This window comes from Nicotiana tabacum, chromosome 9, assembly GCF_000715075.1.
Source record: "Nicotiana tabacum cultivar K326 chromosome 9, ASM71507v2, whole genome shotgun sequence".
Classification (NCBI taxonomy): Eukaryota; Viridiplantae; Streptophyta; class Magnoliopsida; order Solanales; family Solanaceae; genus Nicotiana; species Nicotiana tabacum.
Genome location: NC_134088.1, coordinates 96,775,284 through 96,847,372, shown reverse-complemented (window position 1 = coordinate 96,847,372; position 72,089 = coordinate 96,775,284). Strand labels below are relative to the sequence as shown.

Sequence of the window (72,089 nt, the reverse complement as noted above, 5' to 3'; positions counted from 1 at the left end):
TGAAGCTTAATACCATCGCTTCTCAACATAGTTCGATTTGGACTCGAGCTCGATAATGACTTCGAGCTCGGTATTTGATCTGACCCCGAAACTCTAAGCTCGTTTGTGCCTTCTTCAAATCTCATCTCGATATTATGAAGACGCTCTTCGGTCCATCTTCACCAATCGTATGAAGGTCGAAACCGGTTTTGACCGTATACAGATAGTCCCCTCGTTTCTCGGGAAGGATGTGGCGAGAAACGATATGATTTCCCAACGGCTCGATTAGATATACACTGACATTTGCATCGAGCCCGACCATGACATACGTAATAGCTGTCCCGTCGGTTCAGTTTACCAAGGCATTAAATGCGTGTCAGACAGTGGTCGACCACTGATGATATTGAATCGATGTTGCTTAATCTATAAATAGCCCATTTGTTTTACCATTTATCACTTTTACATCTCCAATCTCCAAATTTTCTAAGCTCTTTCTCGTATCTTCTGAGTTTATCTGTAAGTCTGTGATTTTTACTGCAAAAATCTTTCTTCTGTGATTTTCACTGCAAAATCTTTTTTTTAAAACTCCACATCTTTGTCATCTCCTTCTATTTTCGATCTCTAGATCCAAAATGGCGAAAATATTTAAAACTATTCCTCAAAAAGAAAAAACTTCTTCTTCATAGCCTGCCGCCGACAAAACACCGGTGGAGCCACGACATGAGGAGTGTGTTCCCGGGTCATGTGTTCTTACCTCTGATTTTAAGGTCGATAAAGTCTCGTCGGTTCCTGGTCGATGTGAACCAGTATCGAGGTATATGTGCTCGATAACTAAGGGACACCTCGAGCAGCTGAGGAAAGATTGTAACTGGGAGAAAATAGAAGTGATAATCCCGGCTCCCGAAGAAGATATTACTTCTTATGTGAAAGGATTTTTAAGTGTGTATACTTACCCTTTTATATTGGGCCCCCCTCGACCCTGTCGTTATCGATTTTTGCCGCCAATACCAAATAACCCTATGCCAAATCCATTCTTCTCTTTGGCGGATCGTTATTCAGATCCGCTTCTTCGTGAACAAGATCGAGGGGATGCCTTTCACCCTCGACCATCTTTTTAGACTGTCAACCCCCGCCTCTATCGAGGTGGGTTAATAAAACTCCAGCACCGGGCTACCAAGGTGCTGTTCTCGAGCATAGACGAGGACAGGGATCGAGGCTGGATGGGCAGGTTCGTTCGAGTGAAGACTTCGGACCTAATTCCGGCCGAGAAGATACCATTTCCCGAGAAATGGAACATGTAGCATAAGTATAATTATGTTGTTATCTCCTATTGTTTTGCCCCTTCGTTTCTTTCTCAGTGAAATCCCCTTTTGCAATGCAGTTGTTCCTTGGATGCCCGGTGCAGTTCCTGACCTTAAGAGTTGGGTACGGGACCTGGTTTCGACCTCTACATACACAGAGCGCTCGTGGCATAATTTGTCAAATGGTCGATGGGAGGCAAAAAATCATGGTAAGCCTCTTTCTCATGTCTTTGATGGTTCGAATAAAATGTTTTCCATATACTTAACCAATTTTCTTATGCATAGGTTTGGGCAAAGATGTGGTTATGAGGGCCCCATCCGGTGAGGAAGAGACTTTGGTCCCAGTTTCAAAACCGACGAAGGGCAATAAGAGAAAAAGGGCCTCCACTTCTAAGGATCCAGAACCCAAGACAAGGATGGCTCGCAAGCCGAGGAGGAAAATTATCCCTCTGGCCGAAGAATATGTTCGGCGTCTGAGGGATAAAGACGAAGAAGAAGAGGAAAACGACGGCTCCATACTGGTGGCCCGAGTGAAGAAAACCATCGATGCCCCAAAGGCAGAGGGATCGATGGTCGTTTATGGAGCTCCGCCTCGAACTGAGGGGATATCGGAGAAAGATTCGGGCAGAGTCCCCGAATCGTTAGAGATCGAGGATGCCTCCCACCGAAGTCAACAAATGGTGGACATATCTGAAGGGGCCGGTCCTGAAGCTCTTCAAACTGAGGAGAACGCCCCAAGCGAGTCGCTTGGGACAATAGTAATCGGAGACTCTCCCACTCTCCCTGCTTTTTCCAAAGGGGTGATTCAAGAAGCCCAAGCTTTGGAGGCCCTCGAGGTAGATGGGTCTCATGAGGGAGAGGACCCTTTTCGTGATTTGTTTACCGGTATCGAGGATGCTGCCGACCCTAGTGATGCATCTGGTCTTTTCCACGAAGTGCAGTAAGCTCTGAATCGGGTAAGCCTTAACTCACTTCGTTGGTACCACCATCATGTTTGTTTTTCTTTGCTAACTTCTTTACTTTTTTCTTCGCAGGCCGTAGTGGTTCATCGAGAAGCATGGTCTCGGTCTTGAGCTGAGCTGCGTCGGTATGAGGCCGACCTATGACGGGTCACGGAGGAGAGGAATGCCCTTAAACTCCTCTTCAGGCAAAGGGAAGAGGAAATCAAGGACCTCCGAGCTGAGTTAGCCAAGGCTCACCAAGATCAGACCGATCTAACCGAGCAGGTAATGATAATATTAAAAACACATGGGCTCGATACTGGAACAATGGCTAATATTTCGGTCTCACATCTGTAGCAGAAGTTTGAGGTGATCAAGAAGCTCTGTGAGGAGGTTGATGTGATAAAGGCGGATTCCTTGGAGTGGAAATAAGGTATGGACCGCCTTGCTACAGAAAAAGAGGCTGCTCGAGCCCAATTATTATCAGTTGAAGGTCAACTTCAAGGCCTAAAGGAGAAAAGCTCGGTTCAAGAGAGGAAAATAGAGGAGTTCGAGGCTCGGTTGGCTTTTGAACTCGCCAAGGCCGAAAAAATAAAGGCCGATGCAGATGGATTTGTGGCTATTTATCGGGCCGATGCTGAAGCCGCTCAGGTGAAAGCGAGAGAGGCTGCCTAGACCGCTAAAACTCGAGCATATTGGGTTGCTAAACTCGCTAAATGCCAATCTCGGAGGGAAACCCTCGAGGTGATCCATGCTCGAGGCTTCGATCTTACCGAAGTAATAAAAAGGGCTAAAGAGCTTGAAGTCGATGTTGGAGCCTTGCCCTCCGATGATGATGATGACGATGATGATAATGATGGGAGCAAGAGTGGGTCTGAAAGTGGGGAGGAGCCCGATGGAGAAGAGACTGCCCCCAGAGATAATTAGGGTTTTTTCCCATTTTGATTTTTTATGTAGGGTCCTGATCGGACGTTGTAAATACTCTCATATATATATAAAGATCTTTTCATTTCCCTACTTGTTTCTGTTTTGTTTACTGCCTTGTGAAGATTTTGTTTCATGCACGCCTTATAAAAGTTTTCATAAGTTCGAGGCTTTAGGACCTTGTAGTCTTTACAACCGAGTGAGTGCCTGCTCAAACTCGAAGTAAGAGTAGCCCTTAGGCTTTATGGTCGAGTGAGTGATTTGCTCGAACTCGGAATAATTATTAGCCCTTAGGCTGAGTAGTCAAGTGAGTGATTGCTCGAACTCAAAGTAAGAGTAGACCTTGGGATTTATTGGTCGAGTGAGTGATTGCTCGAACCCAAAATAAGGTAGCCCGTAGGCTTAGTAGTCGAGTGAGTGATTACTCAAACTTGAAGTAAGGTAGACCTTAGGTTTTAATGATCGAGTGAATGATTGCTCGAACTCGAAGTGAGGTAGCATGTAGGCTTATTGGTCGAGTGAGTGATTGTTCGAACTCGAAGTAAGGTATCCCGTAGGCTTAGTAGTCGAGTGAGTGATTTTCTCGAACTCAAAGTAAGGTAACCCATAGGCTTTATTGGTCGAGTGAGTGATTGCTCAAACTCGAAGTAAGGTTGCTCGTAGGCTTAGTAGTCGAGTGAGTTATTTGCTCGAACTCGAAGTAAGGTAGCCCGTAGGCTTAATAGTCGAGTGAGTGATTTGCTCGAACTCGAAGTAAGGTAGCCCGTAGGCTTAATAGTCGAGTGAGTGATTTTCTCAAACTCGAAGTAAGGTTAGCCCTTAGGATTTATTGGTCAAGTGAGTGATTGCTCGAACTGGAAATAAGGTAGCCCATAGGCTTATTGGTCGAGTGAGTGATTGCTCGAACTCGAAGTAAGGTAGCCTGTAGGCTTGTATGGGGCTTGGTCTTGTTGATTTTTCGGTTGGCAGTCTCCGATTTATGGGGTAATGGTAGGCCCTTAAGCTTGTTTGCATAATAGATCATGAAATAGAGGATGGATTTTGAGACGTGAGATATCGGCAAAGAAGAAATTTCTCTTTATGTCATTATACATGTGTTCATGTTTTGTACCAGGGATCGAGTAAACTACCCGAGCATGGTTTGTTTTGACCATTTGGCTCTTATAATTGTTCCTATCGAAACTATGTTGTTATGACGTAACTTCCTTGCATCAAACTTGATAATCGAACTTACTTGATATATTTGAGGGTAGTGCCCCCCGGTATTTGAGGTTGATTGTAAATAGGACTCGGATATCATTGAATTGTACTACGTTAGCACGATCAATGGTTGCCTCATTAAAAACCTTGTCGAAAAACCCATTTTGGGACAAAAACCGGTCAAAGGGAAAAAGAGTGCAACGCATGCTTTCAGGCCTAAAGGCTTCGAGTTGAATAATCCATTCATTTTTCTGATCGAACACCTGCAAGGGTTAATTTCAAAATATAAATGAACATAGGAGGTTGTACCTTAACAGTAGTATCGTTTTAGGTGCGACACGTTCCAATTGCTTGGTAGTTGCTTGTCGTTTATTACACCGAGCTTGTAGGATCCTTTACCGACAATTTCGAGGACCTGATACGGTCCTTCCCAGTTCAGACCCAATTTTCCTTCGTTCGGATTTTGGGTGTTAAGGGTAACTTTCCTCAGCACTAAGTCCCCGATTTTAAAATGGCGAAGATTGGTTCTTCGATTATAGTATCTTTTGATCCCCTATTTTTGGGCAGCCAATCGGACGAGAATGGCTTCTCGTTTTTCATCCAATAATTCGAGGCTAGTATTCATAGCCTCGTGATTTGACTCTTCTGTTGTATGTCGAAACCTGGCACTGGGTTCCCCGACTTCGACTGAAATTAAGGCTTCAGAGCCATATACTAAAGAGAACGGGGTTGCCCCCGTACCGGACTTTGATGTTGTTCTATATGCCAGAAGACTTCGGGTATAATTTCTCTCTATTTCCCCTTAGCGTCGTTCAACCTTTTCTTTAGGTTTTGAATGATAGTCTTGTTTGTCGATTCGGCTTGTCCGTTCCCACTAGGGTGATACAGCGTTAATAATAACCTTTTTATTTTGTGGTGTCAAGGAATTTTGTCAATTTGCTGCCGATAAATTATTTTCCATTGTCACACACTATTTCGGTGGGTATCCCAAATTGACATACGATGTGATACCAGATGAAGTCTATAACCTCTTTCTCTTTCACTTTCTCGAACGCATGTACTTCAACCCATTTAGAGAAATAGTCAGTCATAAATAAAATAAACTGAGCCTTACCTAGGGCCGATGGGAGGGGGCCGATGATGTCCATTCCCCATTTCATGAAAGGCCAGGGAGATAGGACCGAGAGGAGAAATTCCACGGGTTGATGAATCATGGGTGCATGTCTTTGACATTTATCGCATTTTCGAACGAACTCCCTTGCATCTATGTCCATATCAATCCAATAATATCCTGCTCTGATTATTTTTTGGACTAATGAATCGGCACCAGAATGATTTCCAAAAGTACCCTCGTGAATATCACGTAGGATATAGTCGGTATCTCCCGGTCCCAAACATATTGCCAGTGGACCATCGAACATCCTTCTAAACATTGTTCCATCATTGGATAAGGTGAACCGTTCAGCTTTTGTGCGTAGAGCTCTCAATTCCTTTGCGTCCGATGGAAGTTTCTCGTTCTTAAACTATTCTACATATTTGGTTCCCCAATCCCAGGTTAGACTTATGGAGTTTATCTCAGCGTGACCTTCCTCGATTACGGATCTCGAGAGTTGAACGACAGTCGTCGAGCTGATCTCATCTTCCTCGACCGATGTCCCCAAATTTGCAAGTGCATCGGCCTCACTGTTTTGTTCTCGAGGTACATGTTGTAAAGTCCATTCCTTGAAATGGTGCAAAGTTACCTGCAGTTTGTCCAAATACCTTTTCATTCTATCCTCTCGAACTTCGAAGGTTTTGTTTACTTGGTTCACCAACAGTAAAGAGTCACACTTGGCTTCAATGACTTCTGTTTCCAAGCTTTTAGCTAGCTTGAGACCTGCAATCATGGCCTCGTACTCGGCCTCATTGTTAGTCAACCTAGAAGTTTTTATAGATTGCCTAAAAGTGCTACCCGTGGGCGGTTTCAAAACGATGCCTATCCCGGACCCCTTCACATTCGAAGCATCGTCTGTGAAAAGGGTCCATACCCCCGATGGTGTACCCGATTTTAACAAGAGTTCCTTTTCAAATTCGTGTACGAGGGTTGGCGTGAAATCAGCCACAAAGTTCGCTAAAATTTGAGATTTGATGGCCGTCCGGGGTTAATATTTGATATCGTACCCACTGAGTTCGACGGCCCATTTGGCCAATCGGCCCGATAGTTCGGGTCTGTGCAAAATATTATGAAGTGGGTAAGTGGTTTATACGTATATGGGGTGATATTGAAAGTATGGTCTTAACTTTCTAAAGGCGCTTATTAGAGCAAGTGCCAATTTCTTTAAGTGTGAATATCTAGTTTCTGCTTCTCCTAAGGTTCGACTTACATAATAAATAGGAAATTGTGTACCTTGGTCTTCTCGAACTAGGATACCACTTACCGCGATTTCCGATACTGCCAAGTACAAGTAAAGTTTCTCGTCTGCCTTTGAAGTGTGAAGCAGTGGTGGGCTCAATAGGTATCGCTTCAATTCCTCTAATGCCTATTGGCATTTCGGGGTCCAGGCGAAATCGTTCTTCTTTTTGAGTAGAGAGAAAAATCAGTGGCTTCGATCCAACGACCTCGAAATGAATCTACCTATGACAGCTATCCATCCAGTTAGCTTCTGCACAGATTTTACACTGTCCATGACGGTGATGTCTTCGATGGCCTTGATTTTATCGGGGTTGATCTCGATCCCCCAATTCGATAACATGAAGCCAAGGAACTTGCCCGAACCGACCCCGAAAGCACATTTCTCGGGGTTGAGCTTCATCTTGTATTTCCTTAAAATCTCGAATGTTTCCTGCAAATGGTCCAAATGGTCTTCTGTGCACAGGGACTTAACTAGCATGTCATCAATATAAACTTCCAATGATTTACCTATTTGTTCTTCGAACATTTTATTTACTAGGCGTTGGAAAGGAGCTCTTGTATTTTTTAGCCCAAAGGGCATTACATTATAACAATATGCTCCTACTTGGTGATAAATGAAGTCGTTTCTCGGTCCTCCGGGTTCATTTGGATTTGATTATACCCGGAATAGGCATCGAGAAAAGTAAGGATCTCGTGGCCGGCCGTGGCATCGATCATGCGATCGATGTTAGGCAACGGAAAAGAATCTTTGTGGCATGCCTTGTTTAAATCCTTATAATCTATACACATTCTAAGTTTGTTCCCTTTTTAGGGACTACAACTACATTGGCTAATCATTCAAGATATTTCACCTCCCGAATGGACCCTATTTTGAGAAGTCTAGTTACCTCGTCCTTTATGAATGCGTGCTTTACCTCGGACTGGTGTCTTCTCTTTTGCTTCACTGGTTTCAACCTAGGGTCTAGGCTTAACCGATGCGTCGTTATCTCCGGTGGGATCCCTGTCATGTCTAAATGGAACCAAGAAAAACAATCTATGTTATCAATAATAAATTGAATAAGCTTTTTCCTGAGTTCGGGGGTTAATCCCGTTCCCAGGTATACCTTTCATTCGGGCAGATATTCAATTTGTATGACTTGCTCCAGTTCTTCGACCGTTGATTGGGTAGCGTCGGAATCATCGGGGACCACAAAAGATCAAGGGATCCCTTGCTCATCATCTTCGTCAATCTTCTGATTTTCTAGTTGGGTCGAAGCTGACGTCTGTGATTGCTATTTGGCATCATGTTCCCCCTTCGAGTCCGACCCCTTTGTTGATGAAGGCGAGGATATCAGAATTGCTTCTTTGATGACAAATATTTCTCTTGCGGCCGGTTGTTCTCCGTACACTATTTTAATTCCCTTCGATGTTGGAAATTTCAGAACCTGGTGGAGGGTCGAAGGTACAACTCTCATATTATGGATCCATGGCCTTCCAAAAAGGGCGATGTACCTCATATTGCCTTCGATTATATGGAAATTCATTTCTTGGATGGTCCCGGCCACGTTTATCGGTAGAATTATCTCGCCTTTGATAGCTGCACATGCCATATTGAATCCTTTTAGAACCAGGTTTGCGGGTACGACCTGGGCCTGTAGACTGAGCTGTTCTACGACCTTCGATCTAATAATTTTGGCCGAGCTACCAGGATCAATTAACACACGCTTAACTTTAGTTTTATTCATAAGTACGGATATTACCAGTGCATCGTTGTGAGGTTGCATGACTCCTTCTGCATCTTCATCATTAAAGGACAGGGTTCCTATGGGTGCGTAATCCTGAGTTCGAGGTCGCTTCTCTCTCATAACTGATGTTTTAGTACGTTTAAGCACATGCCCTTGAGGGGTATCGGCACCACCGATGATCATGTGGATGATGTGCTGTGGTTCTTCCTATTCGTTTTGCCTACCGAAATCCCTGTTTTTGAAATGGTTTTTGGCCCTGTCGCTTAAAAATTCTCGAAGGTGCCCTTTATGGAATAACCGGGCTACCTCCTCTCTTAATTGCCTACAATCTTCCGTTCTGTGGCCATGGGTGCCATGATATTCGCACATTTGATTAGGATTTCTCTGGGCAGGATCTGACTACATAGGTCGAGGCCATTTAGTATCTTTGATGCGCCCGATAGCCGACACGATAACGGATGCATTGATGCTGAAGTTATACTCCAATAACCGTGGTGCTTTCTTAGGTCTAGTATGCCTGTCGAACCCATTTCTGTTCATCATCCCCCGAGACCCTTGACATCGATCACTTCTTTTATTGCCTTTTATGGGGTTACGTCTCGATTCATTCCCCCTATGGTCTCTATTATACGGCCGGCATCGGTCCCTAATCGGCCCTTATTCTCGATTGATGTCCCTTCTAACATCAGTTCCAGAACCCAACTAATCGTCTTCGACTCTAGTTTTTGATTGATACCGATTGTGCACGTCGGCCCAAGTAATAGCTGGGTACTTGATCGGGTTATGCTTCAACCACCGTGAAGCCATCGAACTTCGTTCGTTCAGACCTTGAGTGAAAGCTTGAACAGCCCAATCGTCTGTGACTGGTGGTAGATCCATTCGTTCCATTTGGAAACGAGATACGAACTCCCTTAGAATCTCGTTATCTTTTTGTCTTACCTTGAACAGGTTCGACTTCCTGGTCTCAACCTTTATGGCCCCAGCGTGTGCTTTTACGAAAGAATCTGCAAGCATAGCAAAAAAATCGATATAATTAGATGGTAAATTATGATACCATATCATTGCTCCATTTGACAGAGTTTCACCGAATTTCTTCAATAATACAGTTTCGATTTCATCATCCTCTAGATCGTTCCCTTTAATGGCACATGTGTAAGAGGTGACATGTTCGTTGGGGTCGGTCATTCCTTTATATTTAGGAATCTCGGGCATGCGGAACTTCTTTGGGATCGGTTTAGGAGCCGCACTTGGGGGGAAAGGCTTTTGTACGAATTTTTTGGAATCTAAGACCTTCAATATCGGTAGTGCCCCCGGGATCTAATCAACCCTGGACTTATATGTTTCTACCTTTTTGTCATTTGCCTCGATCCTCCTTTCTCCTGATTCTATTCGTTTGGTCAGTTCTTCGAATATCTTATCAATTTCGGGATTAGTCCCCGACTCTTGCTCATTTGACCTTACTATAGCTGGTTCCATTCTGTGGGTGACTTATCGGGGTGGACTGGGCTCCGGCCTACTCGGTATCTGGGTTTTACTCTGCAACTGAGCTATTGCTACCGTTGAGCTTGCAACATTTCAAAAATTATACGCAAACTGATTCTGTTTTCCTTAATGTTATGGGTATCCCGAGCTGCAAATCTAGTACCACTATGAATGCTATTTTCAGGTTCAGAACGTTGGTTTGCCTCAATGGCCACATGTGAATTAACGTCTAATGGCACTTCGACTCGAGCTCCAACGGCGTCGACAAGTGCCCTTTCGGCCCTGGGCGTCAAGTTGTTGTTCTGACCTTGAAGGTCAGCTTCGTTGTCAATAGGTAAGACCATTTAATTGAGAGCTGATCGTTGCTAATCCGAAATCAAAGACACTTCCGAAAACAAGCGTAAAATGGTGTGTTTTGCAGATTCGTATCAAATAACCATTATTATCCTTAGCCCCGCGGTGGGCGCCAAACTGTTCACCCAAAAAACTGATAGAGTTAAATTTGTACGTAGTTCTAAGGGTACGTGGTATAACTTGACACAAATCGTATAAGTAGAAATATCGAATATTGACCGTAAAGAATGAAATACAAACAAAGTTTAATGGAGGATGATTTATGGATAAGCAAGATGAATCAATGTATAAAGCTTCAAAAGGATAATCTCTCAATATAGAGCATATGCACAGTATCTGAGTTATGGTGTCTTAATGTCTCAATAGTTGGATGCCCCTTTACAGAAATAGTAGACATCCTTTTTATAGTGGAAGGGTCTTACTTTAGATATAATAAAAAATACATAGTGGGAATCCCATGATAGACTAGTTTTTCCCTAATTTCCGTCGAGATTCTCTCTCTTAGTGCGGTTTTAACGGCTCTTGTCTCTTGGCTCGATCTTGATCGGACTCGGTATTAGTCGGTTTCCAGGTTTAGAGCTCGATGCGGGCTCGAGATCAATGCTAACTCGGGGCCCGTATTGATTCGGGCTCGGTGTTGGTTGGTCTCTGGCTCTGAAGCTTGATACCATCGCTTCTCATCATAGTTCGATTTGGACTCGAGTTCGATAATGACTTCGAGCTCGGTATTTGATCTGACACCGAAACTTGAAGCTCATTTGTGCCTTCTTCAAATCTCATCTCGATATTATGAAGACGCTCTTCGGTCCATCTTCACCAATCGTACGAAGGTCGAAACCGGTTTTGACCGTATATAAGCTCTTCCAGAACTTCTTTTTTGGTTTCCCCGACGTTCTGTATTCGCATTGGAGCTCGTCTATATTCGAATTCGCGCCATATAAGGCTCCATTCGGGAGGAATCGCTCCCTACCAAGAATTTTTCTATACCCATGGCTCGAACCCGAAACCTCTGGTTAAGGAAAGATCAGCCTCGTCCGCTATAATATATATATATATCCAAAAAAAAACCAGATGCAACTGTGTAGCAAGTATTTTTCTTTCTTTCTTTCTTTTTTTTTGTTGAGAACCCTTTCATTTGGTTGTAGTTTACTTGGAAGCACTGAGAGAGTGTGAGAACTGAGAAACAAAGACAGCGTGTTAACATCCTCAAGAAGAATTGCATCGTAAGTATGTATTTTCAAGAGTTGACTAATCGAAATTATAAAAAGGAAAAAAAATTAGTGGTATGAATTTATGATGCATGTCTAAGTTAGAATTGTTTTTGGCTGCTAACATGCGATTAAAGCTACATAACCTCAATGATTATACAAAAATCTTGAAAATTCCAATTTCACGTGAACATATCCTATATTAAAGGCTTCATTAAATTAAAAAAATTACTGGTTCGATAGTGAAAAAACGAATTCACCATATATTCTAAAATATATTGTTAAGCTAGTTTTCAACGTACATATATTACTATAACCAGAAGAAAAAGAAGAAAGAAAGAACAGAATTAAATACTTGATCAGTCTAATCATGTGCTAAATTTTTAAAAGAAATATGATGTGAATCTTAAGGAGTTCTTTATTATTAAAGGCACATTCTGCGATCAAGTTGTTGCAACTTAAATGATAGTATTTGATTTTCAAATGTCTCTTTATCATTATGACTACGGATGTGTTTGGTAGGAAGGAAAATATTTTAATTTTTTTTTAATTTTGATTGGCTTAAATATTTTAAAAAATATTTTCTTTTTCAACTATTTTTTCTTCAATTGGATGATAATTACTTCCCTACCAAAAGCAAGAAAAATATTTTTCAAAACTTATTGTCAAACTTCCCCACCTTATTTTTTACCCCACCCTCCACCGCCCCACTCACCCCCAAACCACCTTGCCACCCCTCCCACCTCTCACCCCTACACCCCACCCTCACCCCTAATCTCATTGTCATCACCCCAACCCCTAGATCCCAACCTATCATGTTTCGCCGCCCTTACCTCGCGCGTAAATTCCATCTTCTACTATTTAATGGAAGAAAAATATGATTTCAAAATATTTAAAACGAGAACCGAATTGAGTATTTATTGTTGGCGCTATCACGACCTTTAATAGATTTTGGGTCGTAACAACATGGTATTAGAGCACTAGGTTCACTTAGGTCTCACGAGTCATGAGCGAGTTTAGTAGAGTCTTGCGGATCGGCACAGAGACGTCTCTGCTTTATCTTCGAGAGGCTACAGGACTGTTAGAAGCACTTCCCTTCTTGATTCCTCATCGTGCTATTTAATCCCTTTGAGGCTTATGCCTTTATTTTCTTCCTACTCATTCTTGTACGGTGTTGAGCTCTCGTGTCAATTGGGCACCGAGGAGTTACAGTGGTACTACAGACGTGGGCAGGATATTTCTCCCTGCATATTTGATTGGGCTATTGTTGTCGCCTTGCGGAAGGTCGTTCTGTCATTTCAGCTCAGTATCAGTATTGCCTATGATGCAATAGTAGGATGCTTGTCTAGGCGTCGAGGCAGTGAATGACTTGAAAGGAGGATTTCTCAGCGCATGATGTAGAGGTTCAACGTTTAATCCCAGCAAAGGAAAGGTAATCGTACTATGATTGTTTAGGTTTGGGGTTGCTGGAGTAATGAGGCTTGGTATTTTCGAGCGCGGTAGAGTTCTCAATTGTGATGTGGTGTCATCGTCCTTATTGAACGCATTAAGGTTCGCCGATGTTGTGGCCTTCTTCAATTTGCCTTCGGGGCAGGGTGTTGTGAAATAGTGCCTGAGATGTGGTTGTCAGAGATAACAGAGTGTAGCGATTTCGAAATTGAATTGGTACTTCTAGTATTGATGGCTTGAGAAAGATGATCTTCTAAGAGGTATAGAGTTGGTGGCAACTCATGTGATCGGATGTTACAGAAATGGATTCGGGTTTGGAGCAACAATTGGGCAGCGAAGGATGAGAAAGGACGTGTGGGAGGAGTTTTGCGATGGTTGAATTGTTAGGAGGTCAAGTGTGAAAAGTAGAAGTCAAGGAGTCGCTTAAAGGAAAGGGTTTGACCAAAGTGGGAGAGTGATAGAGTAGCATATGGGTTCTGTGGTAGGATAGACACACGCCTTGAGGGAAGCTTAGAGCAATTTGGAAATTGTGATTGGCAATGACTAAGACCATGGATTTTATTTGGATGCAACATGACTTCGAGTTTGGAATGCGTTGTTCGACTTTTAACTAATGTCAATGGGGAAGAAGGAACCTTGGCGGGTCCCAAGGTTATGTAATTGTAGCTTCAAGCTAAGTGGGAGAGCCCCACCGTCTATGATTGGATTGCGTAGTTGTCAACTTGTGCGGTTTCTGGTTATCGGTATATTGGTGGGTTATTATGACTAAGGAAAAAAACATCAGTGGTAATCTGAGCAAAGGATTTGAGAAATGTGTGTTATCTTTGGCCTTATCGGTTCATGTTCGGGTTTTGGGAAGACTCGGAGTCTATGCTCCGTGTGGGTGTGATGTTTAAGGAGAAGAATTCAGCTGGTTGCTTCTTTGAGAGGGTGTTCATGTGCTAGCAGGGCCTTGGAGTTTGATTATATTCGGGTATAAGTCAGAGTGGGTGACTCTCAACAATGGTCCTAGCAAGTTCAAAAATTAAAGTGCAGTGCCTAAGGATTTCGAGTCTGTAGTATGGTTTAAGTATCGAGCTTTGGCAGTGGATTATGAAAAAGGGGCTTGGAGTGTTCTATGTTATCTACAGTCAGCGGTGCGGCATCGGAGGAATGGGAGAAAATAACTTCGGATTCATGGACGAATTATCAGGATGGGTGTACTCGTTGAAGATGCGAATATGCGCACAAGGAAAGTATGTGATGGTTCAGGGGTTTTGGAGACAATGTGGTCTTGTGAAATAAGGTCACTCAGGATGAGTACGGAATTGGGTTCATGATGTTTTGAATAGAGCTATTATTATTTCTAGGGCGAGTCCCGAGTAAATTAGTGGAAGTCAGTTCGGTTAGCAATGGTTGAACTGGCATGATGGTGGCAATGATCAGTTCCTTTAGCGTGTTGAGTTATACATGTGATTTGTGGCGGTATGTGCGAGGCTTAACGGCCGCCGTAATTGATTTTATTTGGGGGCATTCGAGTATTATGGCATGTTATGTGTAGATGGAACCCGAAAGAATTATGGTGGTTTAGACCATTACGCAAGGTTTGTATTTTTGTGCGATTTGAGAATTTAGTAGCGGGTTGCATTAGTTCTTCTGGAATGAGCTAAGTAAAAGGCTTCTATATGATGAAGTATCTATTCTATTAGTAGATCAGGGGTTATTATGGAATTCTGGTACTCTCACGTATTGGCATGTTAGGTGCAGTGAGCGGCCTTGGGAGATTGGAAGCTGAGGATCAAGGTTGGGGTTCGGTGTTGACAAGAATTTCAAGAGCTCAGATGAGCAGGGAAGAATTCAGATGTTTAGAGTAAGCTGGTATTGTCTTTAGCGTCACCTGAGATCGGTGTCATGTGGAAGAGGCCCTGTGTGTTGACTTGCAAATTTTTGACTCACTCTACAGAATTAGAATGGTTGGTGGAATGGATGTGCGGACCTTGATACCCGAGCGAAATGGTCGTGGGAGCATGCCCCACGGGGAGATTTGTATAAGTGTGACATGTCATTCACTTGATTGTTAAAGATTGAGATCGAGTATGGAGGTCATGGTAATATCGCAAGTGCGAGAGTTTATGCCTGAGAGGCGTTCTATTCCTTGGGATGTGGACCATGTGAGTTTGTTTCGAATTTGACGGATGTTCTTATGTATCGTGAATAGGTCATTGTGGGTTCGTGAGAGGCTATTTAGCCAAGCATGGTATGATCAGAATCGGTTTGAGGTCCATGGATGGATCTAAATGTGAATGTGGTCTCTATATCAGGCCGGATGTGTTCATCTCAGTATACCGTTGTTTTCGGAGGGGTCTTCAGGCCTTGGATGTTATTTCTGTTGTCGGCCCCTTCCGTGTAGTCTCTATTGTGACATGTGGGTTATGAGGCGGTTTAATTATTAGCACTCGTATTGAGATCCCGTATAGTTTGTGGTATTATGTGGCAGGGTGGCTCTCGAGATGCAGATCATATATCGCACCTTAGTTGTGCTTGAGTTTTATAGCGTATGACGCTATACGTCTCCCCAAGATTTGTATTATGCACTTGGCGTGCTTATGGTTGATATTCGGGCATTTCGTGAGTATGAGCGTTACGGCTCGATGTGCATTTTCTTTAGCTTATTATGTGTGGATCGGGTGGCACGTCGCCACGGATATGTTGTTTGGATCGGGTGGCACGCCGCCACAGGTATCATGGTTGGATCGGGTTGCACGCCGCAACAATGTGATGTTGAGCACAATTTCCCATATCTATTATTGTGTGTTTTTCTTCTCATTCTCTGGGGAAGGTTCATAACACCTTTTCGGTCGTTTAATTAGTTACGTGAGTTGAGTAGTTCGTTCCAGGGTTCGTTTTCCTTATATATAGCATTCGAGTTTGTAGCTTGCTAGCACATTGTGGCATCATATGAGACTTTTGGAAGTGTCTGAGGTGGCTTATTGCCTGAGCAGCTTGTACTGGGTGAGACGGGATTATTGGACCTGGGATCAGTACGATCAGATTTATATGAAGCATATTAAAGAGTAAATATTGGTATTCAGTCCAGAATGAGGTAATGGTTCTTGTCGGGAGGGGAGACTCCATAAATTGTGATTCGATAGGTGGTTATGAGTTCTACACATCTTCTCTGTCGTGGCAGTATTGCGAGAGTTCAAGCAAGGCTTAATTGGTCATGAGGTACACTACGGGCTTCAGCTAGTGGAAATTTTAGTTGTTGTGCTTTGGAAAGATTGTCTTGGGCAAATGAGTTACGTGGTGCATGGTAAGAATTCAGTGAGAGTATACAATCATGTATTGGTACATCGTGTAGTGATTGAAACGGTGTTCGTATGTTGGAAGCAGGCCTACTGGAGAATTTCGGACATTGGAATTTGGCTCTAAGGCTTATTTGCCTAAATAAAGGAGAGGATCTTCAGATTTGCTCGATCTAATGTACTCAACTGGGTTGTGGTAGCACGGGTAGGTGCACGAGGTATTAAACAATGATTTCAAACAACTCCAGAACAGTTCTTAGCACGTTCGAGGACGAATGTATATTTAAGTGGGAGAGAATGTAACGACCCGACCGGTCATTTTGAGCCATAGCGTGTCGTTCAGTGGTTTGAGGCCCTGAGCAGCTTCGCTTCAGGTATTATGACTTGTACGCGTGGTCGAAATTTAATTTCGGGTTCGGAGTTGATTTGGAAAGAAAATTCTAATTTCGGAAGCCTTAAGTTGGAGGAATTGACTAAAGTGTGATTTTTGAGTAAACGACCTCAGAATTGGGATTTGAAGGTTCCAACAGGTTCGTATGATGATTTTGGACTTGGGCGTATGTCCGGATCGAGTTTTGGATGACCCGGGAGCGTTTCGACGCCTATTATGGAAGTTGGCATTTTGGAAGAAATTTATAATTTTGGGTTGAAGCGAAATTCAATGTTATCGATATCCGTTTGGGATTCCGGGCCTGGGAATAGCTCCGTATGGTGATTTTGGCATTGGGAGCGCGTCCGGATGTAGATTTGGAGGTCTGTAGGTCATTTTTGGGGTTATTTGGCGAAAGTTAGAAATTTGAAGGTTTTTGGAGAGTTTGACCAGGGGTGGACTTTTTGATATCAGGATCGGATTCCGATTCCGTAAGTTGGAGTAGGTCCGTAATGTCAATTATGACTTGTGTGCAAAATTTGAGGTCAATCGGATGTGATTTGATAGGTTTCGGCATCGATTGTAGAAGTTTGGAATTTCAAAGTTCATTAAGTTTGAATTGGAGGGTGATTCGTAGTTTCAATATTGTTTGGTATGATTTGAGGCCTCGACTAAGTTTGTGATGTATTTTGGGACGTGTTGGTATATTTGATTGAGGTCCTGAGGGTTTCGGGTGGATTTCGGATGGTAAACGGATTGAGTTTGGGCTTGGAGCAATGCTGGAGTTGCTGTCATCTGGTGTAGCCTCATCTGCGAGGTTTTGGTCACACGTGCGGAGCCGCAAAAGCGGCCAAGAGGTCGCAGAAGCGAAAAGAGAGTGGGGGAATGTGTCTGCAGGTCCAAACAATTTGCCGCAGAAGCGGATGCGCACATGCGGGGAGTTTAGCGCAGAAGCGGAGGTTGGCCAAACGGCCTGGGGTCGCAGAAGCGGGCACAAATGCGCAGGTGCACGAGCGCATGAGGATCGTAGAAGCGGAAGTGCAGGTGCGCTGCATGGGGCGCAGATGCGGAGCTGTACTGGGCAAAAGGGAATGCGCAGGTGCGAGGTTTTTTCCTCACCTGCGAGACCACAGATGCGATAAAGCGGCCGCAGGTGCGGGAGTTGCTGGGTAGAAGGGTTCCTTAAGAACGGGGTTTTGGACCATTTTCTTCCATTCCCTCTTGGTTGGGCGATTTCTGGAGAGCTTCAAGTGGGGGGGGGTTTCATCACCTATGCCAAGGTAAGTTATTCCCATCCATTTCAAGATAAATACATGATTTTTATATGGATTCAAGCATGAAAATTTGTAAAAATTTGGGGTTTTGAAGAAAAACCTAAAAATTGATATTTTTGGATTTTGACCACGAATTTGGGCATGGAATTGAAAATAAATTATATATTTGAGTTTGTGAGGTTATGGGTAATGGTTATACTCTAAAATATTTGAAATCCGGGCATGTGGGCTCGAGGGTAGGTTTATCGATTTTTCGAGCGGAGTTAGAAATTATTATAAATTGATTAATTGTGAGTATTAGAGTATATTTTGATTGGGTTGCATCTTATTTGACTAGTTTTGGAGCGACGGGCATCGGTTTGAGGTGTTAGAGAGGCTTTGGAGCCGGTTATGGAATTTCGGAGCGAGGTAAATCTCATGTCTAACTCTGTGAGGGGGAAATTACCCCTAGGTGTTGTATATTGATGTGTGCTACTTGTTGTAGGGGCTACGTACGCGCGAGGTGACGAAAGATAATTTCAAAATATTTACGCGCGAGGTAAGGGCGTATGTCCGGATCGGGTTTTGGATGACCCGGGAGCATTTCGACACATATTTTGGAAGTTAGCATTTTGGAAGTAATTCATAACTTTGGGTTGAAGTGCATTTCAATGTTATCGATCTCCATTTGGGATTCCGAGCCTGGGAATAGCTCCGTATGGTGATTCTGGTATTAGGAGCGCGTCCGGATGTGGATTTGGAGGTCCGTAGGTCATTTTGGGGTCATTTGGCGAAATTTAAAATTTTGAAGGTTTTTGGAGAGTTTGACCGGGGTGGACTTTTTGTTATCGGGGTCGGATTCTAATTCCGGAAGTTGGAGTAGGTCTGTAATGTCAATTATAACTTGTGTGCAAAATTTGAGGTCAATCGGACGTGATTTGATAAGTTTCGGCATCGATTGTAGAAGTTTGGAATTTCAAAGTTCATTTAAGTTTGAATTGGAGGGTGATTCATAGTTTTGATGTTGTTTGGCGTGATTTGAGGCCTCAACTAAGTTCGTGATGTGTTTTGGGACGTGTTGGTATATTTGGTTGAGGTCCTCAGGGCCTCGGGTGGATTCCGGATGGTAAGCGGATCAAGTTTGGGCTTAGAAGAATGCTGGAGTTGCTGTCATCTGGTGTAATCGCACCTGCGAGGTTTTGGCCACAGGTGCGGAGCCACAAAAGTGGCCAGGAGGTTGCAGAAGCGAAAAAGGAGTGAGGGACTGCGTCTGTAGGTGCGGACGATTTGTCGCAGAAGCGGATGCGCACCTGCGGAGAGTTTAGCGTAGAAGAGGAGGTTGGACAAAAGGCCTGGGGCCGCAGAAGCGGGCACAAACGTGCAGGTGCGCGAGTGCAGATGCGCATGAGAATCGTAGAAGCGGAAGCGCAGGTGCGAGGTTTTGGCCGCACCTGCGAGACCGCAGATGCGATGAAGCGGTCGCAGGTGTGGGAGTCGCTGGGCAGAAGGGTTCCTTAAGAAAAGGGTTTTGGCCCATTTTCTTCCATTCTCTCTTGGTTGGGCGATTTTTGGAGAGCTTCAAGTGGGTGGGGGGGTTCATCATCTATGCCAAGGTAAGTTATTCCCATCCATTTCAAGATAAATACATGGTTTTTATATGGATTCAAGCATGAAAATTTGTAGAAATTTGGGATTTTGAAGAAAATTATAGAAATTGGTATTTTTGGATTTTGACCACGAATTTGGGCATGGAATTGGAAATAAATTATATATTTGAGTTCGTGAGGTTATCGATTTTTCGAGCGGAGTTGGAAATTCTTATAAATTGATTAATCATGAGTATTAGAGTATATTTTGATTGGGTTGCATCTTATTTGACTAGTTTTGGAGCGAAGAGCATCGGTTTGAGGTGTTAGAGAGGCTTTGGAGCCGGTTATGGAATTTCGGAGCGAGGTAAGTCTCATGTCTAACTCTGTGAGGGGAAAATTACCCCTAAGTGTTGTATATTGATATGTGCTACTTATTATGGGGTCTACGTACACGCGATCTGATGAAAGATGATTTCAAAATATTTATGCGCGAGGTAAGGGCGTATGTCCGGATCGGGTTTTGGATGACCCGAGAGTGTTTCGACACCTATTATGGAAGTTAACATTTTGGAAGAAATTCATAAATTTGGGTTGAAGGAATTACAATGTTATCGATGTCCATTTGGGATTGCGAGCCTGGGAATAGCTCTGTATTGTGATTCTGGTATTATTGGGAGCGCGTCCAGATATGGATTTGAAAGTCCGTAGGTCATTTTGGGGTCATTTGGCGAAAGTTAGAAAGTTGAAGGATTTTGGAGAGTTTGACCAGGGTGGATTTTTTTATATCGGGATCGGATTCTGATTTCGGAAGTTGGAGTAGGTCCGTAATGCCAATTATGACTTGTGTGCAAATTTTGAGATCAATCCGACGTGATTTGATAGGTTTCGGCATCGATTGTAGAAGTTTGGAATTTTAAAGTTCATTAAGTTTCGATGTTATTTGGCGTGATTTGAGGCCTCGACTAAGTTCGTGATTTATTTTGGGACGTGTTGGTATATTTGGTTGAGGCCCTGAGGGCCTCGGGTAGATTCCGGATGGTAAAAGGATCGAGTTTTGGCTTGGAGGAATGTTGGTGTAATCGCACATGCGAGATTTGGTCGCAGGTGCGGAGCCGCAAAAGCGGCCAGGAGGTCGCAGAAGTGAAAAGGGAGTGGGGGACTGTGTCTGCAGGTGCGGACAATTTGCCGTAGAAGAGGATGCGCACCTGCGAGGAGTTTAGCGCAGAAGCGGAGGTTGGCCAAAAGGCCTGGGGCCGCAGAAGCGGGCACAAACGCGTAGGTGCGCGAGCGCAAATGCACATGAGGATCGTACAAGCGGAAGCGCGGGTGCGCTGCATGGGGCGCAGATGCGGAGCTGTGTTGGGCAAAAGGGAATGCGCAAGTGCGTGGTTTTGGCAGCACCTGCGAGACCGCAGATGCGATGAAACGGCCGCAGGTGCGAGAGTCGTTGGGCAGAAAGGTTCCTTAAGAACGAGGTTTTGGCCCATTTTCTTCCATTCTCTCTCGGTTGGGCAATTTTTGGAGAGTTTCAAATGGGGGGGGGGAGGGGGGCTCATCATCTATGCCAAGGTAAGTTATTCTCATCCATTGCAAGATAAATACATGGTTTTTATATGGATTCATGCATGAAAATTTGTAGAAATTTGGGATTTTGAAGAAAATTATAGAAATTGGTATTTTTGGATTTTGACCACGAATTTGGGCATGGAATTGGAAATAAATTATATATTTGAGTTCGTGAGGTTATGTGTAATGGTTATATTTGAAAATTCTCGAAATCCGGGCACGTGGACCCGAGGGTAGCTTTATTAATTTTTCGAGCGGAGTTGGAAATTATTATAAATTGATTAATTATGAGTATTAGAGTATATTTTGATTGGGTTGCATCTTATTTGACTAGTTTTAGAGCGACGAGCATCGGTTTGAGGTGTTAGAGAGGCTTTAGAGTCGGTTATGGAATTTCGGAGCGATGTAAGTCTCTTGTCTAACTTTGTAAAGGGGAAAATTAGCCCTATGTGTTGTATATTGATGTGTGCTACTTGTTATGGGAGCTACGTACGCGCGAGCTAATGGAAGATGATTTCAAAATATTTACGCGCGAGGTAAGGGCGTATGTCCGGATCGGGTTTGGGATGACCCGGGAGCATTTCGACACCTATTATGGAAGTTAACATTTTGGAAGAAATTCATAAATTTAGGTTGAAGGCATTACAATGTTATCGATGTCCATTTGGGATTCTGAGCCTGGAAATAGCTCTGTATGGTGATTCTGGTATTGGGAGCGCGTTCGGATATGGATTTGGAAGTCTGTAGGTCATTTTGGGGTCATTTGACGAAAGTTAGAAAGTTGAAGGTTTTTGGAGAGTTTGACCAGGGTGAACTTTTTGATATCGGGGTCGGATTCTGATTCCGGAAGTTGGAGTAGTTCCGTAATGCCAATTATGACGTGTGTGCAAATTTTGAGGTCAATCGAACGTGATTTGATAGATTTCGGCTCGATTGTAGAAGTTTAGAATTTCAAAGTTCATTAAGTTTGAATTGTAGGGTGATTCGTAGTTTCGATGTTGTTTGGCGTGATTTGAGGCCTCGACTAAGTTCGTGATTTGTTTTGGGACGTGTTGGTATATTTGGTTGAGGTCTTGAGGGCCTCGGGTGGATTCCGGATAGTAAACGGATCGAGTTTTGGCTTGGAGGAATGCTGGAGTTGGTGTCTGGTGTAACCGCACATGCGAGGTTTGGCAGCAGGTGCGGAGCCGCAAAAACGGCCAGGAGGTCGCAGAAGCGAAAAGGGAGTGGGGGACTGTGTCTGCAGGTGCGGACGATTTGCCGCAGAAGAGGATGCGCACCTGCGAGTAGTTTAGCGCAGAAGCGGAGGTTGGCCAAAAGGCCTAGGGCCGCAGAAGCGGGCACAAACGCATAGGTGCGCAAGCGCAAATGCACATGAGGATCGTAGAAGCGGAAGCGCAGGTGCGCTGCATGGGGCGGAGATGTGCTGGGAAAAAGGAAATGCGCAGGTGCGAGGTTTTGGCCGCACCTGCGAGACCGCAGATGCGATGAAGCGGTCGCAGGTGCGGGAGTCGCTGGGCAGAAGTGTTCCTTAAGAACGGGGTTTTGGCCCATTTTCTTCCATTCTCTCTTGGTTGGGAGATTTTTGGAGAGCTTCAAATGGGGGGCGATTTTTATATGGATTCATGCATGAAAATTTGTAGAAATTTGGGATTTTGAAGAAAATCATAGAAATTGGTATTTTTGGATTTTGACCACGAATTTGGGCATGGAATTGGAAATAAATTATATATTTGAGTTCGTGAGGTTATGAGTAATGGTTATCTTCAAAAATTCTCGAAATTCGGGCACGTGGGCCCGAGGGTAGCTTTATCGATTATTCGAGCGGAGTTGAAAATTGTTATAAATTGATTAATTATGAGTATTAGAGTATATTTTGATTGGGTTGTATCTTATTTGACTAGTTTTGGAGAGACATGCATCGGTTTGACGTGTTAGAGAGGCTTTGGAGCCGGTGTGCTACTTGTGTTGGGGGCTACGTACGCGCGAGGTGACGAGAGCCCGTACATAGCTACATTCATGTTATTATCCGAGTAGGCTTAGGTTCACATCATGCTATAGCTGTACTATTTGAGCAGTCTCTCGCCTATTAAATTCCTCTGTTTTACATTATTACTTGAGACTAGACTTGCTATTGTAGAGATTTCACGAGTTCGTGATTAGTCACCGAATAATTTTTCTCCTCTTACGGCATATTTTCGGGATATATATATGTTCATTGAAAGGTTTTTATTTAAGAAATTTCAACTCATACGTTTATTCGTGAGTGGGTTCAAGGACCCGTTAAAGCCTCTAATTCTATTGGGATCGGGTCGTTCGCCTCGGCAGGAATATATATTTCACTCTTATGGGATCGGGCTGTTCGCCTCGGCAGGAATTTACGTACCACACTCTCATGGGAGCGGGTAGTTCGCCTCGGCAGTTTAATAGATGTATTTATGGTCCGGGCCGTTCAACCCTTGGCAGTGCACAGTTTAAATATTTATGTTGGATCGGGCCGTACGCCTCGGCATTTTCTATATCATATCCTCATGGATTCGTGTGTAATATTTGACAAGAAACCAGTGTATCTGTGAGTTTTTTCGATTTGAGTTATGACGGTCTATCTGATGAGATCCACTATATATATATGATCCGGTTAAGGAGAGAATTTCTAATGGAGAGCTTAAGTTCCTCGTAAAGATGGGGGATTTATACCACGTGATTTATTACTTGTTCACCTCATTTATTTACTCTGCCTCGTATTTACTTATCTCTTTATTGTACCTGATGTTATTGGACCTCTATGTCGATCCCTCGTCACTACTCTTCCGGGGCTAGGCTAGATACTTACTGGGTACACGTTGATTACGTACTCATGCTACACTTGCTGCACATTTTTGTGCAGGTACATATGTGACTAGTGGCCTTGTGAGAGCAGAGGCGTGTATGCATGCAGGGACTTACGTGAGCTGCATTCCACATTACGACCCGCAGTTGGCAGAGTCTCCTTCAAAGTATTTATATTTCTCCTGTCCAAATTTGTATTCCGGACAGATGCTGCATTTTATTTTACATTCTTAGTTGATACTCATGCACTTGTGACACCGAATTTTGGGGTGATTATGAGTTGTTTTGTATTGAAGTTGTTAAAAAATATTATCACTTACTCTGTAAATTTCATCTTCTACTATTTAATGGAAGGAAAATATGATTTCAAAATATTTAAAACGAGAACTGAATTGAGTATTTATTGTTGATTTGCCTGACAGCGGTGTCCGGTGCCATCACGACCTTTAATAGATTTTGGATCGTGACATAGATTGACCTCATTCATTCACACAAGAGATTAATAAATTATTTTAAATAATATATATATATATATATATATATATATATATATATATATATATATATATATATATATATATATATATATATTATATATATATATATATATATAACTAATCAAACACCAAAAAATAAATAAGAAAATTACAAATTCTCCAAACAAAAATTAAAAATTACTTTCCTTCCTGCCAAACACACACTAAGTCAAATTATAACTATTGTGATACATACTTAATTATGTGCACCGACAGATGGGAGGGCACTAAAGAAGTTTGTGGTGGGAAATTGTTATAGAAGTCCACAAATGCAATCCATTTGTCAATGAAAGTCAATCTGCCCACCCCCATTACCTCTCTTTGTTGAATCAACATTAATAATGTAATGAAAATCCATCTGTGTCTAGGCTTCATGTTTGAGGTCAGCTACGTCTTACTTTCTCTGTGAAAAAAAATTACTTAACATTTTACTCAAGTTGCAAATCAGCAAACTGCAAGTATATACACATTTATTATTTTCTTTAATGTAAAATCGTAGAACACGTATTATAACCCTAAATCTTCTTAAGATTAGAGGAGGTGAGAGATATTCATTTTTGAAGTTTGATTGTCCTAAAGTTTTGAATTGTCTATTATTTTATATATTGAAAGTAAAGATTAGGAGTTCGTAGCTGATAGAATACACTTGAACAAAAAAACAAAACAAAAAAGAAAGAAAAAAAAAACAGAAAGGGTGGGGATGATTGGTTCATATTTTATAGTATAATGCACTTTATTAGATAATGATTAAATGAAAATCTCATTTTTCTTCAGAAAAAGATTGCCTAGGACCAATATAATTTGCAATTTTTCATGGTGGTTCTACTAACTAGAATCTTTTTTAGTGCACAATGGTATTACAAATATAATAAATATTTTATAGAAAAAATCTATTTCTTAATACTGTCTTTTGAAGTTTGACTAACCATTATCATTCTCAATCCCAAAAAGATTAATGAATATTTTAAGATAACTAAAAGCGCAGAAACAAGATTACGATTCTTTCCTTTGGGCAAAAGCCAAAAGGCAAATTCTTAATAGAAAAGAATGTAGAACATTAGTTGCAGTGATCCCTTTATTTCAGAAAAGATCCAAAGTTAGAAAAAGTGAAGGGAAAATCATCTTCTTCCGTTTTCCCTTTAATTGTTCTCAAGGGGACCCAAAACAATTCCTCTCCTTTCTGAATTACATTTCTCAGACAAATTCACGTCATACCTCCATTTTAATCCTCAAGAATTAATAGGAAAAGGGACACAAAAATTGAAGTCTTAGATATTTATTCTTTAAAAAAAAATTAAAGTAAAACTAGTGGAGGGGTAGGGGTGTCAATGGTTCGGTTCGGCCGGTTATTTTATAAAATTGGTACCATATCAATTTTTCAGTTATTCTATTATGTATAACCAAAATTAGACTTTTCGAAACCGTCTCAATCATGTCGGTTTCTCTTTGGTATCGTTACGGTTCGGTTAATTTTCGGTATTTTATTAAATATCATGTAAAATTCACCAGTAGAAGTAGAATGCAATAACATACGTTCTTTTATAGGACTTAGCAAAACTATCTAGATATTTTTTACTGTTTAAAGGGTGATGAATTAAAAAAAATGGCTAGAGTATAGATCCATCAACTATTCTACAACAACGTAAAAGAAACCAAGCAAAGGCAAAGAAAATATAAATTACACGAGTGGAAAGATATTAACCAAGTTGAGACTCAAGAATAAAGTATATAGAAGATTAAATAGTCAAAAAGATAAATCTAAATTATATGAAAGGAAACATATTCAATACATTGTAATTTGCTACTCATTAACCCTAGAATACTTTGTGTCTTGCTAATAAAGATACTTGAAATAACTTAGTTTAAGTAGATGTAGCATAATAGGTTTTAGGAATTAGTATTTTGAGTTTAATTACTTGTTGGCTTGTAATAGCTTGCATAATTCCAAGGCCCAAAAAAAAAAATTAATGCATTATTATTTTTAAACTTACTAGATAAATATATTTTTCACATGTAAAATTTATTCGGTACGGTTCGATATTTTTTCGGTTTATTTTTATAAAATAAAAAACCTACCCTAATTATTGATGCGGTTATAGATTTATATAAAAACCTACGGTTTCTTAAAAAGAAACCTAAAAATCGGTTCGGTGTGGTACGGTTCGGTCGGTTTTCGAATATCTATTGACACCCCTAGAAGGGGAGAAATGTTCTCTTCTATTGCTTTTTCTTTTTCTAGAACTAATATTGCCGTAGATTTCAAATAAAGGACCGACCATTTGAACCCTGAGAAGATTCACATTTTCAAACCTAGCTTGTGATCAAGGCATAGTTACGAGTGAAGATTCATATAATTGCTTCCATCTCAACATACTTATGGTTGAAGCGTAAATATTAATGCAATAATTTGAATCTTGCCGATAAAACAACAATAACAATAACATATCCAATATAAACTCATATTTGTGGTCTGAAGAAGATAATATATACGCAAATTTTATCTCTATCTTGCGCAAAAAGAGAAGTTATTTTTGACAAACCCTCGACTCAGAAAAAACAAAAATCATGGCAATTTAAAAAGAAATATGATGGCATAGAAGACATGGAAAACGAAGTATTAATAACGGCAAGATAGTCAAAGAGCCAAAGCATAAAAAATACTCCTTCCAGTCAAAGAGCCAAAGCATAAAAAATATTCCTTCCGTTTCAATTTATGTGAACTTGTTTGAGTGAGCACGAAATTTAAGAAAAAATAAAAACTTTTGAAATTTGTGGTCCTAAACAATTCAAAAAGAAGCTCAGAGTATTTGTGTGGTTATAAAAGCTTCTCATTAAAGATAGAATTGTAAATTTAAGCAAAATTATTTCCAAATTTACAAAGAGGTCATTCTTTTTAGAACAAATCAAAAAGGAAATAGGTTCACATAAACTGAAACGGGATAGTATCAAATAATAATAAAAATCTAAAACTAAGGGAATACGAGAATAATTCTTGCTGAGAGGAAATCCAATGTTATTATACATCTTCAAACAATTTCATTTGTAAATTCCAATCTAACGGCTAATTATAGTCATTACTAAAGAATTATTTATTGGTAAAAGAAAATATTGATAGGAGAAACCTAAAGTAAAGAACTTTTGCAGAGGAAAATAGAAAAAATGGGAGCAAAAACAGAGAATTATCTTAAATCGTTAACTACATTGGATAGTAGATCCGATTGATACAATGATCCATTTCCACAAGTAGTGGAAAAAGCAATATGGATTTTAACACTTCCTTGATTTTATCAAAGGCTAATCCCAACATGATTGAAAAATCACAATAATCCTCCAATCAATCCCCTCATAAATTCACCTAAAACACATATATACTTTGCATATATGTACAAGAAAAAAAAAACACAAAACACCAAAGGGAAAAACCCAAATACCATCCTATCAAGACATGTTACATCATTAAATTACACCTCAACAATACCTTTTTGACTACTACTACTAACAATAGCTTTCCATTGCTTTCTTTGAAAGCTCTTCTCAAGCTTTGAGTTGGATACTTTACTTTGGGGTTACTTTGGTTTGAGGGCATATTGTTTTTAACAAACCCTTCAAAACCTTATTCCCACCACGTGTTACTCTCCTACACCCAATTCTTTATCTTCACAACATCATCAAAGTTTTGCCTTTGATTTGTCTTCACTCCTTCATATCACCTGTGATAAAAATAAAAGATACTCAGTTTTAGATCACATCATATCACAAACCGCCTCTCTTCCTCCCAAGGAAGGGTAAGTTAAGGTCTACCTACACTATCCTCTCAGACCCCACTTGTGAGAATCACAGGGTATATTGCTGTTTTAAGTTTTAGATCACATCATATACCATTGTTTTAATCACAATTCAATTGACACATAAGGAAGGGTTGTTAGGCTTTATATACCAAACCCAACCTCCTCCTAATTTTTTGAGTAATAGAGTACACTTTCTTTAGTCTAATGATTATGACATTTAGTCCAACTTTTAAAATCCCAAAAATTTTAAAAATGAAACATATGTTACTATGTCCATAATAGAGTATCTTCTTAAAAATGAAACTCAATTCAATTATTGTTCTTTCTCTTGTCCTTACATTAAGGATAAACCGACGAGTACCCTTACATTTGGCTGTAGTTCAAGATTTGGTGGCAAAAGAGATAATGGTGACAAACAAAGAGCTAAGGTGGCAGCATTTTCAAGATTTTGCATAATCAAGAGTTTGACTAATCAAAGTGTGAAAGTGAAAAGAAAAAATATAATATTTTAAGGAATCTTTAAAACCATTCCTTAAAACCTTCACATGTACCCTTGGCAACGCAACTAATTTGCGAGCTATTGCACCGTGATCAAATTACCACCGCACACTTACGAGTAGTGCAGACGGGTTTCTGCTTAAATTTTACAAAAAAAGTACTACTGGCAACTACTATCTTAAGAAAAAATGTTCTAATTTCACGTGAAAATGCAAGTTTAAGACTTTGTCAAAGGAAAAACCTACCTAGTCAGATTGAAATAACGTCACCATAAGGAAAAAATGGCATCTTAAAGAGACTTTCTCACCACCCAAATAGGCAAGCTCTACAAAAGAATTGTTAAGCTAACTATCCCCACAGCACAACTTCTAGAACACTAAATCTACCAAGTAAATTCAGTAAAATTTGAGTAAATCCAACCCAGCTCAATTGAAAATGTAGTAGTATCATTTATTGAAACGGACTAATTAGAAAAAAAAATGTCACATAAATAAGGGGCAAGTTCACATATAGCCATTCTAGGGTATGCCATTTAGAAATTAGCCAGTACTTATTTTGTTCTGAAATTTTAAACTAAAACTCTTTAAGTTCAAGAACATTTTAGTCCAAAAAAATTAAATTGAAAAAATTAAAATTCAAGACGTATTGGCCAATTTCTAAATAACAGCTCGTCTCTGGTGTGTGTGTGTGTATATATATATATAATAAATAGAAAAGGAGGGAGTATGTATCACTTACCAATGGAGCAAACAAAGAATCAGTCCTTGAAAATGACCGGATCTGCCAATTCCATCAAAGGGTTCAAACAATCAGCTGAAAATTTCCTCGCAAACATGTAAGAATACGTCGAATTCGACACCCTAAGATCATAAATCAGCTGTGCAGAAACCTCAGGAGGATAATAAGTATGTGGATGACCATCAACTGAATCAGTCCAATTCACATTTGTCAATGTATACTTAGTACACCCCTTTGGATCCTCCATTGATAACAAAGTAGGAAAATAATGTTCCTCAGGATAACAAGACTCAACATTAATACACTTTCTCTTAAATTTCCTCCATAATTTCCTATCCTTAATCACCATTAAAGAATGTTTCCTTGTTAATACAAAAAACTGTGACCCAACTTTAAACTCCTCAAATTTCACCTCAGGTTCCATTACATTCTCCCCTCTCGCATTATACCTATCCAATAACGAATCAGACTCATCTAAAATCTCAATATAGCTCGGAAACTCCATTTTCCTTGACAGTTTTTGTGTATTAAGTAAAAATTTGTAGAAATAACTAAACGAGTGTAAAGGGATACAATGTTGTGAAAGAAGAACAAAGTACGTGTTCGACGGATCATCAAGAAGCGAGTGAGCGAGTAGCCTTCGTTCTGCAGATATAAGTGTAGGAGAACTACGTTGAGTTCTTTTAGCAGGAATTAACCGATCTTTAAAAACACCCAATAAAGGTGAGATTTTAACAAAAGGGTCAGAATGTATGTAAATGTTATATAGATGTGGATCTACAGGGTTAATACTGTCATTAAAGAATTTTTCCCATAAAGGAGCAAACTTTATGTCCGAATTTGTTAAAAACAGGAAAGCAATTTTGGGTGGGCGAACGGTAGTAGATCCGAGCCGGAGTTTGTGTGAAGGTTGTTTAGGAAAAGTTGTTTCAGCGGCAATTGCTTTGTGAAAAAGTGAAAGATCGTCGAGTTCATCGGGTACTGAGATTGAGATTTGACGAGGGGGAAGGATTCTTGGTGCTAATAAAAAGAGAATTGGGACTGATATTAGGAGAGTAAGTGAAGGGATGAGTATAGATAATCTGAACATATTTTCAAGAAAATAGGCTAGTTTTTCAAGAAAATGTGTGTGTTTTAGACCAAAATGGACATTAATGTAAGAATCTTGGATTTTTAGTAATGTGGTTTGGGGGAAATTAGGGTTGAGAGTGGAAGAGGGAGATTTGGGGTAAGGGAAGAAATGGTGAAAGTGGCTGAAATAGAGTGGAGGTTTGGTGTAGGGTGGGTGGGGTAACGGAGAAGACGGGGGAGATTGACGGCGTTAAGAGGTGTAAATGAGTGGAAACTGACAAATAGGGACTGTTCAAGGAAATTGCAGGTGTGTAGGGACTCGTGTAGATGATAGAATGGTGTACCTTTGGGGTACTATTGGTTTACTTTATTGCCTTTTTATTTTTTTTTTATTACAAGAAAAAATAATTTCTCTATTTTGATCCGTGATTGTACGGAGTTCAAAATGTTTTTGTTTTTCTTTTTCTTTACGAACTCAATGACTTGAATTTGCGTCAAAATTTCACGCTCCTTATAAAGGAGAATTTAATTTTAGATGGTAACGGTGTATACAAATATTTAGGTGCTGTTTGTTCTGTAGAACGGAAAAAAATAATTTTCATATAAAAGTTTGTGTTATTAATAAATTGATTGATTTTTACATTTTACTGTATGACAACATTATCATCAGGGGCGAATTTACCTTTACACCAAGCGGTGTCACGCAGCACCCGTCGAAAAATTTTACTAAATAAATATATATAATTAAAATATAAAAATAACAATTGTATAAATATAGTACAGTGACACTCCTTGGCACAAAAACCTGACGTTCATTTTCCTACGGAAAATCAAGGTTCGAGTATTCCTAGCTTCATTTCCTTGTTTTCGAAGTTTTTTGCCTGCCTTCTATAAAACAAAATAACAAAATTTAGTATTATTTCTAATCAAGTTATTTTGAATACATTTCAAAAAATGAAAGCTCGTCATAAAGAATTCAATGATATACTTGAGTTGTGTTTTATTAATATGATTTGAATTTTGCTACTTTTTAATATGATATTGTTATAATAATTTATTTATTTGTTCACTTCTTAAAATAGTGACACCACTTATGAAAATTTTTGCGTACGCCACTGATTATCATAACAGCCCGCAAGAGTTGGTTGAGTAAATGATTTTCTATAGGGGAGACCTATGATCGATTCCCCTCACTAGCAACCTCTTAAGTTAGAGCTCGCCGCACCAAGCTAGTCTAGTATGATTTGCAACTTTACATCTCCTGTGTTGGTCGCAAGTTATTGTACTTTTCCCAAAAAAACATTAGCATAACAAATATGTGAGGATATATGCATTATATTTTAACTCCTAAATTAGGCCGAAGCCGCAAAACTCCTAATTAATACAAGAATTCTAAATGAGGCAAAACTCCTAATGTATGCAAGAATTTTGAAACTAAATAAAACTCTTAATTTAGAAACCACCCCCCAAAATAGTAAAGTTTGACCAAAAAAATTAACTAAAACAGAAGAACTAAAGTAGCAAAAACAACAAATAGGGCTTGGCTCATTTTCACCCCATTTTCTCCATAAGAGCTGGTCTTGGAGCGAGTTTGGAGCTCCTTCTTCGTCATCAATGCCAAGGTAAGTGATTCCCACTTATTATAAGGTTAATACATGGTTTGTATAAGGATTTAAACATAGAATTTAGTATAAATTGTGGGATTTTTGGTAGAAGACCTAAAATTTGGTTTGACAAAGATCAAAATTTTGCCCTAGTTACCGACCACCAAGGGGAATAAAGATTTTTATTATAATGTGACCAAACCCACATGGCTACCTATGTATCCCCTCTTAAACGGGAATCATGTCAAGCGTAGTTCTTGTACATCAAGAAGTAAGTGCAAATACAATCTCAAACTTAATAAACATAATGGAATCTCACATGTGGGTGTAGGGAGGGTAGTGTGTATGCAGACCTTACCCCTACTCCGGAGGAGTAGAGAGGCTATTTTCGATAGACCCTTAGCTCACAACGATAGTAAAAGATAGTGGAGCAGTAACATCAAATGAAGTCAGAAAGATAACATCAACAATGTGATAACCAGAAAATAGAAAGAAAAGTAATAACAATAAGCAGTAACAATGGTACAATACTATAAACACAATGAAAGTAATAAGGACACAACAAGAGCCACTAGCATCCTAAGACACAACACTATCAAACTAGCCTCCTACAACCTAACCTACAACCCTAACGAAGTAATATGGACACAACAGGAGCTACTAGCAGCCTAAGACACAACACTATCAGACTAGCCTCCTACCTCCTAATCTACAACTTTAATGCTCGACCTACACTGCTTCCTATCAAGGGTTATGTCCTCGAAAATTCAAAGCTGCACCATGTCCTACCTGATCACCTCTCCCCAATACTTCTTAGGCCGTCCTCTACCTCTACTCATACCCGTCAAGGCCAACCATTCACACCTTATCGGGGCATCCATATTTTTCCTCCGCACGTGCCCGGACCATCTAAGCCTAGCTTCCCGCATCTTGTCTTCCTTGGAAGCCACGCCCACCTTCGCCCGGATATCTTTATTCCTAATCCTATCCAGCCTAGTGTGTCCGCACATCCATCTCAGCATCCTCATTTATGTCACTTTCATCTTCTGGATATGAGAATTCTTGACTGGCCAAAAGGTGTAGGATATATGAGAATATGTATAGAGACGAACCTATGTACAGAAAAGAGGTATCACCGAACCCCATTAACCTTGATAAAATTCTAAATATACATGTGCATGTATGTTGAAAATATTTATATATTTTGTCTGAAACTCTTACGATTAAAAGTCTGATGGGACACAGGTTGAGTAGTCTACTCATGCGCCCCCACCATCTTCAAATCCTGGGTTCGTCTCTAGGTATATATATGATATGATCCTCCACCCTTAATCAGATGTCCTTGACTCTCATATCCAAGTTTAGAATATAAAGAATTTCTTGATATGAAACGTTTTAATCCCACAGTAGGACTACACTAGATCTATACGGATTAGTCGAACTAATTGGTAAGTATCAAATATTAAATGATTAAATAAAAAAATATATAGTAAACTTTTATCAAACAAAGAGAACAAATATTGATTCGGGTTCGGGTAGCTAAAAGTGCAAGCATCGTTTTAGAGGAAAAGATGGGCATGGCTTCCACAATGAAAGTTCGCAGTGTTTTCGTGTTTCTTAACTTGAGATAAAAGTTAAAGCTTTCAATTAATTGAAAATGATTTTTTTTCTCTAATGATGCTCTAAGATTAGTCGCGTAAGATCTAATAGTATGGTTTAATGGATACTTTATAGAGTAGACTATTTATCAAATATTATAAAGTATGGATCAGTGCATTAAATGTGTTACAATCATTTTAATAGGAGTAAAGAAATCCATCCTCATGTTTTCCATAGTACATCGATAAAGACAAAATTAATTCAGTTTGGTCCTACACGTCTGCATAATGCATATAGTACAAAGGCCATCTCATCTAAGTTGCTGAAATTATTGCTCAATTATAATTACCACAAATTAATAAGCTCCTCAGCAGGTACAGCACGTCAATCTAATACTAATGTGGAAACTGAGAATCTATAGGACCCAATATCTAATTAAAAAAATATTATATATTTTCAATGTCAACTAGAAGACAACAATAGAAATTTCTAATCTGTATGATGTACTCCCTTCAGTTAATTTTTGCTTACAATAAGTAAATAAACTTTTTGTCTACTCTAGATTTGTTAATTTCTTTGTATTTTATATAGTCAAGATATTTAATATTGAAATGGAATTGGTTCAAATAGAGTTGAATAGACGCGGAAAATTTATATAACCAATCGATCTCAAATAGTTAGAAATTAAAGTATAGTTAATTGAGTATTTGCATCTAAATATTTACGTAAACCTAGATTTATCTCGAAAAAAATAATGCAAAACTAGATTATTATTTTCTAATTCTTCTAAAAAGTTATAATTCTACAAATTAAACAAGAACGAGGTCGCCATAGATTATGGTGCATGTCGGTTTGTCCTTATGTGATGGGAGTATGTGACTATCCCTTACTCTGAAATTATGCCATATCTCCCAAAACTGTAATATCCAAGACCCAAACTTAAAAGTAAAATATTTTACAATACAAATTTAATAGTGTTGGATAGGATTCATTTACCATTAATCAGAGATTTTGGATAGAAAATACTTCTTTGTTGGATGGATTTTATGTTGCGCGAATTCAAATAAATTATAATCCAAAAATAATACTTAAATACCAAATAAGAAAAATAAAATAAAAAATAATGAGCATGACAACCTCGTGAACTAAAGATACCAATACGCAATATCACGTAACCTCCTAGATGTGCTACGTTTGTTGTGTTTTCTTGGAAAAAGCATAGACGCAACCCAATACCACATGTGCCTACGTACATGTATCTAAGACGAAACATATCGAAATATTATTTTAAAAATTGTAAAGTTCTTCCAGAGCTGTCTATTAAATATTTTTTGAGAACATAAATAATTAAGTAATACTCAACTTATACCACACATGCAACAACATTAGATTGGAAACGAAATTCTATAAATTATTGTATTTCGTTTACGTATTGTTATATAGTAAATCTAATAAAATACTATCTTCCGATCTTCGGTATGGTTTTTGCACAACCATAAAAGTGTAAGAGGACTATATCAGAAACAATAAGCAAAGAAATTGCTGTATCATGAAAATCTAATACGTGTGGTTTTAAACCAAACTCCTGATGTGCATGGTACAACAAAATATATGTATAGTGGCTGCAAAATTAGATAGGATTTACAAGTTGAGAATGTTTGGTTGATGATTTACAAGTTATGGCGGAAAGAAAAGAAGAAAACTCTAGATAGGGTGATGAGAGAGAGGAGAGAGAAATGAGTCGGTCAATAATCAAAACCAGACTTCACCAAAAAAGGGTCAAATATACCTTTGTACTTTCGAAAAATATTTAAATATACCCTTCGTTATACTATGAGTCAAAATATACCCCTGTCACTATATTTTGAGTTCAAATATACTTTAAACGGAGGGACACATGTCATCGTCCTGTTAGCCAATTTTAAATATCTCCTAGTTAATTAAAAAAACCCATATTTTAAAAATATTTTTCACTTTTTTCAATTTTTTTAAAGCAATATTTTTGTAAAATATTTTTCAGTTTTTACAAAAAAATTATTTTAGAAGATATTTTGCTTTACAAAAAAATATTTTAAAAATATATTGCTTTCAATTTTAAAATATATTTTGATTTAGAAGATATTGCAAATATATTTTTCTTTAGAAGATATTTTGCTTTAAGTTTTTCAGTTTTTTTAAAGCAATTTTTTTGTAAAATATTTTTTAATTTTTACAAAAAAATTGCTTTAGAAGATATTTTGCTTCACAAAAAAATATTTAAAAATATGTTGCTTTCAGTTTTAAAATATATTTGCTTTAGAAGATATTGCAAATATATTTTGCTTTCAGTTTTAAAAATATTTTTCAGTTTTTGCTTTTACAAAAAAATTGCTTTAAAAGAAACTGAAAATACTGAAAAATATTTTTAAAATATGGGTCTTTTTAATTAATTAAGAGATATTTAGAATTGGCCAACAAGACGATGACACGTGTCCCTCCGTTTAAATGAGGGGTATATTTGAACCCAAAGTATAGTGACGAGGGTATATTTGGACTCATAGTATAACGAAGCGTATATTTAAACCTTTTTCGAAAGTACAGAGGTATATTTGGCCCTTTACTCTTTTATTTATCTATATGTTTATTTACATAATATGTGTATATATATTTACACCAATAAAATGTGCAAAGAAAGGAAAGAAAAACTAAAATACAAGTGGGATGAGTATCCTTTATTATTACTGGGTTGGGCCCTTTCCTTTAACTGAAGTGGCTGAGTCCATATCTGGATTAACAGAGCAATCCTTCAATACACACGATTTTCAACTTAAGATGAGACGATTAGTGTGAAGAATGAGAGTTTGCGTCATAATATCAGCTAGTTGGTTAGCACTGGAAACAAAATGCAAAGAGATAAGCCCATAATTCAAACACTCACGAACATAATGGCAATCAATCTCAATGTGCTTTGTACGCTCATGAAAAACTGAATTTTTGGCAATGTGAAGGGTAGCCTGGCTATCACAATGGACTGGGACAGGAGTGCAAATAGGAAGACTAAGATCCCCAAGTAGTCTGACCAGCCATGAGATTTCAGCAGTTACTTTCCTGAGTGCCATGTATTCAGCTTCAGCGGAAGACAAAGAAATGGTATGTAGTTTCTTACTTTTCCAAGAGATTGGGCTCCCACCAAGTGTCATATAAAACCCAGTAATAGATTTGTGAGAAATATGCCACAAGAGACAAGTCAGAAGAGTTGGAGAGAAGCACACCCTGAGAAGGATCAGCCAACAAATATCTGAGAACATGCAGGCCAGCCATCATGTGAGGAACATGAGGTTTCTGAAGAAACTGGCTCAAATGTTGAACAGAAAAGGAGATATCTGGTCTAGTCTGCTGCAGGAAATTGAGCTTGCCAATGAGCCTCATGTACAGACTAGGATCAGGGAGAGGGTCACCCATGTCTAAGGTCAACTTAACAGAAGGGTCCAAAGGAGTCACAACAGAAGAAAAATAATTGCAGTTGAACTCAGCAAGAAGATCAGTAGTAAATTTATGTTGACTCGTGATATAACCCTGAGGAGTCTTGGAGATTTCCATACCTAAGAAATAATGGACTAATCCCAAATCTTTGATCTTAAACTGATCATCCAAAAAGGACTTTAGGAATTTCATTTCAGTGAGATCATCTCCAGCCAATAAGATATCATCAATATAGACAACCAATACTCCCAAAGAGCCAGAGGAGGATTTGGTGAAGAGAGAATAATCATTGAGACTGGAAATGTAGCCCCTTGAGAGCAAAGCCTCAGACAGTTTTGAAAATTACTGTCTGGATGCTTGCCTAAGGCCATAGAGAGATTTCTTGAGCTTACAGACCAGAGGAGCTGAGGAAGAAGCATATGAGACATCAAGACCAGGTGGAATTTTCATATAGACTTCCTCATGGAGATCACCATGGAGGAAGGCATTATTAACATCCAACTGGTACACAGTCCAATCTCTCTTGATGGCAAGGATTAAAAGACATTTGATGGTGGTGAGCTTGATAACAGGGGAGAAGATTTCAGTAAAATCTATGCCTTCCCTCTGAGTATCATCTCTAATAACCAACATTGCTTGTATCTTTCAATAGACTCATCTTCCCTCTGCTTAATCTTATAAACCTATTTGCAAGGAATTGCCTTCTTATTTTAGGGAAGAGGGACAATGTCCCAAGTCTGATTAGCCTCAAGAGCATGAAATTCTTTTAGTATGGCCTCTTGCCAGGCAGGATGACCTACAGCCTGCTGATAGAACTGAGGTTCATGCATGTGAGCTTCATTAGAGGAAAGCTTAGATTGTGTAGAGTTAATGTTGGAGATGATAGATGAATAGATATAATCCTTAAGGTAAGAAGGTTGAATGACAGTCCTAGTGGACTTTCTTAAGGGCGGAGGATCAGAAGTAGTGGAGGTGGAATTAGGAGAGGTAGAAATAGAAACATGAGAAACAATAGGAGGTGAAGATGAAGGGATAAGAGGGAGAAGTGGGGAAAAGTTCAGAATGACTAGTAGATGGAGTATCCACTGGAGGAGAAGCTGGGATATCCACAAAAGTAGGAGGTAGGACATTGAAATGAGAAGAAGTAGAAGATCAATAGGGAAAATTATGTTCATGAAATACCACATCTCTAGAGTGGAAAACAGAGGAGTTAGACAAATTGAGCAATTTGTAACCTTTCTTGCCACATGGATATCCTAAGAATATACATGCAATAGCTCTAGATTGGAACTTATCTCTGCCTACCTTGGGGTAAGTATCAAAGCAGAGACAACTAAATGATCTTAAATAGTCATAGGAAGGTAGATGACCATGAAACATTTCATAAGGGGAAAGCTTAAGAAGAAAGGGTGAAGGCATTCTATTAATAAGGTATGTAGCAGTGAGGACACATTCTCCCCAATATTTCAGTGGTAGTTTAGATTGAAACGGTAGGGCTCTTGAGACTTCTAAAAGATATTTGTATTTTCTCTCCACAACACCATTTTGTTGTGGAGTATAAGGGATGGAAGTTTGATGTAAAATGCCCTGGGAAGCAAAGAAACTGATGGCTTCAGAACTACTTCCAAGTTCAAAAGCATTATCTGATCTAAATGTGTGTATTGAGGAATTGAAGTGAACTTTCACCATATAAGTGAAAGCTTTAAGAATGGACAAAGTATTACTCTTGGAGGAAAGAAGATGGGTCCAAGTGACTCTAGTAAAATCATCAACTAAAGTGAGAAAATACCTAAAGCCATTATAAGTTTTAGTGTTGTAAGGGCCCCAAATGTCAATGTGAACTAGTTGAAAAGGTGTGGAAGAATGAATAGTACTATCATGAAAAGGGAGTCTTTGTTGTCTAGCCATTGAACAAATTGAACATATAAAAGGTTGTTTAGTGGATACCTTGTTAGACAGAAAGGAAATAGATTGCATCTTATGAAAAGGCATGTGACCTAATCTCTAATGCCAAAGGAGATCCATCTTATTAACAAGTGAAGTTTGATTACAACTAGGTGGAACATTAACATGTAAAGGTGCAAGAACAGACTTATTACATGGAATTGAACCTACATAAAAAACGAACTCACTACAAGTTGCATCAACAAAAGATGATAGAGTAGAACTTGTGCTGGGGAACATATCTCCATCTGGATGAAGATAATAGAGCCTGCCAGCAGCCTTATCAATTACCAGTGGCCTCTTCAGAGAAGGGCCATGTAGAGAACAATGGAATTTGGTAAGAACTGCTATACAATTCAGCTAAGTAATAAGTTGATGAATAGAAATTAAATTGAAATAGAAAGATGGTACTAGTAGGACATTAAGTAAAGTTATATCATGTCTGAGATGTAAGGAGCCAGTTGATATAACCTTAACTTTGTATCCATTAGGTAAGGTGACAATAAATAGTTTAGTTAAAGGCACAACATTGTGAAGCAAATATTTGTGTGGAGTCATGTGGTTAGTGGCCCCGGAATCCAAGATCTAAGGGTTTGGATTTGACTGTGAAGAAGTACACACATGAAGGTCTACAGATTCTATAGCATAGGCAGTGAACAAACCTGCAAAGTGAGCAAAAATAGAATCCTCATCTGGGTGAATAGGTGGAGCAGAACCAGGAGAGACCTGAACTTGTTGAAATAAAGTGAGAAGATGTTGATATTGCTCATTTGTAAACCTATGAACTGGAGCAGAACTACAAGGAAGCTGACTGAACCCAGGAGATGGTTGAGGATAGGAAATATCACCTTGGACACATGAAGTAAACTTCTTATTCTTGGTAAATTTGAAGTCAGGGGGAAAACCATGAAGCCTGTAGCATTTTTTCACTGTGTGTCCAGGTTTCTTACAGTATTTACAAGATAATGTACACATATTCTTCTTGGATTCAAAATTGACCTTCTGAGTAAAGCTTCTATTATTATTGTACTAAGCAGGGGTGACAGAGAAAGAAGCAGAATCCCAAGAAAAATTAGAAACATTGGAAAGGGACTTTTTTTGACTCCCATCCTATTGAATGGGGGAGTAAGCCTTGCTTATAGGAGGAAGAGGGTCATCATCATGATGGCACTCTTAACAGTAAAGTAGGATTCATTCAACCCATTCAAGAACTAGAACAATTGCGGGTCCTCTATAAACTTTGAAAGTGGTCTACAGGAGCATACTGGACCAACATAAGAAGAGTTTAATTCATCCCATAAGCTCCTAAGCTTAGTGAAGTAGGTAGCAATGTTTGATGAACCCTGAGTGGTTGTAGTAATTTTCCTTTGGATTTGAAGGTACTTTGACCCATTTGACTGACCAAATCTCTCATTAATATCTTTCCAGACTTCCCTTGCAGTCTTAAGACACATGACACTGATGGTAATTTCTCTGGACACAGAATTAGTTATCCATGCTTTCATCATGTTATTATACCTTTCTCAGTATGAGTAATAAGGAGAATCTGGTATTGGTTGAGGAACCCTACCATCTAAGAGCCCCAACTTGTTCTTTGCAGACAAGGAGGTAAGCATATTGCTTCTCCATATAACAAAATCACAACCATTAAAAGACATAGACACCAGCTTGCCAGGACTGTCAGACGGATGCACATACAAAGGATGGGATGGATCTATCGTGAAGGGAGTAAATCCCTTAGAGGTCGTACTACTAGGTGATCCTACGTTTTCCATAATACTTCCAATACAATGAAGTTCAAGCTCAGTAACTTCAGATAAAACAATTATCAACTGAATTAACACAATTTCTACACAAGTATACTCCATGCAACATCGGATTTATATGATTTTGGAGTTGAACAGGAAGGATATTACCAGCCTTCTTCTCAAACTTGAAGAAGAAAAATCTTCTCTGAATATGAAACCCTAGAAAATCGAATTTGAAGAAATTGCTAAGGAAAACCTCGGAAAACCAAACCTCCTAGTAGGACTAGACGATTGAAGAGGAAAGACGAAGAAATCTCCAAATTTTGATGGCAAAATCGTCGAATAGCAGTTGTCTCCGATCAACCAGAGACGGAAACGAAACCGTTCAAAACTCTGGGCGAGGATAACATTGGACTGAAGCTCATGACGAGAGGAATCATAATTCTTGCTCTGATACCATGTTAGGTTGATGATTTACAAGTTATGGCGGAAAAAAAAGAAGAAAACCCTAGATAGGGTGATGAGAGAGAAGAGAGAAATGAGTCGGTCAATAACCAAGATCAGACTTCACCATTTTATTTATCTATATGTTTATTTACATAATATGTGTGTATATATATATATATATTTACACCAATAAAATGTGCAAAGAAAAATTAAAATACAAGTGGGTCGGATATCCTCTATTATTAGTGGGTTGGGCCCTTTCCTTTAACTGAAGTGGCTGAGTCCATATCTGGATTAACAGAGCAATCCTTCAATACACACGATTTTCAACTTAAGATGAGACGATTAGTGTGAAGAATGAGAGTTTGCGTTTTCTGTGTAAGTTCATGCCAAGACGAGTTAGGGAAAAAGTTTTTGTACAGAAATAATAGATTTACGCTTAACAGAGGCTAGTGTAAACTGTAAAAGCCAAGGAAGTTGTAACAAAAGTGATTCAAAGATTTGAAAACAATAGAATTAAGGATTGATTGATTGTAGTGCATTAATTGGATAAATTTCATTACTACACAAGATGTGCTATTTCTACAAGGAGAAGTCGGTCGTTGAGAGGCTAAATCCACTATCAAGTAGGTCCAAGCATCGAAGACAGGACACGATCTATCAAAATTGTGCGATGTGCAACTAGGATTTTAATGTCACGGGTGTACTTTTGCCTTCAATGAAAATTTGCTTTGTATATAGAGTGACACTGCTAATATATCGTTATTTTATAAAGATATATACATATATACTTGGATATTTTGCCAAACTTTTCAGGTGCCGATGTCCCCTCTCTTTACGACATAAGTCCATCTCTGATCCCGCTAGCCCATTAGACTTTCCATAATGATTTCTAATAGGCCTAACACGAGGCGAAGTGCACAAACAACCATTCTTAGGGCTGCTATTTAGAGATTAACCAGTACCTATTTTGTTCCAAAAAATCAAACTGAAAAACTAGAATTCAGGATGCCTAATTTCTAAATAGCAGTCCTTTAGAGTGGCTACCCAGTGTCATTTCTACCCTACAACATGGCAACAAGTTATCTGTTTTGCCGGATTGAGGCCCAATTACATGTCCAACCCGACATGGGACCCATATTTGGTGCTAGCACTTTACCATCCTTAAACAATTTTTTGAGAAAAGAGGTTGAAAATTCCGCTCCCTTGAAAAATTTCCTTCTGTTGATTTCTTTACATTTCTTGATGCTTTTACTTGGTTGAATCTTGGTTGTAAATTGTCTTTGATCAAAGTAACTTTTTGCCTACATTTTTGGTTGCTGAATTATCCGACTGGCCCATTAAATTCTTAGTAATTAATTGGATTTTGTTGATAAATCCAACGATTTGACTACCTTCGGCGAATTGCGGGTCAATTGCGCCTTAGAACACATGGACTCATAATCAAGGTAGAATAATTTACAATTAAGGGGCACAATCTGTTCTACCATCTTAATAATGAACGAATATCCTGCACACTTGGACAAAGAAATTGTACTTACAAGAGGTTGGCAATCAAACTCACCAAATTCCCCCGGCTCAGCTCAAGAAAAGTTGTCACAGAAAGCAAATTCAACCTTTTTACAGTGGGAGGAAGAGGGTAGAGAAAACAACACATACAAGTGACCTCTTTACTAGAACCTCAACGAATCTGCAATCGCAAGTAAATTCCACTATTACGTAAATTACAACAATAATTATGACAAGAATTAAATAAATACCAAGACATTATTCAGGAGATAGCAAGCCTGTCTCTTTAACTATGCCAAGGACACATCCCTAGAAGAACATTCCATCTCCTTTAAGAAGGCGCCCTGTATTTACAATGCAAGGGCAACACTTGGATCCCAGATCACGATCTTCAACGAGTATCTAAAACTAATCAGCACCCTGTGAAACAGATTCTGTAGATTTAGTATCAGTTCCATTTAATTTGGATTTCTCCTTCAAAGGCTTCTGTGCACTAGATGTCCTTTTAAAACTTCTGCTGGGTTGTTTAGTAGTCTGAGGTGCAAGACCTGGCAAAACAGATATCATGGAATTAGAGTGTATAAGGCACTAATCGCGGGAAAACTTGACCACACTAGAGTGGCTACTAAATGTCCATTGCCACTGCACTAAGATATTTGCCCGAAAAGATGTGTAGAATAAATATCTTCTCAAGCGCAATCTTAATGTCCTCTTCGATTATAGAAGGCCTAATAGAAGACAATAAACAAGTTTCCCTCAGCATAGCACTCCAAAATTGGTTACCTGTGCAAGGAATTTGCAACGAACTATACAAATATTTGGGGGGGGGGGGGCATCCGAGAAGAGAAAGAGGAGGCACTAGAAACAAGTTACTAAGCTACTTTTGCTTATTGACAGTGAGCAACTTCAAACAATTGAAATGAGGAGAATAAGATACGTGCAGAGGGAATAAAACACACAGATATTGACTGAGGATATTTATGGAGAAGCGAGTAATGAATTAACAATATTTTGCCTTTATACAAAGCCAGAAGAAGCCTATATGAAGCCTCAGGAGAGAAGAAAGTGGATGGAACAAAGAGGATCTATATTGCTTCACATTTCTAGTGTGTAACACAAGGCAATATCAGTTAAAAGTAAATCGCAAAGAAGAGAAGGAAAGAGGACTTACCGCTACTAGGCAGAGACAATCTCTGCTTTCCTTGTTTATCAGAAGGAGCGGATCTCTCCTTAGGATTGCTATGTGATCTAGAACCAAGGGCGGGCCTTGAACTAGCTTCCTCAACTAAATCTTCAGGATTTGGTTTAGACTTTGGTTTGTTAACTAATGCTGCTGGCGTTTCTTGTGTGCTTGCTGACACATTTGGGGAAGAGCTGCTGCAGCCATCAGAGAGAGATGCTGCTGTTTTCTCAATTGATTTCGAGTTACTGCTTGAATGAGATGGACCCGCTCTCTCATTTGCAAGATTTGCAGTTGCTGGTTTCTTCCCAGCAGATTTTACCTGGTTCTTTACGCCATTCTTGGGATCAGCTGATCCATTTTCAGTAGGCATGACTCCATCTCTGACATTAATGTCTAGAAAGCGATTTTCCCACGGGCGTACCGCCATCCATCTCTCTAACCAGTTCCAACCCCAGTTGCTTTTATCTGGTTCAAACCCAGAAGGTGTAGCCTGCTGCCTCGATCCTGCTTGCCACTGCAGCATAAAATAGATTCAATAAGAAAAAGAAAAGGAGCCTTGAAATGAAAGCATTGGAACCTTGCATAACTAGATCATGACCATTATCATAAAATGACGTCGGGAGTTAGGAGGTCTCTAGTATTGGCAGCTATTTTTTGTTCTTCTAGAGTTGTTCCTGAATTCTAACTAGAGGTACTATGTGTCCATAAAAGTACGCATAGCATATAACAAGGGAAACGAAGAAGAGAATGGACCCAAATAGCATATAGCAAGTGAAATGAAGAGGAGAAAATACCCAGCAGTTAAGCTTTATGAGCTACAATATAAGCTGGTTGCCAAGTATTTGCTCTACTAGTGCAGCTGATACAAATGCTATCATTAATTTAGATTCAGATACATTTTAGCCGAGAAAGCAGGCTGACAAAGATGCACCAGCATTGAGGAAAATCATAGCCGTTACGCTAGTATTAAAACCATTATTAGTGATGCATATCCGACCTATTAGTTACAAACACCTCTTGATCATGCTCTTGAATGTAGAAGCAGTTATCACTGGATTTCATAGAAGAAAATCAAAAGGCTACCACTAAACACCTAAATAGGAAGAAATGCATAAAAACACATGGTTATTCCTTATTTTGTTATGATTTTTAATTGTTGGATATTCCCATCTATAAGCAAATTTCAAGACCTTTCCAAAAGCATTGACGAGTTTTAACTAGTTCCAATGTCTATCACTACTTGGACCACACTACAGGTTCCATTTGGTTGAGCGTAAAAAGTTTTTTACGCTAGGAACAATTGCCGGGAAAAACTGTGTAGAAGATCAACTTTCTTATATTTATCCTGTGTTTAATTGAACAGATTTCTTCAAACTGAAGCGAACATGTGTACCAATCACAATACAATGTGAAGGTGCTACAACTTTATGGTTGATTTTTTTTTTATAAGACAAGTAAATATTATTAAAGCAAGTACCAAGATGGTACTGCAAAAAAACAAATTTACAACAGTACAGAAATCACCATATAGCAATTAAGTACAATCTTCTCAATGAATCTAAAAAGTTTCGAACATCAGAAAAGTGTTCTACTGTCCTCTCCTTACACCATTGAAACAGATTTTCTAAACAATTATATTTTACAACTGCTATCTATTTCCTCCCTCCATCAAAACACCTATATTCCTTTCCCACCATATACCCCATGAGATGCATAAAGGAGCTGTTCTCCAAATTTCTTTCTGTTTCCTGCAATCTTTTGTGCTTGCCAGCTTGACAATAACCTTTGCACATCTCTAGGCATCACCCAGTGCACTCCAACTAAACATAACATGACAGCCCAGATCTGCCAGGCAAAACCACAGAAAATTTATGGTGAAATTTATAAAAAGGGTAAAAGGTGGCCACAAAAATAGCTGGTAACAGGAGGGAATACGGGCACATTAGAAAAAAAGGGAAACTGGGATGAGACTGGCATTGCTAGGCCAGAGCAAGAGATAGTAGTGATGGGGGTTGACACTATTAAAATTGGCTTCTTGCCTACATGCCAATCAGTCTCCTTTTCCAAGAGCCAACATGGCATGGTATTCGATGCATCAACAATTTCATTGCCTTCCTCTACATCATCGAATTCAATAACAATGGTTATTCAACTAACACTGGATTCAGGTGGTGCTACTAGCAGTACTGGTTAGTCCCCTTGTTGGGCACTGGAGTGCAATTTCATTTAGTGGTTAAGACTTTCCAAAAGGGCCCCGGTTTTGTTTGGATGTCTTCAAAACGTAGCTGGAACCTGCCCCCCGTGGGCCGTGACAACTGCTGGAATAAAGAAAATAAATTTTCTTACCTGTATTTGTTGAAAGGAAAAGGATTGTTTAAAATGAGTAACCATTTTCCCCATGACAATTCCACACTCTTTTGAAAGACTTGCTTTGAAGGGAAGTGCTTCTTGAGGTAAACTTTTTAACCGCTTTTATCACATCTTTCCTACCTATAAAACAAGCGAAAAATGTAGGAAAGCTAACTTTCCCATAAAACAACCAATAGGTGCCTTATAGAAACTATTCAACTTCTTTAAACCCCATGTAATGTTTTCCCCAGAAAAGGTTTCAGCACTTTAAGACAGTAAGACGGCAAACTCCAGAAAAATAAAACGTCACACAAGGAAAATATCTGCACTTGCCCTTCTGAATTTCAATCAACTTTTTAAACTTAATTCCAACAGATGATTCCTAACCCCTAGCCATTAGATATAAAATGAGCCTTCTGCAGTGCTCCATAGGACTTGAACAGTGACGTGCCTGCCTCTCTTAAATTCTATCTTTTTCACTTTTTGAACTTTCCTTCCACCTGCAAATATCCTAGTTTCATGACAAAAACATTTTCCTTGATCACCCTTGTTCCAGCCTTTACAGAAACTAGCATCCAATTCATTAATTCTCTGTTAAAAGACAAAGAACTAGAACAGATGAAAGCCTAAAATCTAAGTTACCCTACAAAAACCTTCCTCAATCTTCAAACCTTAACGAACTTGATTTGTCCTTGGACCTACTCTACCTTAAATTAGAGCTTATACTTGAGCAAAGCCTTCTGCTAATTCTCATGCATAATATTACTTTTTAACCAAGGCACCAGGGTATTTCTGGTTGCAATCTCTACGTAGCCAAAATGCAAAGTTTATCCATTCAGTAAATAAACAATAATGTGTGTGTGTATATATTAAACAACCAGCTTAATTGATCATGTTTACTTCTCTTTTTCTTTGACTTTTTTTCTGAAGTACAAAGGATAAGGGGCCCGGGAAGGAAAGAGAGGGAAAGGGAGCTCTGAGTTTGAGCGGATTGACTCTAGAACCAATTTCATTGGAAGCTCCATTGTAGAATTGGATCCAACAATTATGTAAGAAATTATGGAAATGAGGGAACTTGTGGATAGTGGATACAGGAAATTATTCAGAAATATCATAATAAAAGAAACATAAGAGTTTGTCGTTAGGTACTAGACCGAAATGGGCCATCCAGTAAAACCTATCATTAAAATATACCTATAAGGCCATAAAACTATAAGTTTACTCTTCATATTCCCGACCCTAAGTGTCCCCTGGCCTTGGTAAAATTTACGAGTCAAAATGTCATAAGAAAGAGATGGTTCCCCCCTCTCTAGATTACCGATAACATCCAACCATCTCCTTCCTTCATGGAGGGCTTTCATAGCTTGTTGCAAACTGGAAGAGGAAACTTGTGTCTTTCGGCTGGTGGTGACACCTTCAAGTAGGAAACAACCTCCCACTCCTCTAATGTTCAATCAAGACATAGCATCACAGATTTTTTTAATGAACCAGGTATCAATATCGCATATCAAACTACACAGATCATATTTCAAAATATCAATAGCAAAGCTGACATAGACAGCTGCCTCTCTTACAAGTTCCCACTTATAATCTACTCTGAAGTTTTGCCTTTAAGATATCAGTTCTTTGAACTGATAGAGCAATGAACAAACATCGTAGAGAAGGACAATCAGATGCTTACCTGGTGAGCCAAAGCATAGGCCATTGCTCTTTCACGCTTAGCAGCTGCCTCTTGTCTCTTTAGCAACTTTTCCTGAATTTGTTCAACAGACCCAATGCTGTCACACCAGCCCTCCTGTTAGAAAAGTCAGTAGCAAAAAGGTGAGAAGCATGTTAATGTGAAAGTTTGGGTCAACCTACACGGATTCCACCAGGTAATGCATAGTTTTACACGTGAAGCTTCTTTTTTCATGTTTTGGCAAAAAAGCTCATGTCAGCAAGATAAAGATTCCTATGACTACAACTCGAATCACCACATGAAGTGGAAAAACCAAACATATGAGACAAATGGCAAGAACAACCATGAACCACGATATAAACCTAATTTCTTGGCCACAACATTCAAATGATTGGGGTGCCGATAGTCCCCCTGGGACATCCATGAAGAACCTATCAGGAAAGTTCCACATAGTTTAGTGTATATCATATATTGTTGGACAACATCCACCATGCGCAGAATCCATGGAAAATAATTCAGAAACCATAAAGCAAAAATGGCATGCCATTACTAAGAGACTCTTCAATTAGAAAAAGATAAGATTAACCACTTATTAATATTATAATCTAGTGACAAATGCCATTAACACAAGTAGTGGGCACTATAGAAACACCAAACTAATATTTAAAGTAATAACAATTTAGAAGTTGCTTACTTCGATCTCTCGTACGCGAGCCTCATTTTCTAGTTGTTGTTGAAGTTTCTGCTGGTCGGTTTGACTTTCCAGTGCCATGCGAACACGCCTTGCTCGGACACGTGCCTGAACTCTCACTAAAGCTTGCATGCAACGGAGGGTAATCGCAGCTTGCTTTCTAACTGCATGACCCCTGACAAGGGCTTGTAGTCTCACCAATCCTTTTAGAGCCCGAAGAGCTCGCCTCGCCTGACCAGTGCCAGGATATCAAATAAGATTTAATGGCTGTAATTTTTCCTAGTTAACAATTATCTCTTCAATTCCCCTAGTATGTTTCAACTCACCAACTGAAAAGATTCATAAGAAATTAAAAACACAGTGGTTAACATATTATTCCTATATTCAGGTGTCAGAAAGTTCTTTTATGTCCAAAAGCTTAATCTATGAGTCAGATACCAACTTGGAAACTGGAGTCAGGCAGGTTTTCCCTGACTAAAAGTTGCAACCATATAAAACACCATTTTTCGCCGCCATTTTCGCAAGTAAGTTCTGTATGATATACATTCTTTTAACCTTGTACAAATATTCAGTCTCTGCAGAACATGCCTAACATAAAAATTGCTTAGGAATTTACCATAGCACAAAGTATCCCTACCTAAAATGGCAAACATAAGTTTCTTAAATATGAAAAAAGAAAATAAACATGTACTTAATGTTTATTTAAAATGTGAAATTCATGATCTATTATTTCACTTTCGTGACAAAAGTAATTTTTCAAGCTCTTTCCCCCATTGGTACTTCTTTTTATTACCAATCCTTTTTTCCCCTCCTAGTGGTCACTGGTCTGATATCAAAGAAGGCCTAAGGATCAGGATAATAGTATTTTTGCTTCTTAGGTGGACTTATCTTCGTTTGCAAGTACAAAGTAAACCTTGTTGCTTTAGTTTCTGGAACTTAGTGTTAGAGGGATCTTCGAAAGGGATCAAAGATCTCATCCAGCTCATCACTTAGCTCATCATTTCTTTTAACCTAGATGATCTGGTTGTATCCTATTCTTTATTTATGTAGATCTTTCTTGATTTTCCTTTATCAAAAATGTATCTTGACTTTGCACCTCCCTAGGGCATCTATATAAAATCTTAAAATATCGACCATAAGGCTTAATAATTGGAAATCGTTTTCCCTCTTCAGGAGGTTATATTGCTCTAGTTCCTTACTTCTCTAGGATCAGTCTTCCTAATTTGATTCTCTTTAGGTTCTCTGAGGGCAGAAAGTGTATTATGACTGATGCTTAGTTATCAGTATAAAGTGGATAAAATAATTTTTAATGACCAGTTACTTACCGGAAGACATTGTTTTTCAATTGTTTGATAGGGGAAGGGGTGGACTTGCATTTAGCAATTTGGTCCCAGAAATATTTTCTTTTTTGATAAGTTTTGGTCCCACAAAAATTTCGTTAGAAGAGGAATAGTCATGGAGCTTTCCACAGATGACTACATTTCACATTGGCAGAAAGAGGTAAAAAGTAAGTAAGCCCATACTCAAAAGATTGTGCTATAGGTCATTGAGGGTGTCAATTACTCGGATTGTTGGAAGTTTCTATCTCGGATTTGTTTAGGTTGCCCTACATCATATCCTATATACTGGTTAATGCTAGAAGAAATTTGTTTCTAAATGATCAATAATAGCTGAAAGTTACATGTTTTATTGCATTTAAGCATTTACATCACCTATACCCATGTTTCAAAAATTTGCATTTAGATAAAGACTCCAACTCTTGGAATTTTTTACTTCTTTTTTCTGGAAGTTCTGACAGTAGATTGGCACATATTAATATCCAACTTTTTAACGCCATTAGTACCTCAAGGCGGCCCATTTGTATTGACTCCAGAATTGCACATCTTCTAGGTATCAGGAATTTTTTTTCTTCTTTTGATCAGTCTAAGAAGGAATCAGGAATAAGTTTAGATGCAAATGTCTTTCTCTTATTTGGTTCATTCAAGTTCCCCGATGGTATCCACTTCTCCTCCTTTACTTAGAAAGCCAAGTAGGTCTCATCCAAATAACAGTATTAGCTGTCTCGTATAACGAAGACAGACTAAATTTGGAGGCTGAAAAAGGAAATTATTCCTAGCCTGTCATTATATACAAGCAGACTAATGAAATGAGGGAGTATGAAGCCATGACGGTGAAATTCAGACTTGGATTTACTGTATTTTAAGTGACTTCCTTTTATCATTATGTAGGAGAAATGGCCGAGTGGTTCAAGGCTTAGCATTGGAACTGCTATGTAGGCTTTTGTTTACCGAGGTTCGAATCCCTCTCTTTTGGTACCTTCGCTTAATTCACCAATTTTACTAACAACGAGTGCTCAAATAGCAATGGATACCATTATTCCAACAACTAGACCTTTCTTTGATCTAAAGATATAGATTCTCAATTCCTAATTGTTGTGATGTGTAAAATAGAATACTAAAAAAAATCATAATCCAAATACTGGAAAGAAAAGAGTAGACAAGGAATGAAAATAGATCCTTGGTCTATGATACAAAAATGGGGGAAATCCATATCAAACTCGGATTTATCTTACTTAACCTTAGGTTAGTTTACTTCGCCTAAAGAGAAGAAATTTTCCGAACCCTTGGTTTCAGTCTTAGGTTTAAGTCCCACGAGAATAATATTCTACGACTAGCAATTGTCTTTTCCGTATTACTGAGAAATCTCTTTCAATTAAGCTGTGGTAAGTGCTAGATCCATTGACATAGTCAAAACTCACTCTTGGAAAAGAAGGATACGAGGACCAAAAGCACAACTAAGCAGGCATGTCATATATTTCAATTAACTAAAATTACAGGCTGACAGCTAATTCAGTACCAGAAATCCTCTAAAAGCTGTTTGAATGCGTATAGCTGCTGACTCTTCTCTCATACTCTGCTGAACTTGTGGGGCATGGTGCAATTGATGTGAACTTGAAGGCGAGCTGGCAGCAACTTGAACTGATGTGCTGCTGATATCTTCAACTGATCTTACAACAGCATCATTATGAGTTAGCTCCTTTTGAAGTAGGTCAGAATTGATCTCAACTGAGTGCTTTCTCCGGTGCCAAAACTTTCCAGTACCTCCTGATTTCTGTTATATCAAACGAGTTCAGATTAAGTATACATGCTCATCCAATATGCATAAGTACCTTTGCAGTACCTTGAAATAAACAGGCATTGACAATCCAGAAATAAGTTACATATGATCTCATAGACCAACACCCTAAAAAATCTTCTTATATTTTTTTTCCAATGATAAGTTTTTATGTTCTTAAAATGTTTTCAGAATAAAAAGATCCCATCAAAAATTAAGCATCTATAAAAATTGAAGTTTCCTGTTGATAAATTGTCTGATATGTGCTAATTGGTAAAGATATGAGATAACCAACTGAGAACGCATTCATGATTCAACATCACTGCATTTCAGGCTCCGGACAGAGGTGAAAGAACGAAAGGTAGCTTCTATTGAGAAAGTGATATTACTCGAGAATAAGCCTGTCTCGTTAGGATGTAAAGATGACACCAAAGATTATACAAAGTAGTTTGCTAAAGATGTAGAAGCATTGATTAGGATACCCATTGAAAGCCAATTTATCAGTTCAGCTATCAAAGACATGCAGGAAATAAATAAAATAGAGAGAAAATGTCACCCACATTTTCATCTTTTTCTGAAGAATGAGACTTTTCTGGTTTCTTTAGACCAACCAGTGCTCTGATCCATTTGCTTGAGACACCCATGCTATACCAGCTTTTGCTCTACCAACTTGCACCTGAAACAGGAAAGTTGACGAATTTAGTAATTTCGTGACCGATAAACCTTCAGAAAAAGCGCACATGATAACCAACAAACATCAATTTCTTTTGTGATAGGTTCCCTGTAACACAAAAAACACAATGGACAACTGAAATAGAGGGATGAAGTTATTTAGTTCTTGATTCAGAGGCAAACCTGGAATGCCTGAAACCACAAATCTAGGATGAATTATAATCTAGCTTATCCAAGACGTGAAAACAGGTAACATTATGAACACAATGCACAAGGCCAACAGCCAAAACGACAGTATCAGTAGAGTAACTTCCAAAGAAGGCTATAAAAAAAAATATAGAGAACAGATGCAACAAAAAGGTTCTATCTATTAAGCAAATTATGATCAGAAACAATGTACACGTGCTTTGAAGTGATCACTCACTAATACTGTGACCAAGGGTTTCATAATACCATCTTTCCAATTAGTACTGGAGCACGCACGTTATGTCAATACTACTAAAATCAATCAAATCAAAGCCACTCATTTCCTGTTATACTATAGCCATTCTCCAGCACAACACAAGTCAAATCAAAGTCACTCGTTTCCCTTGTATATTACACCAACTCTCCAGCACATGACATGTGCATAATGTACACAAAATCTCATAACTTCGGCAACCCCTTAACGAATATTCCAAACAGATTTCCACAATGCCATACATTTCACACAAGGGCTATCAATAAATTAACTATCTAAACCGAAAGTTCCAAACTTCACAACAATCTAAGCTGAACTCGACAACACATTACATGTAACTTTCATTTCCCAAATTTAGGGTCATCATAAACCCAAAATAAGAACAGCCCACTTCAATTTACAATTCTCTTTACCAAAATATTGACCATTATCTATATATTAACTATCTAAACCCAAAGTTTCAAACTCAAGTTCTAAGCTGAACTCCACAACACATTACATGTAACTTTCATTTCCCAAATTTAGGGTCATCATAAACCAAAAATAACAGCAACCCACTTCAATTTACAAATCCCTTCACCAAAATATTGACTATTTGTAAGCTAAAGGTAAAGCCAGTAGAAAAAACAACTAACAACAACAAATGCAGATCTTCAAAATCACCAATTAACAGACATTATTGAATTTACTAAACTCTAATTAAATTAACAAAGATATCAACTTAGAAACAACAAGAAAGGGAAAGAACCTTTTTTTCCTTAAAAGGGTTGGTTGAAATAGATGGATCTATCAATCAGTCAACTAAAAGTCAAAATTGAAGTCAACCCAATTCGCATCATACTCAAGTGAGCTTCAACAACCAAAAATCTTGAATTTTTCGGTTTTTTTTTTTGGTGTGTTTTTGGGGACTTGGATGAGCTGATAAGAAGTACTACTAAAGGAGTAATGAAATGCGTCAGTAGCAGCAAAGAGTGAGTGTGAGGGGTGGTGCCAGCTAACGTACGCCAGAGGAGTGGGGAATATGGGGGAGAATAGAACGGCGTCGTTTTAGGTGGTGGGGCGGGTGGTAACGTAAGGTCGTTTTCAGAGGTGCATGCGACCAAGAGTCAATCACGGGATTTCCTCGGCCCCTACCCCTTCACCGTCGTGTCAAGTCGGATTTTTTCCAACTGAAAATGGGTTTGCGGGTCAGGCTTTGGTTACTTGATCAAGTTTTAAGTAACATTTTTTTTTTGTTAAAATAGAAATTGGAAATTTTGAACCTTTTTTAGGTAGTTGCACATATTTGATGAATACACAAACTTGGGAATAAATAAATGTCAACTATTCTCTTAATCAAACATATCAAACTCTTTGTATTATATTATATATTTCTTTTATATTATCTTAGAATTCTATTATTATATTTCTTTATTTTATTTGATCTAACTCTTGTCTTTAAGTTATTTTTGTGTGACAATCCAAAACTAAACGATTGCTATTGACGTCTAGTGACATGAAACATGTTAGGCGAACCATTCACCCATCTTTTCAAATATCAAGTTATCAACTACAACATGCGATAACATAACATCAGTCCATAGAATATTTATAATAATCACCCAGCATGCACGTACATATCAATTAACAAATATTGGTAGGGACAAATAAGCCATATGACAACTTAGGTATCTTAAAGTGCTTAAGATAGATGCAAAAGGTATTGGAGCTTTTAAGAGTCATAAACATATACAAAGTGAGATGCATCCCATGTAGAGGTGGCAAACGAACGGGTTGGGTCGAATATGGGCGGGTCAAAACGGGTATGTAAACACAAATAAATTATTCGACTCAATCCATATTTAATAAGGATAGAAAACGGTTTAATCGGTAGGTAATATGGATATTCATATTTATCCATGGCTTGTTGAATATGATCACTTTTGGAAGACTAGGACTTGAGGAATCCCCAATTTGAGTCTTTACAAATATAAAAGTTAAACCCATTGGTTATCCATTTTTTAAGTGGATAATATGGATATTATCCATATTTGACCCATTTTTAGAAAATTGATTATCCAACTCATTTTTTAGTGGATAATATGGATGGATAACTATTTATTTATCCATTTTGCCGCCACTAATCCCTTCTAATATCTAAAATGTAGAAAAATAACGGCATCACTAAACAAAGCTTTATACTGTGTTTAATTTAGCTCAAATGCCTTCGATCAATGCAAATTATGAATTTTCACGGTTAATTATACACATTAGGCTCATCTCATAAAATTAGACATTGGTTAACGTCGAAATCAACAATAAAAAGGCAATTCTTGACAAATAAGGCAAAATTTCTGCCCCCCTACATTTCATGATTAGTACTCTTAACCGGTGCGTCTGAATATACAACAACAAACCCAGTGTAATTAGGGGTGTTCATAAAAATCCGAAAAATCAAAGCAAACCGAACCGACTAAAAAATTGATATTTTTTCGTTTGGTTTTGAATTTTAAAAATCAATCAAATTTGGTTAGATTTTGGTTTTAATAAAAAAATAACCGAAAAATATCGAACCAACACACACACACACACACACACACACACACACACACACACACACACACACACACACACACACACACACACACACACACACACACACACATATATATATATATATATATATATATATATATATATATATATATATATATATATATATATATTTATTTATTTATTTATTTATTTATTTATACAAAGTTTCTAAAATTTTATGTTACATTTTAATAGTTTTCACTTTTCTAGTTCTTTGCCTTTACATTCTAGTTTGATTGGTAGTTTTCTTTTGCTAAGTACAAAAATTTATTTCATGTTTAAAATAATCTATTTTTAATTGAGTCCTAAAATTATTCATCACTATTTAGTTCAATTATAATCAATATATCTTGGTAAATGATAGATTTCTCAAATATTAATTGGTTTGATAGTGTTATGTTGAAAAGGTAGTCGTCGGAATATGTGTTTGGTAGTGTATGTCTCATATTTAAGAAAAAACGATAAATAACCGAAAAATCGACAAAAACCGGCATACACCAAATCGATAAAAAACCGACTTAATTGGTCTGGTTTGGTTTCAATATTTGAAAAACCGACTTACTTGGTTTAATTTCTTTTTAGAGAAAAACTGATCCAAACCGAACCATGAACACCCCTGAGTGTAATACCATAAAGTGGGGTCTGGGAGTGATAAAGTATACGCATATCTTACCCCTGTCTTGTGAAGGTAGAGAGGTTGTTTCTAATAGACCCCCGACTCAAGGTAACAGTAAAGAAAACAGACACAACAAGTAGTAACAACAATACGATAAGGTGATAATTTGATAGGGTAAGAATAATCAACATATAGTAAAAGAAACCTACGCATAATAAGGTATGAAAATAAGAGATTAATACTAATGTTACCGACATGGAAAGGAGACACTCCCGCCTATCTACTAACCTTGTACCCTAATTCTCAACCTTCATACCCTCATATTAAAGGTCATGTCCTCATTAAGCTGAAGTTGCGCTATGTAGGGCTGTCGAATTTGGCCCAAGCCCAAATAACCCGCCCAACCCGCCCAAGGTTGGACTGGCTATTGACCTGTCCATTTATTGAAATCAGCCCATCTTGACCTAACTTATCTCAACCCATTTAAAATTGGATTGATTTTTACCCAAATTGATCCATGAGTAACTTTGTCAAAATATTTTAGAAATATTTTTTTTTATTTGATATGTTATATATGACCATAACAAAAAAAAAAGTCTTATTCAGTAATTATATAATTTATAAGAAAATAACACATATTAAGCACAACTTGATAAGAGTTGGGCGGGTTGGGTTATGACCCAAATTTTAGCCTATCTTGACCCAACCCATCTTAACCCAAGTAACTTTTGGGCGGGTCATTTGACCCGTTCAATTATTAACTCAACCCATTTTGACCCGCCCAAAACCTGCCCAACCCGCCCATTTGACACCTTTAGTTCTCATGTCATGCCTAATCACCTTTCCCTAATATTTTTTAGGCCTACCTCTACCTCTCATCAACCCTCACTATGGCCAACCTCTCGCACCTCCTTACTGGGGCATCTATGCTCCTCCTCTTCACATGCACGTACCATCTCAGCCTAGCTTCCCACATCTTATCCTCTATGGAAGCCACTCCCACCTTGTCTCGGAAAACTTCATTTATAATCTTATCTCGCTTGGTATGTCCATACATCCATTTCAGCATCCTCATGTCTGCTACATTTATCTGTTGGACATGGGTGTTCTTGACCGACCAATACTGCACCCCATACAACATCGTCGGTCTAACCATTACTCTGTAAAATTTACTTTTGAGTCTTGGTGGAACCTTCTTATCACACAAAACTCCGGAAGCGGGCCTTTATTTCATCCACTCCACTCCGATCCGATGCGCGAAATCCTCGTCTCTCTCAATTGCTAGAGATTATATATCTGAGGTACTTGAGACTCCTTTTATTGGGGATGACTTGTGAATCTAGCCTCACTTTCACATCCTCTTCATGAGTCATGCTGCTGAACTTACATTACAAGTACTCTATTTTAGTCTTGCTCAAGTTGAAACCTTTTGATTCTAAGGTTCGTCTCCAGACCTCCAGCCTCACGTTAATACCGCCTCATGTCTCGTCAATCAGTACTATATCATCTGCAAATAACATGCACCATGTCACCTCCCCTTGAATATGCTACGTTAAAACATCCATCACTAAGGCAAATAAAAACGAGCTAAAAGCGAATCCCTAATGCAAACCCATCACGACTCGAAAATGTTCTAAGTTCCCTCCCACCGACCTAGCGCGGGCCTTAGCACCATCATACATATTCTGAATTGCCCTAGTATATGCTCCAAGCACACCTCTAACCTCCAAACATTTCTATAGAACCTTCCTCGGACTTTGTCGTAAGCTTTTTCTAAGTCAAAGAATACCATGTGCAAGTCCTTATTCCTATCCCTATAATGCTCTACCAGTCTCCTAATAAGATGAATGGCTTCAATAATCGACGTTCAATTAGTCACCCGAATCCTCAATTTTCTCAATTGGGGATTTAGGGCTCAAAATAATAATTATCCATTTTGAATCTCATATTTTGAATGCAAAATCCATATAAAAATATGTAATCAACTAAAGTAAGGGTTTAAAGTCATTATCTTAGTCTAAATTATGAGTACATTGCTTAAAACCTTCAAACTCGTGAGTTACCTTGCCCAAAATTGAAAACACACTTCTGAAAATTGATAATATCCTTTACATATCAAGGGGTCTTACAATCACATACATTTTATCGTTATCACAAAACTATGTGGGTTAGGTTTCCCACGCCATGATGGCAACCTCTCGCGATCGTGAGACTAGTTGGGCCAAGCATGTCTGCGACTGTGGACTTCCTCCTCGCTATTGCATAAGTCAACAAAGTTGACTAAGTCCACCTAAGTCTTCTCTTTCTGCGAACGCAGCCCACGTTCCGCGATTACGATTGTTGATACCCAATTTTGTTTTCATATTTTTTAAAATATCATTTCACATTATTACCCAATTTGCAAGAGTCATATAAATATTTTCCATAATGTTTAAAGCTTTAAAGTTGATTTTCTTGTATTTAAATTGTTCAAATATTTATTAACTATCCTTTCAAATTATTTTGTGATGACTTAATCATCTAAATTTATTATTTACACCCATATTTATGTTTTATAATATTTTACTTCATTTCATATAATTACATTTGTATTTTTTTTAGCTATTTACACAATTTTTGTAATAATAACCTATATTATATACATAATTATATTTATTATATTATTTATTCCAAAATTGCATTTTTATATTTTTTATAATGTTAATCTATTATTTTCAAGCATTTTACTGCATAAATAATATTTTTATTATTTATTAATTACTTTTATAAATTATTTTTAATAAATTGTGTATATTTAAATTATGGTCCAATTTTTTGAGCTAATTTCGGACTCAAAACCTAGCCCAATAGCCCCAAGACCAAACCAGACGACCCTTTTAATGAACCTGATCGGTACCCATTTAAACGACTTGCCCCATTCTTTCCTTCTATCTCAACCGTTGATCTCAGAGATCAACGACCCACAAACCATCTCCCATCTTTAATTAACCAACCCCAAGCCCTAACACCCATTTCCCTCTGAGCCGCTGCCCCCAAACACTCTCAACTCTCCCCGCCTCCCTTATCCTCTCCAACTCCGACGCTAATATGGAACCTCCTCGTGATTTTCCTTCCATATATGCCCGATCTCTTCGTTACTTACATGGTTATGGTATCACGTAATACTTGTCTATTTTTGGCCAGTACCAGGTCTTGAATCAAGTACAACCGTCTCCAGATTTTTAAGATCTGGACGGTGTTTCGTCTATATGCATCCATAGCAAGGTTATATGGGTCTGATTCAGTGAGATTCTCCGACTATTTTGTTCTTCATCTGGAACTAGGGTTTACCCGATTTTCTCCTAAACTAATTGTGAATTGATTTGCATGTTTCTCTTTCCTTATTGGTGTTTGATTAACTATGTTTCCTTATTTGTTCGTTCAATTGTTACTACTATATAAACCCTCTTCCACATTCCCCTTCTAAGTCTTAACAACGATTACTTAACTACTGTTACCACTACTATTCTCTCACTGTCACTAATTCTATACTATTTTGAGACTTTTGATTTTGGCCGGCTGGAAGCCAAGGCCACTGAAATCCGTTCATCAGCCTCCTCTAGCGCAAGCACTGCTCGGAGTCCACTTCGAGGCTCGCGTGAACTCTGAAGCACTGGAGATTTGGGGTTTCATTGTTCTCTTACAATCGTCGCTATTTATGAGATTTTGAGTTTCTCATTCTTTGTTCGATTTGTTTGCAACTGGTTAGTACTTTATACCCTCGCATCCTACTTCTTTTTGTTTGTGTTTATGTTATGTGCACTAGTGCTACTTGGATTTCCTTGAGTTAATTTCGTTATTAAGCCACTTCTTATACAAGTCTGTTCGTCTTAATACTATTATGCAGTGTCAATAGCTTCAACTCTGTTCAAATCTTGATTTTTGCGTAATTAGCTAAGTTGATTCATGATGTTTTCTTGGTTCGTAATTAAACCTGATTAATGCTTGTTGCACTTTGTTTTGATTTCTTATACTAAAACCCTTAGGAAACTATGTCCTTGCTCAGAATTGCTCTCTTCCTATTGAATTCTTTATGCATAACTTGTTATTTCTCTGCAAATCATGTGACAATACTGCCTAAATGCTTAGCCTAATATTTTCTCTTGCCACTGCTAGCTTTAATGCATGCCCATTATATGTGTCCAACCTGATTGATTTCTAATCATAATGTTTATGTATAGCGGGTTACTTATACTTGTTTCTTGTCATGATTATATGCCTTAGATTCTTGTGAGGAACTAATTTATGCTCAGAATTTGTCCAAATGAACTACTTTTCTGTCGAGTCCTTCATGTACAATCTGCTATTTTCTTAGAGTCAATTCATGAGGAACTTATATTCTAATACTATCCCAACTAGGTCTCTTTGCTGTTTATAAACTCTAATGCCATGCTATCACTATGTGCTCACTAATTGCTTAAGACTACTAGGAGGATTCTCATTATGTTCAACTTATTCTTCCTATATGGTCAACTGGGATAGTCCTAATGTCTGTTTGACATGTTAGTCTTGAATTAATGGGTCTTCCTACTATGATATCTTTGGACTTGAGGATATTTGTGTTACACTCAGCATTATTAGGCTCCATATTGATTGTTTGCTTGTCTGTTTGTTATTTGTAATTGTCATTCCCTGACTATGACTCTGTTTGACCTTCATAACTTAGACTCCTGAGTTTAAAATCCTTTTTAGGATAATTATAGACCATGCTCCATTCTGAACTCATTTGGCATGTACATCTTATATATGTTTCCCCTGTAATCCCAAATTACATGTTTCCCCTACTCTGTCTCAATGTGTTGTTCATGCTCAACATGTTATCCCCTGCTAAATGATTGAACCTGTAATGTTAGTTTTCCATACCAAACTTGCCATGTTGAAGCTAAGCCTTATTGATTCTCTCAGTTTTCATGTTCTTTTGCTTAATCAATCATGTCACGCTTGCTTCTAAAATACAAAATACACTTTCCTATAAATTTTGTCATCTAGTCGCTGTTAGTAGGTCCCAAAATCCTTTAAGTGATTGCTATATGTGGTTTGTTAGTTTATTTAGTTAATTTGTTAATTCGCAATTACTGGGTAAGTGGGACTCCATCTGGGCTTGATATGGGTCTAAGTGTGGGCCTAAGCTATGCAATCGATACACTCCAGTGTTTGAGCTGAGTTTGGGTCTAGGTCTGCTACTTGTGTGAGGAGCGAGTCTGTTGAAGGCCAAGGTAGTGTTGGTTTATTTTTTCTTGGGTCTGCTCTATTTATTGGGCCTATAGTCATCTCGATTTTATAATATTTGAGTTTGTTTCTTCTTTTATCTTTGGGCATGTAATAATTTGTAAACAAACAATGTGGGAATTAGTGAAAAGGGGGTTGGGAATCCTAATTCTTGCATAAACGGGTAGAAAACCTGTCTATAGGATTTCCTTGCTATTTGTTTGACGTGATACACATAGAAATCATGCCTATAGGAAATCACACACTTCACTTAACTTGTCTAATACCTATACACTATTCACAACATAATTGGTTTGAGTAAATGTTGTACCTGTTTCCATGTCTACTATTGTGCACTATTAGACAACATATATGTAGGAACCAAACGCCAATAACTACTTGTTTAATATTAGACAACATACTTATAGGCTGTAACAATACATGCCTTTGCTAATGCTCATCTAGATACCATGACTATATGGCAATTAATTAACTAATCAACTATTTCTGTTGTTTTATTGTACTGCCCGCCTAGACGACATGCTTATAGGAATAAGTATGATAAAATCAAGTTCAAATACAAATTGTTAGAAATCCTGCCTATAGGATACGGTTACTCGCCAAGAAAACATGTCTATAGAATCAAATGCTGGTAATCCTGAGTTCAAACGATTTTACTGCTTCATCGTTCAAGCAACTTAGATATCATGCCCATAGGGTTCATAATACCTGTAATATGCAAATTCGTTAGTCTAAAATAGCAGTACTGCCTGTAAGATACTTGAAATCAGAATCACATAGAATCCATACCTACATGACTTAATGACTCTAATGCGTCTTAATTCTAAAACTGTTTACTGCCTAATATAAGAATCTGCCCGGGTGCATTTGTTGCTTATGTGTGAAGTCTAACTTGAGTCACTTATTGTCTTTACGTGTAGTCCTACATGTTTTGAATGTGTACCTAGTTTTATCATTTTTGAGTACCTTATGTAAAGTTTAGAACCACCCAAATCGTAGGTCCAAAGCCTCCTGGACCATAGGCATGGGACGGGTAGCGCACGCATAGGATACAATTTAGAATTGAATTAGAGCGCTCTAAGTAAACAACTTTAACATAGTAATTAGGTAGCAGGAGATGTGTCATGCCCCGACCTAGGGAAGAGCGACCGACGCTCAATCGAGATACCCCGGTTAAGCAAGCCTGCTAGATGCCTTCTACCCAACCTTGCCCATTAACAATATAAGAATCAGTACAAGTGATAGACATGAGAAGAGTCAAGTGTTCCTCATTCTTTTTCCATTACTCAAAGGATATTCATTTACGATTCCCAAAATATTACAAGTTTATAGATATGATGAAAAACAGGTTTGCCAAATACCAACACTTCTAGTTTTATTCCCAACATCAGACACCACCCACAACCTGTCTACGGAGCCTCTAAGTAAAACAGAAATGAAGAATGGAAGTGTCGGTGACAAGGCCCCGGCTATACCTCAAAGCACAAAATACAATGTCAATTGACGTAAAGCCCGGAACAGAGAAGGGCTAACTGAAACCTACTGAATAGGGAGTAACTGCTATTGAGGATCAAGACCGCCCACTGATGAACCACCTGCATCCATTGAAGATGCAGCGCCCCCGAAAAAAAAGACATTAGTACATGTGGAATAGTACTAGTATGTAAAGCTAAATGTCCCTCTTTCGAAATAGAACACCAATATAAGAAGGGGGAAAAACTATGGAAACAATAAGTTACAATCATCTATATCTAAATGCCAAGTTTAAAACATAACAATTTTTAAAATACAGATATAATATATATTTTTGGTTGGGAGATCATTAGCACCGATATACCATCGTGTTTTTAGCATGGAGTCCGATCTCCACCCGATCGGCTAGGCCATCTTACCCAAAGACATTTGATCTACACAAAGAGGCACCGCCGTCTCACCCCAATGTGTGCAGGTGGAGGTGCAATCACAATCATAATCTCAATCACAATTTCAGTTACAGTTCCTAGCATAATCACCAACATGTGTGCAACATGGCGTCCGATCACGACCCAACTGGATAGGCCGTCTCACCACAATGCAGTGTGGATCGACATCACCCTTTTCTAGCAATCATCTCATCCCAATAAAGGGGAACATTATCATCACATCAATCTCATCCCAAATAAGTGGAATAATCATAATGCACTCCTACACCGGCACGTGTAATTTCGGGGTTAGATTATTTCAACCTACCCTTCCTTGGTGACTAACGATATTTCAAAAATATTTTGTTTTGCACACAAGGGAAACAAAAGTATAAATATATTTTATATTCACCTCATAACCTTTCACAATATAAATAACTTCATTAGTACTTTCAACAATTCACAACATCATTATTTCCTTGGCTCTCTTGGCCATACTTATGATTCATCATTCATGGCATGTTGGTCGTATTTCGTATTCCACATTTTTCATTCCTTGACTTTCCATGATCATCATCACAAGCATCAACACATAGAATATTTTGGAAATCATAATTTTAAGTTCATCAGTAGTGGAGGCTTTAAACACATTAGATCCCTTTCCAAAGCATGGAGCACAATGACTTGTAATCACAACACGATTAAAAAATCATAAACGAGTGAAACACTGTATCTTCTTAAATACTTCTTTACAAAAGGCAATACACAATTTCAACTCTTGAGTATGTAAGAACTCAAATCACAATGAAAATATTTATAAAGGAGAGCATGGTGATTTACGATATACACACGACTTCAAATCAAATGCACTAGTTACAACAACCATGGCCACATTTTATATTTCACTCTTAGTTCTTTCACTTTTAAGCATATTTATAGATCATCATCAAAAGAGCATTTGGGATCAAGGCCTTAAGCATAAATATGAGCAATAGGGGTCTTATGTGCATTGAGTTTTCTTTCACAAATGGGCATAACAACTTGCAATTTAAATATGATTTGAAATCATACTATCTCGACATATTGGGTACACTAGGATACATTACCGACGGAGAACACAAGAAGATGGGAGAATTTGGTGCACATTTTTAGTATATATCTTTCAACACAAGCTTATTCGGAATAGTCAAATATATAATAAATAACTCGGAACATGGAAATTAGGAACTTGGGCCAACCATACTTGAAACTTACGGGAACATCATGGAATTCGATTCCAACAGAGAAGTTTAGTCAACATACCTTGCTTGAGCATTCCTTAAGTTACTACAATATCCCAACACTCCTAGCAATAACAATCTATAGGAAGATAGCGAAACTCAGATTATAATTAGAAGGATTCACATGGTGTAACTCTCTTAGGAATTTTGTCAAACACCTAGTATGCAAAATAGACTACAAAGCTCTACAATGGTAATCCCTTCCTCCCTCAACCAGTTTCAACAATAAACTATCCAAATTGTTCATTAACCCCACATACTACAACCTATTGTCACTTGCATGGCCTATTTCCAACCCCACAATATACTTGAACTCATAACCTCTTGCATGAAAGCTTAGGAGTAGGACTTAATCGGATAGATGATAATCTAGTGATTGGATTTCTTGATTCTTGAAGATTGGTGCAAGAATATGTGATTAGAATGCTAGATTTCCTCCCCCTCTCTCTAAAATATTCTTACCTCTCTCTAAAATCATCAGACATTCGCTTCAAAATGAGCCCCTAAGGCTATTTATCAAAAATGGGACCGGGTTATAAAAATAGGAAACTGGACCCTTCGAACTCAGGTCTGCGATCGCAAAAGGGACTGCAGAACAGATATGCGGCCTGCAAAATGGACCGCAAAAATGATGCCAAAACTGGGTTGGTCTGGACCAGTCTGCGATAGGTCTGTGGTCTGCAGACCGCTTATGCGGCCGTAGAGTGGACCGCAGAATCACTCTCCAAAATTCTTCATGCCAAATTTGCGACGGATGTGCAGACCACGAAACAACTATGCGATCCCATAATAGACCGCAAAACAACCTTCAAAATTCAACAAATTCTCTGCTCAACTCCGCGATAATTATGTGGCCCACGAAATGGGTCTTCGGTCGCGAAATTGATCGCAGAATCGCCTTTTTCAGCCAAAAATTTCCATAAACTCAGTGCATTCTTCAACCCAAAAAACGTCAGTACCGCGACCTTTTACGGGGTCACAAAACCTCAAATTCCTTGGCGAAATTTACGGGGCCTTACAAGATGATAGTTTGTGCTCGCTGAATAATATGAGCAACCCCTACCCTAAGGGAGTTGTGAAGTATTATTTATGTTGCACGGGGTGGCCCTTTAGGCTAAAAAACTTAGGACCCCCTCCTTTATATGTTTATTGTTCGCACTGTGAATAATTAAGTTGTATCCTGTAACTTCTAAAGACTTGTACTGATTATTTATATATTTTAATTCTTGTGCGATTTTCTTTACACTTGTTTATATTATAGTAGAACTTTTATATTCCTTATCTTCCCTTACTTATATGATCATATAGGACAATTATAATCTGATAATCCCACGTAGCATAAACTTCGGTCGCGACCTACAGTTGTGGACCACGAAGAGTGCCTAACACCTTCTCTTTGAGGTAATTTGAGCCCTACCCGATCTTTGGTGACGTAGACTAGATAAACACAGTTATTTGCAAATAGGTGCCCTAATGACTAGCGCAAAACACACACTTAAATATGCTCGCTAGTCGAATATAGTATAATATAATATCGGATCCACAAGGATTGGAGTTAAATAATATTATCGTAGTTTGTAGCTAGATTGCTATCCAAGATGATAAAAAATTGAGAATTATATGATTAAAAACTACAATTAACTAAGAATCTACGGTTATTGACTAATGACAAGTGAACAAAAGTGAGTAAGGAAGATATCAATGGGGAAAAAATAGGGGTTGATTGGATAGGTACAAGATACTTGTCTGGGATTTAACTCTAGTTAATTCACTTCTAAGGTTCAAGCGAGTCTCTCAAATTTACTCTATTATTAGTTCGAATGTTCAGTAGAAACTCCTCTCTCGATTAAAGTTCAACCTCACAATATGAACTAAGTTAAGCTCGGTGAAGATATGCAAGAATTCGTAGTGGATTGGTTTGTAAGAGAACCTCTTTCGATTATTTTCCTAAGTAACTCTAAACAATAATTCAACTAGCCTCTTTCGATTACTAAGAAGAATCAATAAATTCAACCAACAAGATAATGCAAAAACATCACAAGTTATGCCTTTTTTGATTACATAAACATGTGAAAATAGATGCAATAATTAAAACATCCAAAACGATTCAATACATAAAAACTAGAGTTAATATCTACAAACAATTCTCAAAACGCCAAATCCATCAATCCCTAAAGAAGAATTACTCCATAGATATGGAGGAATTCATCACAAATAAGTTTGAGTTAAAGAAAAATATAAAACAATCCAAACCCTTGTCTTGAGTGTGGATTGAAGGATGAAATCCATGTGCTCTTGCTTCTCCCACTTCTCCTTAGACTCCTTAGGTCTAAAGTATGTCAAAAGTCCTCAAAATACCGTTTTCCATGTATATATACCAAGTAGGGTCGGGCCCAAACAAACACACCTTCTCCTTCACGAAATAGGACTTTTCCTGTGCAGGTCGTGCGCGCCCAGTTCGTGGTCGCGCACCTGGGTGATGTCCGACTCGATTCTTCGTTTCTCTTTTTGAATGCACTAGTGTTCGTTGATCCCCGAACTCGATTCCAACTTAATCCCTGTGCTTTTACTCAGACTTCAAACCTCCAAAATAGCATGAATTCATCCCATAACATCTACATAGCTCGGAATCATTCCTACAAGGCATAAAACATACAATAAGTGCAAAATACTCACAGTTAAAGCTCAAACTCAATTAAAGTGCAGTAAATTAGAGTGCAATAAGCAACTAAAACACGCAATTATAACCTACCATCAACACCCCACACTTAAACCATTGCTCGTCTTCGAGCAATCAAACTACACTTTATAAAGACATGACCTTTTTAAACAACTCCCATAACTCATCATACCAAGAATATTTAAAATAGATTAAGCACAATAGTGTAACATCCTAGCCTCAACATTTGACTCGCAAGTACCATGCATTATTTACAACTCACCCACTTACTCTAAACTAGAGGTCAACGATATTACCTTTCCTTCATGAATCAAGTGCCCTCACACAACAATAGAGAGTAGTTCCACACACCATAGAAATTAAGAACAATTAGGAACTCAAGATAGAAAGAATTCGCTCACTCTCAGAAACAATATTCATATGCCACAAAAGATGAACCATAGACTTGCCCGTAGCGTACTACTCCACTAATTGAGCTCGTTCAATCAAGTATCAAGTAGGACTTTAATTAGTTGTAATGTAGGCTGCAGGACAGGTATAATACATTTGAATATAAGAGTGACTACACCTCCCTAAGCACTTTAATACATACATTTTAACATTTAAAACCCCACACTTATGTTGAACCATAACTCCACCTTCACATCAATATATATTATGTCCCTACTTCTTTAAGCACAATTACATCCAAGAGTTACCACTATCAAGGAATATGTTTCATAATAATACAACTATATTTTTTTCTTTCTCAAATTAAGTGGCTCTTACTTTTTTCAAAACAGTGCACCTTTCTCCTTATTTCATTAGTTCCATTCAAAAACCAACCCAATCACCCCACACTTCAACTTTTACAAAGTTCATAACAATTTCAAGTGCTCACGAGAGGTAAAAGGTTCAAATAAATGGTTAATTCAACCAAATGGGTAAGGCTTGTAATGTGGTTACCAAATAAACATGATTACATGCTCAACGGGGTTAACTAAGATACATAACAATTTGGTGGGTAAGCGCATATCTCTGGCTCAACAAAGAAATGCTTATATCCTTTCTAAGACTGAACAAAACTACTATTTCTCTTTGCAAATACACGGGGTAAGTTCTAGACATCAAATGTAATGCACCAAATAACACAAATTCTCACACACATATGGCACATAACTCAATCAAGATTGGATTATCTAGACACTCTAGTCAACGTAGTTAAGCAAAGTTAGGATCATACAATTTAAGGTACTTATACAAGAGTCAAAAATTGAGCCTAAGTGTCACAACTAAAGCACTCACTATTCTCAAGGTATAATAAAGTTAAGAGCCATTGTCTTCAATTCAGCTCTCAACACAAGGCTTCCTATTCCTAACCAAAAATAAAACTAACCACACCCGGTTCAATCAAAACCATTGGAAAAGAACCGCGGCACAAAGAAAAAAACCAAGGGGAAATTAATACACTACCTAACAAAATAAAATATTTTTGTCTTTTTCTTTCGACTTTAATCCCTCAAGAAACCTGTCGAATGATATCCATCATCGGAAAGAATCAAAAAATTTAAATTTTTTATGGTTTTCCAAATTTTTTCTATCAAACTACTACAACTAACCAAAAGAAACTAACCAAATTAATATACATACAAAATACATACAAAAAGATCCCCCACCCCACACTTTAAGTTGTGGCATGTCCCCATGACAGACAATTAAAATGCATAACGTAGAGGAACTTTCCCCGAATCTCTAGTCGGGGTCTGAGTCAAAGTCGGGCTCCATCCTTCTCGCTCAAACTAGTGCACACATCCACGCAGATAACTTCTTCTCAGCCTTCTTAGGGTACACCCCACACTTGTCTTTCTCATTCACTGGGACCTTCTCTTTCGAGCTTTTCACTCTCCACTCTACACTTGCAGCTGACTTCCCCTTTCTCACCCCCATCTCTACATTCATCTCGAAAGTCACCGTCTCTTCACCCACTCTAAGCATGAGCTTTCTATCATGTATGTCTAATATTGCTTTGCCCGTCTCTAAGAATGGTCTTCCTAAGATAAGGGGGACCTCTTTGTTCTCCTCCATCTTCACCATAATTAAATCTACAGGAAATACAAACTTATCTACCCGAACTAAGACATCTTCAACTATCCCCTCAGGTATCAAAGTTGTTTGGTAGGCCAGCTGCAAAGATATTGGTGCAGACTTTATCTCTCCAAGCTCATTCTCTAATTTCCTGTAAATAGACAAAGGCATTAAATTAATTGAGGCACCAGAATCACATAAAAATTTATCAAAATTAAGAGTGCCTAACGAGCAAGGTATAATAAAACTCCCTGGATCTCCACACTTTTGTGGGAGTTTGTTTTGCAAGATTGCACTACAATGATCGGTGAGTTTGACCACTGAAGTCTCTTCTATCTTCCTTTTCTTTGTAAGGATCTCCTTCAAGAATTTGGCATAAGTTGGCATTTGTGAGAGAACTTCTGTGAATGGAAAATTTAGATTAATCTGTCTTAGCATATCTAGAAATCTCTCAAACTACTTGTCCAACTTTTCTCTATAAAGCTTTTGGGGAAAAGGTAGAGCAAGCATATGCTCGCTCTCATTAGATTCCTCAATTCTTGAAGTTTTCTCCTTCTTTTTCTCAGCTCCCTTCTTTCCTTTCTTCTTCTTATCAACTTCATTTTTCAGCTGCTCCTCAACTTCTTTTTCAGGTACACTCTCTTTTTGGACTGGAGTGGGATCTTTCAATACTTGCCCACTTCTCAAGGTCACAACATTTATCGTTTCTTTGGAGTTTATTTCAGTGTTAGCTGGTAGAGTACCTGGGATTCTCTCAGACAATGCAATTGCAATTTGCCCCACTTGCTTCTCCAAAATTCGCAAACCAGTGCCAAGTTCTTTGATAGCTGAACCATGAGCATCTAATCTCTAATCTGTCTTGACAATAAAGGACTTTATTAGATCTTATAACCCAGACTGAATTGGTTGTTGAGGCTGGAACTGTGGCCTCGACTGGTTCACAAAACCAGGAGCTCCTTGAAATCTGGGATTGTTTTGTTGCCATGCATTTGCATTACCCCCAGGTGAACTCCACAAAAAATCGGGGTGCTTCTGACCCATTGCATTGAAGTTATAGTTCCCAACAACATTAACTTCCTCGATTGAGGCTTGATACTCATGAGTAGGGTGCCCTCTTCCACATATATCACACGCTGCATGGAGCTCACTGTGTATCGAGGCTAAGGTCAGGCTCCTTATTTCCTTGGCCATGGCATCAAGATTTACCTGCACAAATGTGTTAGCATCAACTTGGTGAACACCAGTTGATCTTCTTCTTTTAGCATTTCAGAGGGCCACTAATTTGCATCTTCGGATAACTCATTCAAAACTATGACTATTTCCTCTAGAGTCTTCTTCATCAACAGACCTCCAGCTGGGTTGCTCAATGTTCTGAGTGAGGCTGGTGTCAATCCATCCCAAAAATCCTGGAGTTGCATCCAAAGTTCAATTCCTCTATGTTGACACTTTTGCACTATCTCCTTAAACCTCTCCCAAGCTTCAAACACAGTTTTAGTCTCGTTCTAACAAAAGTTATGGATTTTTCTTCTAAACTTGCCCGTCTTAGCTGATGAGAAATATTTGTCAAGAAATTTTCTTATTATCTCATCCCATGTTCTAATCGATCCATTAGGCAAGCTTCGAATCCAGTGCTTAGCATCATCCTTGAGTGTGAAGGGGAATGCCCTTAAGTAGACTGCATCTTGTAACACACCATTGTATTGAAAGGTGTTCATAATCTCCTCGAAGTCCATCAGATGATTGTTTGGATCTTCGTTCATCTTTCCTCTGAAAACGTAGCTGTTTTGAAGAGTTTGGAGCAATCCTTGCTTTAACTCAAAATTGTTAGCTGCAACTTGAAGTGGTCTCACACTTGATAAACCTTATTTTTAGACTGGTCTAGCATAATCTCCAAGTGGTCTCCTAGCACCGGGAGCTATATTTTCGAATTGGTCTGCAGCCAAAGGTTGATTCGGAGCCATTCTCCGAGCCGTCTCCTCTTCGTAGAAAGGTTGTGCATTTCGAAGAGCTGTCTCCTCAGCATCTCGTACAGTTTTTTCTCTTTGTTGGGCTGCCTCTCTTGTAGCCAAATCAACATTATCCTCATCTCCTGGCATTATTTCTTTGGTTGAGGATTGCCCAACCTTTTCTGTATTCTAGGAGATATCTTTTTCCTTCCTTAGCTATCGCAGTTGTTTCTCAATTTTTGGTTCGTAGGGTAGCAATTCTCTCCCAGAAGATCGAGTCATGCATCAATCTAACATGTAGCTTGCGCACAATCAAGGAACACCAAACGTAAAAAGAGAAAAATAAAATAAAAGAACAATTCCTGAATTAGCACTACAAACTATTTCAAACACTATTGATTGCCAATCCCCGACAACGACACCAAAATTTGACGAGTGCAAAACACCAACTTAAATATGCTTGCTAGTCGAATATAGTATAATATAATATCGTATTCACATGGATTGGAGTTAAACAGTATTATCATAGTTTATAGCTAGATTGCTATCCAAGATGATCAATAATTAAGAATTATATAATTAAAAACTACAATTAACTAAGAATCTATAGTTATTGACTAATGACAAATGAACAAAAGTGAGCAAGAAAGATATCAATGGGGGAAAATATGGGTTGATTGGATAGGTACAAAATACTTGTCTGGGATTTAGCTCTAGTTAATTCACTTCTAAGGTTCAAGAGAGTCTCTCGAATTCACTCTATTATTAGTTCGAATGTTCAGTAGAAACTCCTCTCTCGATTAAAGTTTAACCTCCCAGTATGA

The 72,089-nt window shown here is 38.4% G+C and overlaps 2 protein-coding genes across 2 annotated transcripts; both read right to left on the bottom strand.

Moving 5' to 3' along the window:
* Positions 1 to 27,560: 27,560 nt before the first annotated feature.
* Positions 27,561 to 30,644, bottom strand: LOC107809391 (glycosyltransferase BC10). Its single transcript, XM_016634005.2, has 2 exons — positions 29,406 to 30,644; positions 27,561 to 28,091 (listed from the first exon to the last, which is right to left on the bottom strand). Exon 1 carries the CDS (start codon positions 30,493 to 30,495, stop codon positions 29,425 to 29,427), a length of 1,071 nt encoding a protein of 356 aa, XP_016489491.1. The 5' UTR covers positions 30,496 to 30,644; the 3' UTR covers positions 27,561 to 28,091; positions 29,406 to 29,424.
* Positions 30,645 to 42,920: 12,276 nt separating this feature from the next.
* Positions 42,921 to 53,933, bottom strand: LOC107764428 (protein IQ-DOMAIN 5). Its single transcript, XM_075221898.1, has 7 exons — positions 53,685 to 53,933; positions 52,365 to 52,480; positions 51,547 to 51,801; positions 48,694 to 48,921; positions 48,003 to 48,116; positions 43,961 to 44,486; positions 42,921 to 43,337 (listed from the first exon to the last, which is right to left on the bottom strand). Exons 2-7 carry the CDS (start codon positions 52,446 to 52,448, stop codon positions 43,198 to 43,200), a joined length of 1,347 nt encoding a protein of 448 aa, XP_075077999.1. The 5' UTR covers positions 52,449 to 52,480; positions 53,685 to 53,933; the 3' UTR covers positions 42,921 to 43,197.
* Positions 53,934 to 72,089: the final 18,156 nt, after the last annotated feature.

Coding starts and splice junctions, on each gene's coding strand:
- LOC107764428 (XM_075221898.1), bottom strand. CDS start 52,448: ATGGGTGTCTCAAGCAAATGGATCAGAGCACTGGTTGGTCTAAAGAAA. Junction 48,117..48,693: donor CTCGCGTACGAGAGATCGAA/GTAAGCAACTTC, acceptor CTTTTCTAACAG/GAGGGCTGGTGTGACAGCAT. Junction 43,338..43,960: donor ATTGTCTCTGCCTAGTAGCG/GTAAGTCCTCTT, acceptor CTGTTTTGCCAG/GTCTTGCACCTCAGACTACT.
- LOC107809391 (XM_016634005.2), bottom strand. CDS start 30,495: ATGTTCAGATTATCTATACTCATCCCTTCACTTACTCTCCTAATATCA.